This window comes from Pristiophorus japonicus, chromosome 12 (genome assembly GCF_044704955.1).
Source record: "Pristiophorus japonicus isolate sPriJap1 chromosome 12, sPriJap1.hap1, whole genome shotgun sequence".
NCBI lineage: Eukaryota > Metazoa > Chordata > Chondrichthyes > Pristiophoridae > Pristiophorus > Pristiophorus japonicus.
In genome coordinates, this window is record NC_091988.1 from 96,515,063 (window position 1) to 96,587,151 (window position 72,089).

General features: G+C 45.4%; 1 protein-coding gene across 5 annotated transcripts; it reads right to left on the bottom strand.

Annotated features, from left to right (window-relative positions):
* Nucleotides 1–19,561: 19,561 nt before the first annotated feature.
* Nucleotides 19,562–46,360, bottom strand: nicn1 (nicolin 1). Of its 5 annotated transcripts, XM_070895771.1 has the most exons (7): nucleotides 46,207–46,297; nucleotides 44,455–44,591; nucleotides 41,130–41,315; nucleotides 31,595–31,714; nucleotides 22,826–22,885; nucleotides 20,576–20,680; nucleotides 19,562–19,810 (listed from the first exon to the last, which is right to left on the bottom strand). In XM_070895771.1, the coding sequence occupies exons 2-7, from the start codon at nucleotides 44,584–44,586 to the stop codon at nucleotides 19,769–19,771; spliced, it is 645 nt and encodes a 214-aa protein (XP_070751872.1). In that variant the 5' UTR covers nucleotides 44,587–44,591; nucleotides 46,207–46,297; the 3' UTR covers nucleotides 19,562–19,768. The 5 variants fall into 5 exon arrangements, with proteins under 5 accessions (XP_070751872.1, XP_070751873.1, XP_070751875.1 ...); XM_070895772.1 differs by lacking the exon at nucleotides 44,455–44,591 and having other exon boundaries at nucleotides 46,207–46,360; XM_070895774.1 differs by lacking the exon at nucleotides 31,595–31,714.
* Between the last annotated feature and the right edge of the window lie 25,729 nt (nucleotides 46,361–72,089).

A 72,089-nucleotide genomic window follows, 5' to 3' on the forward strand; every position in this document is an offset into this window, starting at 1 on the left:
TATCAGATTTGTCATGGGCTCACGAAAAGAAAGTTTTAGGACCTTTCAGTTATACCATAATGCATCAACCAACAACTAAATAATGTGTGTGTGCCTTCTTAAGTTGAGAAATTGAACCAAGTTGCAGTCACACTGCGATAAAAATAGAAAATACTGGAAATGCACACACTAGAAATGCAAAGCTAGCCTTTCCACCATCTACAAGGCACAAGTCAGGATGGTAAAATCCACTTTCCTGGATGAGTGCAGCTCCAATAACACTCGAAGTGCAACATCATCCAGGACAAAGCAGCCTGCTTGATTGGCACCCTTGTAAGGGTTGGTTTGTAGGGGGTCAGCTTTCCCTTCTGACCTTATATGAGCGGTTCCGAATCGCTCCCACTCCCTTGGTTCTAGACACTGAAATTATGAAGGGACTGTGACAGACTTGGACGGACAATCGGTTTCAAGGTCGGAAGCAGGTATGGCTTTATTGTGTTTAAAAAGTAAAAGGCACACCTTTAATAACACACACAGACCAATACACACTGAGGGGTACAACACATTGAATAAAATGTCAAATTGCAGTCTGGGCGGAAAAGAATACAGCTTAAACTCTAACTGGGGTAAAGAGGAGAATGCAGATACATTTACACAAGTTATCCCAGCCTTCCCCCTCCCAATTCCCCTAACTAACTAAGTTATAGCTCTGAGGGTTCAGGGGCTATGTTCACCAATCCCTCTAGCCAGTTGCCGGTGAATCACGGCTTCGGGGTTCGCTGCACTTTGCCTTCTAGGCAAGCCGCACCCCGGACAGAGGAGAGGACTTCGGACTGCGTAGTCTTCGGTTGGGGTGCGTCCGTTGATGCGCTAAGTTACGTTTTGGATGTATGGGGTAAGTACCCACTTTCTTTGGTTAGGAATAGTTTTAGTTCGTCCCTTTTGGTAATTTCTCCCCCGTTGGGTCGTTCAGAAGTAGATTGTAGAGCGGTTGTCAATTTGGTTGCTGACAATCTTCCGTTTCGTGGGCCTCGTGCTCGGTCAGTTCCTGAATGAGTTCTGGTAGTTTCCTTCACTATTCCATTTCTTCACTGTAGAGGAAGCAGGCTGCTTGTGTCTGTGTCCTTGTTCGAGTCTGTGCGAGTTTCAGTCTGTGTTCTGTTCGAGTCTGTGCGAGTTCCAGTCTGTGTTCTGTTTTTTTTGATTTCAAAACATACTTTATTCATATAAAAATTTGTACAGTACATTCAAAAGCAGTTCAGTACGTTTAGCTGCGGTCAGCAATCCCATACACTACATTTGGGTGCTGGCGGCAGTTCCGTTCGATACATTTCCTTGCTTTTCAGTTCAAGTACAATTCGGTACAATACGGGATACATTGTAGTACATTCAACAAATTACATTACACGTGTCACGAGACAGTATACGGAATGGGTGAAGGTACATTTACATTTTTCTTTTCAACGTGCATTACGAAACAGACCTTGCATTGTGCATGGCAATACATAGGTGTTTACAGATCATGGTGCGCCATGTACACAAAAAAGTTACAAGTACAGCCCGAGGAGGTTTTTGTACTGATTCCTGCCCCCGGGTTTACCGTGGCAGAAGGGCTTTAAACTGTGGCCCTTCCCCACCGTGCCTTTGCGGCGAATGCACCAATTTTAAGTGCGTCCCTCAGCACGTAATCCTGGATCTTGGATTGCGCCAGTCTGCAACACGCAGACGTGGACATCTCCTTGCTCTGGAAGACCAGCAAGTTTCGGCAAGACCAAAGAGCGTCTTTGACCGAGTTGATGGCCCTCCAGCAGCAGGTGATGTCTGTCTTGGTGTGTGTCCCTGGGAACAGCCCGTAGAGCACAGAGTCCTGTGTTACGGAGCTGCTTGTTCTGTTCGAGTCTGTGCGAGTTCCAGTCTGTGTTCTGCTAATTTTTCCTTGTAAAACTGGGGGATAGATATATCCCCAAAAAAAGGCTCCGTTATCTCCCATCAAATCTCTTGGGCTGTGTTTAAACTGTTCTGTCCATTGATTTTCAAATGTCTCCTTTGTCAGCAGTAACTCGATTAGGGTGTGAGAATGTGCTATCACTGATTTTGCATTGTTTTAGGATTGTCCAGTTTCCTGACCATGATTTCCATTGTGCTTGATTGGGTAATTCGATTATCTCTTAGAGAGTGAATAGCCTGGGATCCTTAATACACAAATTTGCTTCAGAGGTTGGCCCCACCTCCTGTATTTGGTAACTCTTTTTCACGGCCAAAATGTTGTAGAATCTTAAAATTGATATTCTCCTTCCCACAGATGTTTAGGGGATCTCAGGCTTCTATAATTTAGGTCCATTCCCTTTCCTATGAGTCCAAACACTGGCCGGGGGGTGGGGGGGAGTCTCCTTGAATTCATCCCCTGTTATCCCCCGCAGGCTTTGTCTGCCCCTTTAAACTCATATTTTAAAAGCCCAGAAAGGGATTCTTCTCCTCTGCAGGGGAATGGTACCTGGAACCTTTGTGAGATATTGGTAAATTCTACACCCCATCCACTATCTTAAACATTCACTCCCTCCACCGGTGCACAGTGGCTGCAGTGTGTACCATCTACAAGATGCACTGCAGCAACTCGCAACGGGTTCTTCGACAGCACCTTCAAAACCCACGACCTCTGCCACCTTGAAGGACAAGGGCAGCAGGCGCATGGGACGCCACTACCTGCAAGTTCCCCTTCAAGTCACACACCATCCTGACTTGGAAATATATCTGCGTTCCTTCATCGTCGCTGGTCAAAATCCTGGAACTCCTTCTTTAACAGCACTGTGGGAGTACCTTCACCACAAGGACTGCAGTGGTTCAAGAAGGCAGCTCCCCACCACCGGGTCGAGGGGAAGCTTTTAGAAACAATAATCAGGGACAACATTAATAGTCACTAGGATAGGTGTTGATTAATTAAGGAAAGCCAGCATGTATTTGTTAAAGGTAAATCGTGTTTAACCAACTTGATCGAGTATTTTGATGAAGTAACAGAGAGGGTTAATGAGGGTAATGCGGTTGACATAGTGTACATGGATTTCCAAAAGGCGGTTGACAAAATGCCAGCAAAGTTGAAGCTCATGGGATAGAAGGACAGTGGCAGCATGGATACAAAATTGACTAGGCGACAAGAAACAGTAATGGTGAACGGTTGTTTTTCCAGACAGAATATATACAGTGATATTCCCCAGGGGTCGGTTGTCGGACCACTGCTTTTCTTGATATATATTAATGACTTGGACATGGGTGTACAGGGCACAATTTCACAATTTGCAGATGACACAAAACTTGGAAGTATAGTGAACAGCGAGGCGGAGAAGACATCGACATGCTGGCGAAATGGGCAGACACATGGCAGAGGAAATTTACATAAGAACATAAGAAGTAGGAGCAGGGGAAAGCCATATGGCCCCTCGAGCCTGCTCCACCATTAATACGATCATGGCTGATCCGATCATGGACTCAGGTCCACTTCCCTGTCTGCTCTCCATAACCCCTTATTCCCTTATTGTTTAAGAAACTGTCTATTTCTGTCTTAAATTTATTCAATGACCCGGCTTCCACAGCACTCTGAGGCAGTGAATTCCACAAATCCACAACCCTCAGAAGAAATTTCTCCTCGTCAGTTTTAAATGGGCGGCCCCTTATTTTAAGATTGTGCCCTCTAGTTTTAGTCACCCCATCACCTTACATCCACCTTACATCCAGCTTGTCAAGCCCCATCATAATTTTATACATTTCGATAAGATTACCTCTCATTCTTCTGAATTCCAATGAATAGAAGCCCAACCTACTCAACCTTTCCTCATAAGTCAACCCCCTCATTTCTGGAATCAACCTTGTGAACCTTCTCTGAACTGCCTCCAAAGCAAGTATATCCTTTCGTAAATATGGAAACCAAAACTGTATACAGTATTTCAGGTGTGGCCTCACCAATACCCTGTATAACTGTAGCAAGACTTCCCTGCTTTTATACACCATTCCCTTTGCAATAAAGACCAAGATTCCATTGGCCTTCCTGATCACTTGCTGTACCTGCATACTAACCTTTTGTGTTTCATGCACAAGTACCCCCAGGTCCTGCTGTACTGCAGCACTTTGCAATCTTTCTCCATTTAAATAATAACTTGCTCATTGATTTTTTTTCTGCCAAAGTGCATGACCTCACACTTTTCAACATTATACTCCATCTGCCAAATTTTTGCCCTCTTACTTAACCTGTCTATGTCCTCTTGCAGATTTTGTGTGCCCTCCTCACACATTGCTTTTCCTCCCATCTTTGTATCGTCGGCAAACTTGGCTACGTTACACTCAGTCCCTTCCTCCAAGTTGTTAATATAGATTGTAAATAGTTGGGGTCCCAGCACTGATCCCTGCGGCACCCCACTGGTTACTGATTGCCAACTCTGGAATGAACCATTTATCCCTATTTGTTTTCTGTTCATTAGACAATCCTTTAACCATGCTAATATAATACCCCCAACCCCATGAACTTTTATCTTGTGCAGTAACCTTTTATGTGGCACCTTGTCAAATGCCTTCTGGAAGTGCAAATACAGTACAACCACTGGTTCCCCTTCATCCACCCTGTTCGTTACATACTCAAAGAATTCTAGCAAATTTGTCAAACATGACTTCCCCTTCATAAATCCATGCTGACTCTGCCTGACCGAATTTTGTTTTTCCAAATGTCCTGCTACTGCTTCTTTAATAATGGACTCCAACATCTTCCCAACCACAGATGTTAGGCTAACTGGTCTATAGTTTCCTGCTTTTTGTCTGCCTCCTTTTTTAAATAGGAGCGTTACATTTGCAGTTTTCCAATCTGCTGGGACCTCCCCAGAATCCAGGGAATTTTGGTAAATTACAACCAATGCATCCACTATCCCTGCCGCTACTTCTCTTAAGACCCTAGGATGCAAGCCATCAGGTCCAAGGGATTTATCAATCTTTAGTCCCATTATCTTACTGAGTACCACCTCCTTAGTGATTGTGATTGTGTTAAGTTCCTCCCCCACTATAGCACCTTAACTATCCACTGTTGGAATATTATTACTGTCCTCTACCGTAAAGACTGATAGAAAATATTTGTTCGGAGGTTCTGCCATCTCCATGTTTCCCATTACTAATTCCCCGGTCTCGTCCTCCAAGGAACCAACATTTACTTTAGCCGCTCTTTTCCTTTTTATATACCTATAGAAACTCTTGCTATCTGTTTTTATGTTTCGTGCTAGTTTACTTTCATAGTCTATCTTCCCTTTCTTAATCATTGTTTTAGTCATTCTTTGTTGGCTTTTAAACGCTTCCCAATCTTCTGTCCTCCCATAGTTTTGGCCACATTGTATGCCCTTGTTTTTAATTGGATACCGTCCTTTATTTCTTTAGTTAGCCATGGATGGCTATCTTTTCTCTTGCGCCCTTTCCTCACTGGAATATATTTTTCTTGAGAATTGCGAAATACCGCCTGAAAAGTACACCACTGTTCATCAACCGTCCTACACTTTAATCTATTTTCTCAGTCCACTTTAGCCAACTCAGTCTTTATACCTTCATAGTCTCTTTTATTTAAGCTTAGTACGTTGATTAGAGATCCAACTTTCTCACCCCCCATTTAATTTCAAATTCAATCTTGCTATGATCACTCATTCCAAGGGGATCCTTTACTAGGAGATTGTTTATTAATCCTGTCTCATTACACAGGATCAAATCTGAGGTAGCCTGCCCCCTGGTGCTGCTCAAGGAACCGTCCCATATGCACTCTATGAACTCTTCCTCAAGGCTACCCTGACCAATTTGATGTGTCAATATGGAGATTAAAATCGCCTCTGATTATTGCTGTTCCCTTTTTACAAGCCCCCACTATTTCCTGGTTTATGATCCGACCAACAGAGTTGCTACTGTTAGGAGGTTTATAGACTACACCCACCAGTGACTTTTTCCCTTTATTATTCCTTATCTCCACCCAAACTGTTTCAACATCTTGATCATTTGAGCCAATATTGCTTCTCACTATTGCAGTGATTCCATCCTTTATCAATAAAGCTACCCCACCTCCTTTTCCTTTCTGTCTGTCCTTTCAGATTGTCAAATACCCTGAATATTTAATTCCCAGTCCTCGTCACCTTGCAACCACGTCTCTGTAATGGCTATCAGATCATACCCATTTGTCTCAATTTGTGCCGTCAACTCATCTATTTTGTTAAAAATGCTACGTGCATTTAGACACAGTGCCTTTAAATTTATTTTTTTATTCTTTTTTCCTGCTCGTTTCCTCTCTCCTTCAAACTCACTTTCTTTATTTTTGCTTTCTAGTTCCAGCTTTACTCCCCTTCCTACTGAATCTATTTTCAGGTTCCCATCCCTCTGCCAAGCTAGTTTAAACCCTCCTCAACAGCACTAGCAAAGCCCGCCGCCACCAGCGAGGATATTGGTCCCGGCTCTGAGATGCAACCCGTCCGGCTTGTACAGGTCCCACCTCCCCCAGAAGCGGTCCCAATGCCTCAGGAAACTAAAGCCCTCCTGCCTGTACCATCTCTCCAGCCACGTATTCATCTGCTCTATCCTCCTATTTCTGTACTCACTAGCTCGTGGCACTGGGAGTAATCCGTAGATTACTACCTTTGAGGTCCTGCTTATTAATCTCTTTCCTCGCTCCCGAAACTCTGCCTGCAGTATCTCATCCCTCTACCTATGTCATTGGTACCGATGTGGACCACGACCTCTTGCTCTCAGTCGCCCGGATGCACAGCGGTGACTCCAGCCACCGCTCAAGCTCCAAAACACGGAGCTCGAGTTGGTGCAGCTGGAGACACCTCCTGCACACATGGTCGTCCCGGCTGCGTGAAGCATCCAGGATTTTCCATATGCACAATTCACAGGGCTGAGCTGCCCTGCCATCACTCTAATTACACTCGGAACTATCAAGTAGATCCTCTTAAGTTCTAAACCTTAGCAAAACACGCCCAGCCGCTACTCAGCAAACAGCCAATTTAAGTAACAGGTCCTCCTTGGATGATATAATTAATTGCCGTACCTAACCTACAACAGTGCGAAAGGTTTCTTAAAGAAAAGAAACCAATCCATCAGCCAATCACTTACCCACTTGGCTGTGACGTCACACTTCGATTTCAATTTTTTTTTTAAACTTTGTGCCCGTGCTGCAGCTGTCCTCCTCCCGACTGCCACTGCTCCAAGCTACCACCGCCCTTTATACTCCCGCTCTGCTGTCCTCCTCCCGACTGTCACTGCTCCAAGCTACCACCGCCCTTTATACTCCCGCTCTGCTGTCCTCCTCCCGACTGTCACTGCTCCAAGCTACCACCGCCCTTTATACTCCCGCTCTGCTGGCCTCCCCCCGACTGCCACTGCTCCAAGCTACCACCGCTCTTTATACTCCCGCTCTGCTGTCCTCCCCCCGACTGTCACTGCTCCAAGCTACCACCGCCCTTTATACTCCCGCTCTGCTGTCCTCCTCCCGACTGCCACTGCTCCAAGCTACCACCGCCCTTTATACTCCCGCTCTGCTGTCCTCCTCCCGACTGTCACTGCTCCAAGCTACCACCGCCCTTTATACTCCCGCTCTGCTGTCCTCCTCCCGACTGTCACTGCTCCAAGCTACCACCGCCCTTTATACTCCCGCTCTGCTGGCCTCCCCCCGACTGTCACTGCTCCAAGCTACCACCGCCCTTTATACTCCCGCTCTGCTGTCCTCCCCCCGACTGTCACTGCTCCAAGCTACCACCGCCCTTTATACTCCCGCTCTGCTGTCCTCCTCCCGACTGCCACTGCTCCAAGCTACCACCGCCCTTTATACTCCCGCTCTGCTGTCGCGATGCTGGCCTACTCCCGCAGAAAAGCGTGAAGTGATACATTTTGATAGAATGAGGAGAGGACATATAAACTAAATGGTACAATCCTAAAGGGGGTGCACAAACAGAGAGACCTGGGGGGGTGTGTACACAAATCGTTGAAGGTGGCAGGGCAGGTTGAGAAAGCAGTTAAAAAGGCTTACGGGATCCTGGGCTTCATAAATAGAGATATAGTGTACAAAATTGTGGAAATTATGATGAACCTGTATAAAACACTGGTTTGGCCCAACTGGAGTAGTGTGTCCAATTCTGGGCACCACACTTTCGAAGGCTGTGAAGGCCTTAGAAAAGATTTACAAGAATGTTTCCAGGAATGAGGAACTTCACTTACGTTGATAGACTGGAAACACTGGGGTTGTTCTCCTTGGAGCAGAGGAGATTTGATAGAGGTGTTCAAATCATGAGCGGTCTGGACAGAGTAGATAGAGAGAAACTGTTCCCATTGGCAGAAGGGTCGAGAACCAGAGGACACAGATTTAAGGTGATTGGCAAAAGAACTAAAGGTGATGTAAGAAAAAACTTTTTTATGCAGCGAGTGGTTAGGATCTGGAATCCACTGACTGAAAGGGTAGTGGAGGCAGACTCAATCTTATCTTTCAAAAGGGAGTTGGATAAGTATCTGAAGGAAAACAATTTGCAGGGCTGTGGGGAAAGGAGTGGGGAAGTGGGACTTGCTGAGAATCACTACGGGCTCAACGGACCCAATGGCCTCCTTCCGTGCTTCTATGATTCTTGTGCTAGAAAGAATGTCCTTGAGGGGTCAAAAACACAATCTATTTGATTCGATGTAAGAAACAATAGAGGAGCTATAATGCTATTTGGTGTATTTTATAGGCTGCCAAATAGTGGGAAGGAGATAGAAATTAATGAGAGGTGAAAGAACTATAAAGTAGTGATAACGGGAGACTTCAACTACCCCAATATTGAATGGGGCAATGATTGTGTTATGGGCAGAGAAAGGGAGCAATTTCTGAAGTATGTTCAGGAGATTTTTCTTGATCACTATATTTCCTGCCCAACGAGGAAGGAGGCATTGCTGCATCTAGTCCTGGGGAATGAAGTAGGTCAAGTGGAGAATGTCAGTCGGGGAGCAGCTCCGGAATAGTGATCATAGTATCATAAGGTTTAGATTCATTATGGAGAAGGATAGGAAGCAATCTCGAATAAAAATAGTTAACTGGAGGAGGGTTAATTTCAGCGAATTGTTGAGGGATCTGGCCCGGGTAAATTGGAGTCAAAAACTGACAGGCAGAAATGCAATATAATAATGGGTGGTCTTTAAGGAGGAGTGATTGGGGTATCTGTACCCCCAGATCCTTCTGCTCTTCTACCTCATTTAGACACTTAGGGCGAGGAATTCAACTTATTTGCGCCTCCCGATAACACCCCGGGGGACGCTTACGGGATGCAAATGAGTTACCGACCGGGCGCTGTTAGCGATTCCCGCTTTGCTCCCCGATCTCCTGCGTCTGGAGATTGTGACATCACCGCCACGTGATTTGCTCCGGCCCCGAAATTTACCCCGAAAACACCGGCAGCTGCAGGAGGTGTGGCTCGGATGGGCGGTCGGCCGCTCCCAAGGCAAAAATTAAAGGTGAGGATGCCGAGTGAAAAATAAAAGAAAACTTACCGTTTTGTTGGCGTTGCTGATCTGGTTTCTTCTCGGGATCCTGGCATTCTGGGCTGATGGAGCTGGGGTGCCGCACAATGTTGGTCCAGGTAGGTCCCTCTTTACTTTGCAGAGTCAGCAGCATGGACCCTTCCCTTTAAGTGAGGGAAGGGCCCCTCGGATGCGGCAGCGCTCCATGGCCCAATGCACAGCGCTGCTGAGGTGTCCGACCCATTAGTGCCCCAGGAAGGAAAAGGATTTAATGCTCCACTTTCTTCTGGGGGCGGAAACCTGAAGTTTTGGAGAGGGGAGAAACTTCAGCGCCTGGCGCTAAGTCTCACGCCCCCACCCCCAACTGTTCCTTTGCCAATTCCGCATATTTATACAAGCCTTCCTCAATTTTGTTGCAGTTCTGTTGGGGAGGAGTTAAACTAATATGGCAGGGGGATGGGAACCAATGCAGGGAGACAGAGGGAAACAAAATGGAGACAGAAGCAAAAGACAGAAAGGAGATGAGTAAAAGGGGAGGGCAGAGAAACCCAAGGCAAAAAACAAAAAGGGCGACTTTACAGTAAAATTCTAAAGCGTCAAAGTGTATTAAAAAGGCAAGCCTGAAGGCTCTATGCCTCAATGCGAGGAGTATTCAGAATAAGGTGGACGAATTAACTGTGTGGATAGCAGTTAATGGATACGATATGGTTGGCATCACGGACACATGGCTCCAGGGTGACCAAGGCTGGGAACTCAACGTTCAAGAGTATTCAACATTTAGGAAAGATAGACAGAAAGGAAAAGGAGGCGGGGTGGCATTGCTGGTTAAAGAGGAAATTAATGCAATTGTAAGGATAGACATTAGCTTGGATGATGTGGAATTGGTATGGGTGGAGCTACTGATTTCCCTTTATAGCCACGGTTGAGCCACCTTCCCTTTATTTTTATGCCAGACAGGGATGTACAATTGTTGTCGTTCATCCATGCAGTCTCTAAATGTCTGCCATTGCCCATCCACTGTCAACCCCTTAAGTATAATTCGCCAATCTATTCTAGCCAATTCACACCTCATACCTTCAAAGTTACCCTTCTTTAAGTTCTGGACCATGGTCTCTGAATCAACTGGTTCTCTCTTGTCCACTCTACTGGAAACATCCTCAAAAAATTCCAGAAGATTTGTCAAACATGATTTCCCTTTCACAAATCCATGCTGACTTGGACCTATCATGTCACCTCTTTCCAAATGCGCTGCTATGACATCCTTAATAATTGATTCCATCATTTTACCCACTACCGATGTCAGGCTGACCGGTCTATAATTCCCTGTATTCTCTCCCTCCTTTTTTTTTTAAAGTGGGGTTACATTGGCTATCCTCCACTCCATAGGAACTGATCCAGAGTCTATGGAATGTTGGAAAATGACTGTCAATGCACCCGCTATTTCCAAGGCCACCTCCTTAAGTACTGTGGGATGCAGACCATCAGGCCCTGGGGATTTATCGGTCTTCCATCCCATCAATTTCCCCAACACAATTTCCCGACTAATAAGGACTTTCCTCAGTTCCTCCTTCTTACTAGACCCTCTGACCCCTTTTATATCTGGAAGGTTGTTTACCGAACCAAAGTATTTGTTCAATTGGTCTGCCATTGTAAAAGGCTAGTGGGAGTTGTGTACAGACCTTCAAACAGTAGTAGTGATGTTGGGGAGGGCATCAAACAGGAAATTAGGGGTGCATGCAATAAAGGTGCAGCAGTTATCATGGGTGACTTTAATATGCATATAGATTGGGCTAACCAAACTGGAAATATGATGTAGGAGGATTTCCTGGAGTGCATAAGGGATGGTTTTCCAGACCAATATGTCGAGGAACCAACTAGGGGGGGAGGCCATCTTAGACTGGGTGTTGTGTAATGAGAGAGGATTAATTAGCAATCTCGTTGTGCGAGGCCCCTTGGGGAAGAGTGACCATAATATGGTGGAATTCTACATTAGGACGGAGAAGGAAACAGTTAATTCAGAGACCATGGTCCAGCACTTAAAGGGTAACTTTGAAGGTATGAGATGTGAATTGGCTAGAATAGATTGGCGAATGATACTTAAGGGGTTGACAGTGGATGGGCAATGGCAAACATTTAGAGACTGCATGGATGAACTACAACAATTGTACATCCCTGTCTGGTGTAAAAATAAAGGTGGCTCAACCGTGGCTATCAAGGGAAATCAGGGATAGTATTAAAGCCAAGGAAGTGGCATACAAATTGGCCAGAAATAGCAGCGAACCCGGGGACTGGGAGAAATTGAGAACTCAGCAGAGGAGGACAAAGGGTTTGATTAGGGCAGGGAAAATAGAGTACGAGAGGACTCATTAAAATGAACTGCAAAATCTTCTATAGATATGTAAAGAGAAAAAGGTTAGCAAAGACAAAAGTAGGTCCCCTTCAGTCAGAATCAGGGGAAGTCATAACTGGGAACAAAGAAATGGCAGACCAATTGAACAAGTACTTTGGTTCGGTAAACAACTTTCCAGATATAAAAGGGGTCAGAGGGTCTAGTAAGAAGGAGGAACTGAGGGAAGTCCTTATTAGTCGGGAAATTGTGTTGGGGAAATTGATGGGATTGAAGGCTGATAAATCCCTAGGGCCTGATGGTCTGCATCCCAGATTACTTAAGGAAGTGGCCTTGGAAATAGCGGATGCATTGACAGTCATTTTCCAACATTCCTTAGACTCTGGATCAGTTCCTATGGAGTGGAGGTTAGCCAATGTAACCCCACTTTAAAAAAAAAGAGGGAGAGAGAAAACAGGGAATTATCGACCGGTCAGCCTGACATCGATAGTGGGTAAAATGATGGAATCAATTATTAAGGGTGCCATAGCAGCGCATTTGGAAAGAGGTGACATGATAGGTCCAAGTCAGCATGGATTTGTGAAAGGGAAATCATGTTTGACAAATCTTCTGGACTTTTTTGAGGATGTTTCCAGTAGAGTGGACAAGAGAGAACCAGTTGATGTGGTGTATTTGGACTTTCAGAAGGCTTTCGACAAGGTCCCACACAAGAGATTAATGTGCAAAGTTAAAGCACATGGGATTGGGGGTAGTGTGCTGATGTGGATTGAGAATTGGTTGGCAGACAGGAAGCAAAGAGTAGGAGTAAATGGGTAGTTTGCAGAATGGCAGGCGGTGACTAGTGGGGTACCGCAAGGTTCTGTGCTGGGGCCCCAGCTGTTTACATTGTGCATTAATGATTTAGACGAGGGGATTAAATGTAGTATCTCCAAATTTGCGGATGACACTAAGTTGGGTGGCAGTGTGAGCTGCGAGGAGAATGCTATGAGGCTGCAGGGTGACTTGGATAGGTTAGGTGAGTGAGCAAATGTGTGGCAGATGAAGTATAATTTGGATAAATGTGAGGTTATCCACTTTGGTTGTAAAAACAGAGAGACAGACTATTACCTGAATGGTGACAGATTAGGAAAAGGGGAGGTGCAACGAGACCGGGGTGTCATGGTACATCAGTCATTGAAGGGTGGCATGCAGGTACAGCAGGCGGTTAAGAAGGCAAATGGCATGTTGGCCTTCATAGCGAGGGAATTTGAGTACAGGGGCAGGGATGTGTTACTACAGTTGTACAAGGCCTTGGTGAGGCCACACCTGGAGTATTGCGTACAGTTTTGGTCTCCTAACTTGAGGAAGGACATTCTTGCTATTGAGGGAGTGCAGCGAAGGTTCACCAGACTGATTCCCGGGATGGTGGGACTGACATATCAAGAAAGACTGGATCAACTGGGCTTGTATTCACTGGAATTCAGAAGAATGAGAGGGGATCTCATAGAAACATTTAAAATTCTGACAGGTTTAGACAGGTTAGATGCAGGAAGAATGTTCCCAATGTTGGGCAAGTCCAGAACCAGGGGTCACAGTCTAAGGATAAGGGGTGAGCCATTTAGGACCGAGATGAGGAGAAACTTCTTCACCCAGATTGTGGTGAACCTGTGGAATGCTCTACCACAGAAAGTTGTTGAGGCCAATTCACTAAATATATTCAAAAAGGAGTTAGATGAAGTCCTTACTACTAGGGGGATCAAGGGGTGTGGCGAGAAAGCAGGAATGGGGTACTGAAGTTGCATGTTCAGCCATTAGCTCATTGAATGGCGATGCAGGCTTGAAGGGCCGAATGGCCGACTCCTGCACCTATTTTCTATGTTTCTCCTCTGTATTAACTACACCCCCCAATTTGAAATTGTACTTGTGATTCCAGAGTCCAAATCGTTTATGTAAATTGTGAACAACAGTGGTCCCAGCACCATTCCTTGTGGAACACCAATTCCCACCTTTTACCTGTCTGAATAACTACCTCTAACCCTGACTGGTTTGTAGCCAGCTTGCTATCCATTCTGCTACTTGTTCTCTGACTCCACATGTTCTGACCGTAGTCAGGAGTCCAGTAACTTATTGAAGGCCTTTTGAAAATCCAAATATATTACATCTACTGAATTACATTTGTCTCCCCTTTGTTGTTTCTTCAAAGAATTCCAGAACTTTGGTCAAGCCTGACCTTTACTTTTTGAATTTGTGCTGACTATTATACTTTGTGTCTATCTGTTTTTCTGTTACATCTTTGAGTAAGGATTCCATTATCTTTCCTCCCACTAATTGAGCTAATTGGTCTATAGTTCCCTGGACTTTTTCTATCTCCCTTTTGGAATCACATTAGCTATCCGCCAGCCCTCGAGCACTATTCTCTTGCCTAACTTTTCACTGTGCGTGGACACAATCCAACCAGACCAGAGGTTTTATCCCCTCTCAAGTTTGATTAGTTTATCAATTATCTTCCCCTTTTTCCATCCTAAATGTTTTTATATCATTTTTGACCTTTCGAATGCCATGCCCACCATGTTAGTCTCCCTCATAAATACTGAGGCAAAACAACTGCAAGTATTTAATACTTCTGCTATTTCGCTGTCATTACCTGTGAGTTTATCGTATGTATCCCTTAGTGCCCCTATCCCTGTCCTGAGGTTTCTTTTGTTATTATGTGTCTGTAGAATTCTTTATTATTTGTTTTTATATTCCTTGATAATTTAGTTTTTCTTTGCTTTCCTAATTTTTTCTTCTTTCCTAACCTTTTCTGATTATCTTTTGTCATCCTCTCCTTTGCTGTCTATATACTTCAATTTTGTCCTTATTCCTTTATTCATCCATGGTGTGTCGTTTCTGGCGAGTTTGTTCTTGGTCTTAAGTAATATATATTCTCCTGGACCTTACTGATCACTGTTATAAATGTTTCCCACTGCTGCTCTGTTTCTTTGTTTGCCAGTAATTGTTTTCAGTTTATTTTCTCTAGTTCCACTTTCATCCCTTAAAATCAATTTTTTTCCAAGTTATTAATTTAGTCTTTGTCTTACTTGTGTCCTTCTATAAACATAAGAAATAGGAGCAGGGGTTGCTCCACCATTTAATACGATCATGGCTGATCTGATCATGGACTCAGGTCCACTTCCCTGCCCACTCTCCATAACCCCTTATTACCGTTTTGTTCAAGAAACTGTCTATTTCTGACTTAAATTTATTCAATGTCCCAACTTCCACAGCTCTGAGGCAGTGAATTCCACAGATCCACAAAGCTCAGAGAAGAAATTTCTCCTCATCTCAGTTTTAAATGGGTGGCCCCTTATTCTAAGATTATGCCCTCTAGTTCTAGTCTCCCCTATCAGCGGAAACATCCACTCTGCATTCACCTTGTCAAGCCCCCTCATAATCTTATAAGTTTCGATAAGATCACCTTTCATTCTTCTGAATTTCAATGAGTGGAGGCCCAACCTACTCAATCTTTCCTCATCAGTCAATCCCCTCATCTTTGGAATCAACCTTGTGAACCTTCTCTGAACGGCTTCCGAAGCAAGTATATCCTTTCGTAACTAAAAGTGTACACAATATTCCAGGTGTGGCCTCACCAATACCCTGTACAACTGTAGCAAGACTTCCCTGCTTTTATACTCCATCCCCTTTGCAATAAAGGCCAAGATTCCATTGGCCTTCCTGATCACTTACTGTATCTGCATACAAACCTTTTGTGTTTCATGCACAAGTACCCCCAGGTCCCGTTATAGTGCAGCACTTTGCAATCTTTCTCCATTTAAATAATAACTTGCTCTTTGATTTTTTTCTGCCAAAGTGCATGACCTCACACTTTATAACATTATACACCATCTGCCAAATTTTTGCCCACTCACTTAGTCTGTCTATGTCCTTTTGCAGATTTTGTGTGCCCTCCTCACACATTGCTTTTCTTCCCATCTTTGTATCATCGGCCAACTTGGCTACGTTACACTCAGTCCCTTCCTCCAAGTCGTTAATATAGATTGTAAATATTTGGGGTCCCAGCACTGATCCCTGTGGCAGCCCACTGGTTACTGATTGCGAACCCGAGAATGGACCAGTTATCCCTACTCTCTGTTTTCTTTGCGTTAGCCAATCCTCTATCCATGTTAATATATTACCCCCAACCCCGTGATCTTTTATCTTGTGCAGTTACCTTTTATGTGGCAACTTGTCAAATGCCTTCTGGAAGTCCAAATATACTACATCTCAATCCTTCCTTCTCAATCTTCATCTTATTATGTTGTAGTTGCTATTGCCTAGATGTTTCCCTCTGCTTACTTCTCTTATCTGTTCTGGTTCATTTCCCATTACTCGATCCAGCAATGGCCCCTCTCGTGTTTGGCTTCTATACACAGTCCACAAATTAAAATTAAAGCTGGCCCACCTCCATCACAGTAAACACATGAAAAGAATCAGGGGAAATGTCCAAGGGAGAAGACTATCAGACGTTAGTGTTTTACATTCTAAACATGGAGCTAACGTTGCCTCTGTGAAACACAGAGAATGTAACTCTTTGAACAAAAAAATTATTTACATTTTGCATTAGAAACATAGAAAATAGGTGCAGGAGTAGGCCATTCGGCCCTTCTAGCCTGCACTGCCATTCAATGAGTTCATGGCTGAACATTCAACTTCAGTACCCCATTCCTGCTTTCTCGCCATACCCCTTGATCCCCCTAGTAGTAAGGACCTCATCTAACTCCTTTTTGAATATATTTAGTGAATTGGCCTCAACAACTTCCTGTGGTAGAGAATTCCACAGGTTCACCACTCTCTGGCTGAAGAAGTTCCTCCGCATCTCGGTCCTAAATGGCTTACCCCTTATCCTTAGACTGTGACCTCTGGTTCTGGACTTCCCCAACATTGGGAACATTCTTCCTGCATCTAACCTGTCTAACCCCGTCAGAATTTTAAATGTTTCTATGAGGTCCCCTCTCATTCTTCTGAACTCCAGTGAATACAAGCCCAGTTGATCCAGTCTTTCTTGATAGGTCAGTCCCGCCATCCCGGGAATCAGTCTGGTGAACCTTCGCTGCACTCCCTCAATAGCAAGAATGTCCTTCCTCAGGTTAGGAGACCAAAACTGTACACAATACTCCAGGTGTGGCCTCACCAATGCCCTGTACAACAGTAGCAACACCTCCCTGCCCCTGTACTCAAATCCCCTTGCTATGAAGGCCAACATGCCATTTGCTTTCTTAACCGCCTGCTGCACCTGCATGCCAACCTTCAATGACTGATGTACCATGACACCCAGGTCTCGTTGCACCTCCCCTTTACCTAATCTGTCACCATTCAGATAATAGTCTGTCTCTCTGTTTTTACCACCAAAGTGGATAACCTCACATTTATCCACATTATACTTCATCTGCCATGCATTTGCCCACTCACCTAACCTATCCAAGTCGCTCTGCAGCCTCACAGCATCCTCCTCGCAGCTCACACTGCCACCCAACTTAGTGTCATCCGCAAATTTGGAGATACGACATTTAATCCCCTCATCTAAATCATTAATGTACAGTGTAAACAGCTGGGGCCCCAGCACAGAACCTTGCGGTACCCCACTAGTCACTGCCTGCCATTCTGAAAAGTCCCCATTTACACCTACTCTTTGCTTCCTGTCTGACAACCAGTTCTCAATCCATGTCAGCACACTACCCCCAATCCCATGTGCTCTAACTTTGCACATCAATCTCTTGTGTGGGACCTTGTCGAACGCCTTCTGAAAGTCCAAATATACCACATCAACTGGTTCTCCCTTGTCCACTCTACTGGAAACATCCTCAAAAAATTCCAGAAGATTTGTCAAGCATGATTTCCCTTTCACAAATCCATGCTGACTTGGACCTATCATGTCACCTCTTTCCAAATGCACTGCTATGACATCCTTAATAATTGATTCCATCATTTTACCCACTACCGATGTCAGGCTGACCGGTCTATAATTCCCTGTTTTCTCTCTCCCTCCTTTTTTAAAAAGTGGGGTTACATTGGCTACCCTCCACTCTATAGGAACTGATCCAGAGTCAATGGAATGTTGGAAAATGACTGTCAATGCATCCACTATTTCCAAGGCCACCTCCTTAAGTTCTCTGGGATGCAGTCCATCAGGCCCTGGGGATTTATCGGCCTTCAATCCCATCAATTTCCCCAACACAATTTCCCAACTAATAAGGATTTCCCTCAGTTCCTCCTCCTTACTAGACCCCCCCGACCCCTTTTATAACCGGAAGGTTGTTTGTGTCCTCCTTCGTGAATACCGAACCAAAGTACTTGTTCAATTGGTCCGCCATTTCTTTGTTCCCCGTTATGACTTCCCCTGATTCTGACTGCAGGGGACCTACGTTTGTCTTTACTAACCTTTTTCTCTTTACATACCTATAGAAACTTTTGCAATCCATCTTAATGTCCCCTGCAAGCTTCTTCTCATACTCCATTTTCCCTGCCCTAATCAAACCCTTTGTCCTCCTCTGCTGAGTTTTAAATTTCTCCCAGTCCCCAGGTTCGCTGCTATTTCTGGCCAATTTGTATGCCACTTCCTTGGCTTTAATACTATCCCTGATTTCCCTTGATAGCCACGGTTGAGCCACCTTCCCTTTTTTATTTTTATGCCAGACAGGAATGTACAATTGTTGTAGTTCATCCATGCGGTCTCTAAATGTCTGCCATTGCCCATCCACAGTCAAGCCCTTAAGTATCATTCGCCAATCTATCCTAGCCAATTCACGCCTCATACCTTCAAAGTTAGCCTTCTTTAAGTTCTGGACCATTGTCTCTGAATTAACTGTTTCTTTCTCCATCCTAATGCAGAATTTCACCATATGGTCACTCTTCCCCAAGGGGCCTCGCACAACGAGATTGCTAATTAATCCTCTCTCATTACATAACACCCAGTCTAAGATGGCCTCCCCCCTAGTTGGTTCCTCGACATATTGGTCTAAAAAACCATCCCTTATGCACTCCAGGAAATCCTCCTCCACCGTATTGCTTCCAGTTTGGCTAGCCCAATCTATGTGCATATTAAAGTCACCCATTATAACTGCTGTACCTTTATTGCAAGCACCCCTAATTTCCTGTTGGATGCCCTCCCGAACATCACTACTACTGTTTGGAGGTCTGTACACAACTCCCACTAACGTTTTTTGCCCTTTGGTGTTCTGCAGCTCTACCCATATAGATTCCACATCATCCAAGCTAATGTCCTTCCTAACTATTGCCTTAATCTCCTCCTTAACCAGCAATGCTACCCCACCTCCTTTTCCTTTTATTCTATCCTTCCTGAATGTTGAATACCCTTGGATGTTGAGTTCCCAGCCCTGATCATCCTGGAGCCACTGAAGGCAAGAGTGGTGGTAGCGTTATGCCTCCCTCCAAAGTCACATATATTCGTTAGTTGGAGTGTAGGGTTACTCACGCATTCACTCCTTTGCTCATTCTTTGCAAGTTTTTCTGATCTATTGGTTACTTTTCCTTCTATTTTTTGAAGGTAGTTCAATGGCAACTAAAAAGTAATGTTTATTTTGCACACCACTATGCAGCTGCTAAGAGCCCCAGTCTCCCAGGACTGTACAGCACTATTAAAGAGGCACATGTTCACTTCATCATTACATTTGGTTTTTTACAGAAACAGGAAATCTGGCTCCAGATTTTGGGTCCAACTAATTTGAAAAACTTGCAAAGCTTAATAAGGGCTCTTTCTACTACAACACGTTTACAATAACAGTGCATTACGTTTATTAACTTTGTACATATAAAACGCAAGTGAAGTTAATACAGTAACAGTTTGAAATGAGCTCAAATAGCAGAAAACTAGTTTGGGGCATCAAGTACTTTTCATGTCGACCTGCACGCAGTCACAAACTAGGTGCTCTGAATCCTCCCATCTCCCAGCAGGAACAGTCCTACAAGATGGACCAATCAGGTGTAGGATAGCAGGTTGACATCGTAGGAACCATCCACCTGTGGGCAGGACATAAGCAATGCCTGGTGAGACTGACTCCTTCATGTTCTGAATGCATTTCAATTCATTGCCTTTTTTCTCTTTCAACAATCCTTCCTTCTTTCCTGAACTACAGTTCTACAGGTGTGAATCATCTTCCTGTACTTTGCCCGTGGCATTCTTCATGTACGAGTCTGGACAGTGAGCATGGCAAGCTGGTGGACTGTAGAGGCTATCATAGCATATTCTAATCCTGTCTTCCGCTGACATCCACACACAAGGTGTCCAAAATTGCCCTGCGCCCCGATTGGTCAGGGTAACCTGCTGGGGCTGGGACTTCCTGCGCCCGTTGCAGATGTCCCGCCCTTGCTGCTTACTTGAATTCAGTGCTCCTCAAAGTGGAGCGCAATCTCACATGCTCCAGTTCCTTTAGGGACGGGTCCCGAGCCGCTACTGGGCAGAGTACTGCAGCGCTACGCAGATGCTCCGTGTAGTGGGCACGCTTCAACGCCCCTCCCCTTCACAGTGAGCAGTCTGCAAGGCCTATGATGGCGCCCACTAGGGCCTCCAGCACGGCACCTAAAACCGGACCACGCAAAGTAATCGGTAATGCAGCCAACCAGAGAGGTGGCAAAACATCTAACATGGTGGCGTGGGCACTGGTGCCCTCCCCTTTAACTTCCGCCCCGTTTGACACCGTGGCCAGCCTCGCGGGGTAGAAAGGGGTCCCACTTTCCATTCTGCCCGTTTGTAAACTACACCAAGAGCCAGATACTGACACTTACATCAAACCGACCGACACGTGCAGTTGATGGATTGTTCCGGACCATTTCAGTTAACACCCACATCTGCTGAACACTGGAAGCCACAACCTCTGGATCCGGGAGTCCCTGTTAAAGGACATGGATAGTTGAAGAAAGTGAACAAAGTGCAGTGACTGCACCTTATCCTCCACAGTCCTGCTTGTACTCTCTCCAGTTTCATGGTGACACTATTATTTACCATGGCCCCTCAGTTCACAATAACATTCTTCTCACCCCCTCAGTGCTGCCACTAACTCCTCGTTTCCTTTCTTCCCCCTTCCTTCCCACCACTCTCGTTCCCATTGCATCAATGACTTCTTTCCTTTTGCATTCCTCCCACAACCCCTTTCCCTCTCTCCGCCGTCACCCTTTTAATTCCCCTCTTTTCTGCTCATCCCGCATTCAATTACACCAGATCAGCTATGATCCAATAGAATGGTGGAACAGGGTTGAGGGGTTGGATAGCCTTCTCCTGTTCCCATGTCTCCTATAATCTATAGCAATAAACGTTTTACAAATAAATTTGACTGTTCCCAGCTTAGTGCTGGGAAAGTGGTGCAGAACAAGAAGTGGAAACAGTGATGTGAGATGGCCTGAGGGCAGGTGGGTGATATGGGGCATGGAGAAGGGCGAATGAGGTCGGTGGGTTATATCATTTATTTCTTAAAAGATAAAGTTGCATTTTTTTTTTTTAATGTTACCTGATGTAGTTACATGGCCCTGGAAATAAAATTTTAAATCAACAGTGAAATAAACTTATCTACAGTACCACCTACAAAAACTGAGCTAGGAGACATGGCTGCAGGAGCTGACTGTTAGGAGCACTAAACAGAAGTATAAAGGACAGCATAAAATATCTAACTGTTAAAAACAATACCCAGGCATAAAGTCCTGACACAGGAAGCAAATGTGAGAAACTAGGCACAAGGCATTTAAGATCGTACTAGCTGATCTTCCTTGGCATTGCTCAAGCGTAGAGTGAGGTTTGGAGCACAATTCCTTCAGTGACGTTTAGCTGCTAACCTCATCCACTTAAGACCAGTGCTCAGAAAGTCACTCTGAGGTAGTTGTCTAAACAAGTCCAGAAGTCAATTAGAAGTTAATTATTGTTTGTTGTTGGAAGTTTCTCCAGATTAACAACTCTTGCTTTCTCCCTCTTGTCTCAAGGTTTTAAAAAAAGCACAAAATAACTGGCATTCCATTTTTTTTCTTACAATTGCTCACTTGTGACCTTGGGACTGTGGCCAATATGGTCAAACATTTTTATTTATAGATTTAGTCTATTCCTGTATATTCAAAGTCCAGTGACTTGAATTATGAAATTTAAATGAAACAGCACAAAAGCACGAGTTCAGTTCAAATGAACAGATAATTTGAATTAACCAACCAAATGAAGAGGAATATGCTGTACATGGACATCAAAGAGCAAGTCAAATAGAAAGCACTTCTCTTGACATTCTGCTTTATTGATAGGAATTCAGCATGTTGTTTGTTTCCCCCTCACCAACTCTTCTGAAGCTAATGCCCCTTTGCCGTGGTATGGCTCCACTGTCGGTCAGTTTCCAGAGTGGCCACGATTCACACACAAGTCTTTTGTCGTGAATGCTGGCGGGCTAATTGCAGCATCACAGCAGAGCTCGACTTCCACAGGACAATTTCCAATCAAAAGCCGAGAACATTGGCTCATTTTCCTCTCCTAGCCCAGGGTTGGTGAGACCAATTGTAATGACAATTGATGGCCCAGCTTGAAATCAATTAACTTGCCGCAGACCAGGAATCAAACCTGGGACCTTCTGGTCCATATGGGTAAGTTACATGCTGCCCTTCTAAACTGACTGAATGGGGGAACGTACCATGTGGCTGAGCATGGACTGGAACAGCAAGATAAATCTCTACTGGCTGCACTGAGCTTTGATAACTGTGTGTGGGAATGAAATGCAGCCTGAGTTCCAGCACAGTCTCAGCATTGATGGTACTACAAGGATTCACGACAAACGACGCCAGCCGCGGAAGTGAAGGAGAACAAGGTAACACGAGTAACTTCACCTTCAACTGGATGATAACCGACATTCATTTATAGGCAACAGTAAACGGATAAATACATTTGGGGATTCAGGAACATCTGAATAGAGGAGCAGCAGCTTAGCCTTTTGGGTGGAGACCCTTTTCTCTTTCCGAAGCTGAATGGACCCGTCGTAGTTGCAGCTGTAAAAAAATCTGCATCATACTCACGTCACTCAAGTTCAAAGGTCGCTCGGGAGTGAGCTGAGAAAGCCATGGTCCCTGCACCTTCTGTAAAATAGAAATAGTTACAACCGGTTATTAAAGAAATACTGACTGTATTTATTTGGGCTGCACACCTTTAACCCTTAACTTCTGACAGATCCAAGGAATTCCCCAGGTCCATTGCTGTTTTTGCTTTATGCATGTATCACTGAAATAAACAATGTTACAATCATAGTTACTGAAACTGGTTTTATAATTGGAATATTAACCCAATAGAATGAAAGTGCACATAAACCACAGGTAGAACACAAAATAATTTTTTTTTTTAAATTTCAATTCTGTGCGATCGTCATCTTCATTTTTCTTCCTTCCCATTGTTATCTGTCTTTCTCCCAATTTTATTCCCCTATCACAGAATTTCGCCAAGTTTGCGACTGTATTTTTTGCCGCGATTTGACCCTCCACGGCGAAAACCCGGTCTGCAGGATCTTCGGGCACTTTTTTGCGGCGTTGCTTCCACGTACGACCGGGGAGAGATGTAACGCCGCGGATTGCGTTACCGTCGGACTTTCGTCACTGTTCGCCATACCCAGAATACCGACAGGTCAAACCTATCGGTGCAGCCCAGCCAGCAGCGGTAAGTATGAAGACCTGAAAAAAAGGTAAGTTAAAGTTTTTATTTTTAAATTATTTTTCAGCGATTTAGTAGGCAAGGGTTTTGTGAATGTTTTTTTCTATTTTAGTTTTTATTGTTTCCCCCCCATCCCCCTCCCAAGGCCTCTCTTGCAGTGCCATCGGCCCTGGATTAAAGTTACCGAAACTCGTGGTTTGCGCCGCGAATCCTCGTGCAAAACCGACTTTACCGATGCACACCTGGACATAAAGGCCGAAATTTAGGCCTAAAAATGGTAGTGCAGTGAAAACGGTCATTTTGGCGTAAAACTACTGTTTGCTGACAACTGAAATTCTAGCCGATTGACTCTTATAAACAGAGTACAACTCCTTAGGGTACAGTTCCACAGGCTCAGATAGTCTTCACCCAGATGGCCATTCTTCATCTGTGAGCCTTGAAAATGACCAGTCAGCAGACCGTACGAGCGTGGCAGGCATCACAGCCGAGCCTAATCAGTTCCCATCCAACATGCAAACACACGTATTCCAGCAAGGGTCACGGAGAGTAATGAGCAGTAGCGATGCTTTTCTTCCTCCCCTTCACTGGCCCAAAAATACTAAGCCCAACTACAGCATCGACAATGAGTTCCAGAGTGTAACTTGTGGTCTGTATGGCCCAGCATGATACCGAGGCATTCGGCAAATTTCTGTTTTCTAACTATTATTTTATATTATTCTACCGTATCTATCCTATCTGATCAGACCTTTCAGGAGTGACATTAGGAAACACTTCTACACGCAAAGGATGATAGAAGTTTGGAACTCTTCTGCGAATGCTAGATCAACGTTAATTTTAAATCGGAGATTGATAGATTTCTGTTAACCAAAGATTTTTAAGGGATGTGGGGCAAAGGCGGATATATGGAGTTAGGTCACAGATCAGCCATGATCTCATTGAATGGCGGACCAGGCTCGAGGGCAAAATGCCCATCTCCTGTTCCTATCCTTCCCACCTGAATAATGTTTTAAACCCTTTACCTACTTTTTCCTGACTCTCGCTACTTAAGGGCTGTTTTTGAGCCAACCAACTGTCTAAATTATGATTGCTAGTCTAATTGCATCACAGATGAGACCAGATCTATCCCGGATTACGTAGAATATACAGCACATAAACAGGTTTTCAGCCCAACCGGTCCATCCTGGTGTTTATGATCCACTTGAGCCTCCTCCTATCCTTCCTCATCTAATTCTATCAGCATAACCCTCTCTTCCTTTCTCCCTCATATGTTTATCTATACTATTCGTCTCAAGCACGCCCTGTGGTAGCGAGTTCCACATTCTCACCACTCTCTGGGTAAAGAAGTTTCTTCTGAATTCCCTATTTGATTTATTGGTGACTATCTTATATTGATGGCCTCTAACTTTGCTCTTCCACAAGTGGAAAGACTCTCTGGGCTCAAGTTTTAGCTTGAGTTGCTCCTATTTTTTTTGAACAACTAGTTTAGAATCGAGTATCTTAGAAATTGCAATTCTCGACATTCAGTTTGCTCCAATTCTAGTCAGTTAGAATAGTTTCGTTTTAGAACAGTTTTTTTTTTCCAAAAGGAGGCATTACCAGCCACTTAAGCCTGTTTTGCAAGTTTAGGCAGCAAAAACTTACTCCAAACTAACTTAGAATGGAGTAAGTGTAGATTTTTATACACTGAGAAAAACCTTGCCTACACTTTATAAATTAAGCGCAGAGAACGAGAGATGAGGGGGGCGGAAGTTAGAGGATTTTACAAGCATTAAACACCTCATTTTTACAAATAAAGAGCCATCAATAATAAATGATAAATAAATCAATAAATCAAATCAAAAATTAATAAAAATAAATCAAAAAATCAATAAATAAAAAACTAAAAGTTTCTACTCACCTACTGCAGCACCGGGAGTCCTTCAACAACCTGCTCGACGGGCCCGTCCCCAGCGAGAGGCCGGGCGGGCGGGCCCCGCCACTGCCGAGCAGTTCTGGCGGGGCCCGCCCCCAGGAGATGTAGGGCGGGGCGCCGCGGAAGAGGTAAGGGCTGTCAGGCCACTCGGCCCGGAATAGGGGCGACGTCCATTCGGTCAGGGATAGGGTCGTCGCTCGGAGACAGGACGCGCTGGGAGGGCCAGGAGCTACTACACACGCGTGCAGCTGCCGGCACTGTTTTTGGCGCAGGGCTGTAGCTCCGCCCCCAGCAGCTCCTGCTGCACCGCGCCAAGCTGGAAACAGGTCTACAGATATCGGAGAATCGCGAGGTAAGTTTTCGGCGCAATTTCTGTTCCACAAATTAGGCCTTACTAACCCAACACATATCAATGTAATACACTTGTTGGCAGACCCGCAAAACCTATCTGCAGCAGGACGGGTAAACTCCTTACAGCCATGATCTGATTGAATGGTGGAACAGACTCAAAGGGTCAAATGGCCTACTCCTGCTCCTATTTATCTTCTAGTTGACAGCGGGGAGAAAAGATGGCAGCAGCCAGAATGCCTGGCATCTGCTTTTATCTCAGCTGTTACTTTCACAAGACCTGCTGAGGATTTGATTCCTTTTGATGTGATTGAAAAACACAGCGCAGTTTAAAAGAAAACTGTGCATGAATCAACATGCTACGATGACCGTATTTCTTTTTTAAACTACAGGTATTTTAATTGGAACCAGGACTAAAGTCACTAAGCTGACATTGACTACGTTAGCCCACTATGGTAAGTTCACTGTTGGAATCTGCTGGGAATGTACTATGGAGTCAATTTTGTGAAAATGCAAGGTATGTTTTATTTAATTTGTAATTATTAAATTTTTGACAGTCATAAAAATGGTGATGATTCAGCCATTTTCTTCTCTCGAAGTTCCTGTCTACCCCTATAAATGTGGTATTATTGGTGAGATTTTCCAAGAGCTTGCATTCAACCAGCACGGAACTGAATACTGTTGGCAGCTCAGCAGATTTACTGATCTGCACTGTGCATGCAAGGCTTCCCTGGGATTGTGGGGAAAAAAATTACATCTAGGTTTAACAAATTGCTGTGCAAAGTGTCATGAACTACACAGCTTGTGCTGCAAGTACTGCACAGAGTTTCTTAACCGATAAGGGAATAAGGCGTTATGGGGAGCGGGCAGGGAAGTGGACCCGAGTCCATGATTGGATCAGTCACGATTGTATTAAATGCGGAGCAGGCTTGAGGGGCCGTATGGCCTACTCCTGCTCCTATTTCTTATGTTCTTATGTAGTTACTGTATATTGGGAAGTCCAAAAGCATCTCCATTATGTCTGAAAGCCCCCTCTCCCATTTTCACTCCAACCTTGTTGGTCTGGCCTCTGACACTGCTCCAGCCAGCCTCAACCCAAGCTTCAGGAACAGTCGGCCAAGTTTTCCATTTGTAGTGCCGACCGTAACCCTGGCGGGGCTACAATCAGAAATTCTAGGCCAGGATCTCATCATTCCCCTTGGAAATTCACAATCCTCCAGTCTAAACTCCGCGCAGTCCTCCAGTCTAAACTCCGCGCAGTCCTCCAGTCTAAACTCCGCGCAGTCCTCCAGTCTAAACTCCGCGCAGTCCTCCAGTCTAAACTCCGCGCAGTCCTCCAGTCTAAACTCCGCGCAGTCCTCCAGTCTAAACTCCGCGCAGTCCTCCAGTCTAAACTCCGCGCAGTCCTCCAGTCTAAACTCCGCGCAGTCCTCCAGTCTAAACTCCGCGCAGTCCTCCAGTCTAAACTCCGCGCAGTCCTCCAGTCTAAACTCCGCGCAGTCCTCCAGTCTAAACTCCGCGCAGTCCTCCAGTCTAAACTCCGCGCTGTCCTCCAGTCTAAACTCCGCGCTGTCCTCCAGTCTAAACTTCGCGCAGTCCTCCAGTCTAAACTTCGCGCAGTCCTCCAGTCTAAACTTCAGCAACATCAGAATGTAGCTATTTGCCTATTCATAAATCACTAGAGGGCTGGCCATTCTAGACTGGGTGATGTGTAATGAGAAAGGACTAATTAACAATCTTGTGTGCGAGGCCCCTTGGGGAAGAGTGACCATAATATGGTAGAATTCTTTATTAAGATGGAGAGTGACACAGTTAATTCAGAGACTAGGGTCCTGAACTTAAGGAAAGGTAACTTCGATGGTATGAGACGTGAATTGGCGAAAATAGACTGGCGAGTGATACTTAAAGGGTTGATGGTGGATAGGCAATGGCAAACGTTTAAAGATCACATGGATGAACACAACAATTGTACATCCCTATCTGGAGTAAAAATAAAATGGGGAAGGTGGCTCAACCGTGCCTAAGAAGGGAAATTAAGGATAGTGTTAAATCCAAGGAAGAGGCATATAAATTGGCCAGAAAAAGCAGCAAACCTGAGGACTGGGAGAATTTTGTAACACAGCAGAGGAGGACAAAGGGTTTAATTAGGAGGGGGAAAATAGAGTATGAAAGGAAGCTTGCTGGCAACATAAAAACTGACTGCAAAAACTTCTATAGATATGTGAAGAGAAAAAGATTAGTGTAAACAAACATAGGTCCCTTGCAGTCAGACTCAGGTGAATTTATAATGGGGAACAAAGAAATGGCGGACCAGTTAAACAAATACTTTTGTTCTGTCTTCACGAAGGAAGACATAAATAATCTTCCGGAAATACGAGGGGACCGAGGGTCTAGTGAGAAGGAGGAACTGAAGGAAATCCTTATTAGGCAGGAAATTCTGTTCGGGAAATGGATGGGATTGAAGGCTGATAAAGCCCCGGGGCCTGATAGTCTACATCCCAGACTACTTAAGGAAGTAGCCCTAGAAATAGTGGGTGCATTGGTGATAATTTTCCAACAGTCTATCGACTCTGGATCGGTTCCTATGGACTGGAAGGAGCTAATGTAACACCACTTTTTAAGAAAGGAGGGAGTGAAAACAGGTAATTATTAGCCTGACATCAGTAGTGGGGAAAATGTTGGAATCAATTATTAAAGATGAAATAGCAGCACATTTGGAAAGCAGTGACGGGAATGGTCCAAGTCAGCATGGATTTATGAAAGGAAAATCCTGCTTGACAAATCTTCTAGAATTTTTTGAGGACGTAACTGGTAGAGTGGACAAGGGAGAACCAGTGGATGTGGTGTATTTGGACTTTCAAAAGGCTTTTAACAAGGTCCCACACAAGAGATTGGTTGCAAAATTAAAGCACATGGTATTGGGAGTAATGTACTGACGTGGATAGAGAACTTGTTGGCAGACAGGAAGCAGAGAGTCGGGATAAACGGGCCCTTTTCAGAATGGCAGGCAGTGACTAGTAGGGTGCCGCAGGGTTCAGTGCTGGGACCCCAGCTATTTACAATATACATGAATGATTTGGATGAGGGAATCTCCAAGTTTGCAGATGACACTAAGCTGGGAGACAATGTGATCTGTGAGGAGGATGCTAAAAGGCTGCAGGGTGACTTGGACAGGTTAGGTGAGTGGGCAAACGCATGACAGATGCAGTATAATGTGGATAAATGTGAGGTTATCCACTTTGGTGGCAAAAACACGAAGGCAGAATATTATCTGAATGGCGGCAGATTAGGAAAAGGAGAGGTGAAACGAGACCTGGGTGTCATGGTACATCAGTCATTGAAAGTTGGCATGCAGGTACAGCAGGCGGTGAAGGCGGCAAATGGTATGTTGGCTGGGGGTTTTGAGTATATGAACACGGAGGTCTTACTGCAGTTGTACAGGGCCTTGGTGAGGCCACACCTGGAATATTGTGTTCAGTTTTGGTCTCCTAATCTGAGGAAGAATGTTCTTGCTTTTGAGGGTGTGCAGCGAAGGTTCACCAGACTGATTCCTGGGATGGCAGGACTGACATATGAGGAGAGCCTGGATCGACTGGGCCTGTATTCAATGGAGTTTAGAAAGATGACAGGGAATCTCATAGAAACATATAAAATTCTGACGGGACTGGACAGGTTAGATGCAGGAAGAATGTTCCCGATATTGGGGAAGTCCAGAACCAGGGGACATAGTCTTAGGATAAGGGGTAAGCCATTTAGGACTGTGATGAGGAGAAACTTCTTCACTCAGAGTTGTTAACCTGTGGAATTCCCTACTGCAGAGAGTTGTTGATGCCAGTTCATTGGATATATTCAAGAGGGAGTTAGATATGGCCCTTACGGCTAAAGGGATCAAGGGGTATGGAGAGAAAGCAGGAAAGTGGTACTGAGGTGAATGATCAGCTATGATCTTATTGAATGGTGGTGCAGGCTCAAAGGGCCGAATGGCCTACTTGTGCACTTATTTTCTATGTTTATACTCTTCAATTTTGGAGCTGTTTATCTCATCTTTTACCTTTCTGTCGTTTCATAATTTGACTTTTGAATGTCACCTTTGCACTTCTTATCAGCTTTGTAAAATGACTAACGGCAGACTATTAAAATCACTATTTGTCTCTTTATAATAGTATCTATCTGACTCTCGACTTTTATTTTTTGTACTCCACTCTCCCTCAATGTTTCTCGGTGCAATGAAGGGGCACTCTTGAGTTACTTGTCTCCAGTTCTTTAAGGTTTGTATTTATTTTCAGATTTTTTTTTCATTCCCGGGCTGTGGGTGTCGTTGGCAGGATCAGCATTTATTGCCAATCCCCAATTGCCCTTGACCCGGTGGTGGTGAGCTGCCTTCTTGAACCACTGCAGTCTTTGTGGTGAAGGTACTCCCACAGTGCTGTTAAAGAGGGAGTTCCAGGATTTTGACCAGCGACGATGAAGGAACGCAGATATATTTCCAAATCAGGATGGTGTGTGACTTGAAGGGGAACTTGCAGGTAGTGGCGTCCCATGCGCCTGCTGCCCTTGTCCTTCAAGGTGGCAGAGGTCGTGGGTTTTGAAGGTGTTGTCGAAGAAACCGTTGCGAGTTGCTGCAGTGCATCTTGTAGATGGTACACACTGCAGCCACTGTGCACCGGTGGAGGGAGTGAATGTTTAAGATAGTGGATGGGGTGCCAATCAAGTAGCTGCTTTGTCCTGGATGATGTTACACTTCGAGTGTTATTGGAGCTGCACTCATCCAGGAAAGTGGAAAGTATACCATCCTGACTTGTGCCTTGTAGATGGTGGAAAGGCTAGCTTTGCATTTCTAGTGTGTGCATTTCCAGTATTTTCTGTTTTTATGGAAGTGTGACTGCAACTTGGTTCAATTTCTTAACCCAAGGCGGCACATACACATTATTTAGTTGTTGGTTGATGCATTATGATATAACGCAAAGGTCCTGAAACTTTTTCTTTTCGTGAGCCCATGATAGGAACTGATATGTGCTGGTTCTCGAGCTGAGGTGTGAGAATAGAATACAAGAATTGGAGAAGGGGATCATGGCTGATCTTCTACCTCAACTCCACCTTCCCGCATTCTCCCCGTATCCCTCGATTCCATTAGTATCTAAAAAAAACTATCACTCTCTGTCTTGAATATACTCAACAACTGAGCATCCCCAGCTCTCTGGGGTAGAGAATTCCGAAGATTCACAACCATTTGAGTGAAGAAATTTCTCCTCATCTCAGTCCGAAATGGCTGACCCCTTATTCTGAGACTGTGACATCTACTTCTAGACTTCCGAGCTAGGGGAAACATCCTCCTAGCATCTACCCTGTCAAGCCCTGTAAGAATTTTATGTTTCAGTGAGATCATCTCTCATTCTTCTAAACTCTGGAGAATACAGGCCTAGTCTCTCCTCATCGGATAACCCTCCCATCTGAGGAATCAAGTCTGGCGAACCTTTGTTACACTTCCTCTAAAGGCAAGGATATCCTTCCTCAGGTAAGGAGACCAAAATTGTACACATTATTCAGGTGTGGTCTCACCAAGGCCCTATATAATTGTAGTAAGACTTCTTTACTCCTGCACTCTAATCCCTTCGTAATAAAGGCTGACATACCATTTGTTTTCCTAATTGCTTGCTGTACCAGCATGTTAACTTTCAGTTAAATATTAGACAGTCACTATGTCAGGGTGTGAGAAAGCATTTCCTGGGATCAAATTACATAAATTGTATTTATCTTTTGTCACTTAAATTGTCATGAATCAACATATTATATGGGTTACAATTTTATGTTATGTTGTCTGAAAGACAGGTTTTAAATATTTCTCTTGTGGCTGTCTTAAGAGATACGCAGAACTGATACTTACATCCTTGTCGTGGTCACACTCATACACTTTGATGTCTTCCACTGTAAAGTTCAGCCAAACTGGAGACGGCTGCCGCAGGATCAGGCGCACTGTCATTACATCATCTGGTTCAAACAGCATCTACAGTTTAAGGCCAATTTATGTCGTCAGTCAATTTACAACTTGCACACAAACGCCCAACAAAATCCTATTATCTTACTGCAGCAGAGACATTCGAATGACATGCTGGCGCACACTAGCAATGCACTTACATTGCCCATTTGCTGTCAATAGCAGCTCCAAAGTTGGCAGCAAACTTCGAAAGTTGGAGCAAAATCCATCACCAAAGAGGTGTTTTCAGCCTCTGCCTCGGAGAACAACAAAAACACAAAGCAGCCCATCACTAGAGGAGCCAAACCTTTTGGCCATTAACAGGCTAGCGGAGCTGCTCACACCTTCTGAGGGACAGTATAAACCTTCATTTAGAAAGACACAGATTAATCAAGGTCAGTCAGCATGAATTTGTTAAGGGAAGGTCGTGTCTGACGAACTTGATTGAGTTCTTTGAAGAGGTAACAAGGAGCGACGATGAGGGCAGTGCATTTTCAAAGTTTACAAGGATTTTAGCAAGGATTTTGACAAGGCCCCACATAGTAGGCTAATCAAAAAAGTAAAAGCCCATGGGATCCAAGGGAGAGTGGCAAATTGGACCCAGAATTGTCTCAGTGGCAGGAAGCAAAGGGTAATGGTTGAGGGGAGCTTTTATGACTGGAAGGCTGTTTCCAGTGGGGATCCACAGGGCTCAGTACTCAGTCCCTTACTTTTTGTAGTATATATTAATGATTTGGACTTAAATGTAGGGGGCAAGTTAAAGAAATTTGCAGATGATACAAAAATTGGTCATGTGGTTGACAGTGAGGAGGAAGGCTGCAGACTGCAGGAAGGTATCGATAAACTGGTCAGTTAGGCAGAAACGTGGCAAATGGAATTCAATCTGGAATAGTGTGAGGTAATGCATTTAGGGAGGAGCAACAAGGCAAGGGAATACACAATAAATGGGAGGATACAGAGATGTGGAGGATCAGAGGGACCTTGGTGTATATATCCACAGATCCTTAAAGGTAGCAGCTCGATAAGGTAATTAAAAAGACATAGGGGATTCTTTCCTTTATTATCCGAGGCATATAATACAAGAGCAAGGAAGTTATGCTAGAACTGTACACAACATTAATTAGACCACAGCTTGCGTACTGCGTGCAGTTCTGGTCACCACATTACAGGAAGGATGTGTTTGCACTAGAATGGGTGCAGAGGAGATTTAAGAGGATGTTGCTGGAAAACTTTAGCTATGAGGAAAGATTGGACAGGCTGGGGTTGTTTTCCTTGCAACAGAGGAGGCTGAGGGGAGATTTAATTTAGGTGTATAAAATTATGAGAGGCCTAGAGTGGATTCTATGGGCCCAAGTTTCGAGCCGCGCCTAGAACAGCGCAGTCCCGACCTGGATATCTGTTTTTCGAGCCACAAAGTGCGCCTAAAAAAAACCTCCAGATTCTCCAGCTCCCTGCAGGTCCTCTGGCCCTCGGCGCAGCACAGCAGGAGCTGTAGGGGGCGGAGCCAGGTCCCTGCGCTGAAAAACAGTGCCGGGACCTCTGCACATGCGCGCTATAGTGGGCGCGCAAGTGCAGTAGCTCCAGGCGCCCAAAACTGGAGGGAGGGGCCGAAGCACGCAGCCCCTAGCCCTGGCCGAATGGCCTCACTGGGGCTGTGTGAATAAGGCTCCTCCCACGGCCAGCTCCTCCCGACCCAACTCGACTCGCGCTTCCCGCCTCCAGACCGGACCCGACACCGACCTGACTCCCGCTCCCCTCCCCGCCTCCGGACCCGACCCGACTCCCGCTCCCCCCGCCCCCGGACTGGATCCGACCTGACCTCCCTCCCCCCGACCTGACCGCCCTCTCCCTCCCTCCCCCCGACCCGAACCGAACCGACCTCCCTCCCTCCCTCCCACCACCCCCTCACCCACGTTCCCCCCGACCCGAACCAACGCCACCTACCTGTAAATCTGGTGCTGGGGACGGGCCCTGCCCGAAGTCTCGGGCCCGGCCCGTTCAGCCTCCCTCCCCCTTCTCATTTCCATCCCCCGCCCAATCTCCTTCCCCCCACCCTTCTCCTTCCCCCCCCCCCTCCCATCTTCTTCCCAATCTCCTTACCCCCCTATCCCTCCCTCTGCTCCCCCCCTCTCGCTGTCAGAAACACAGACACTGACAGACAGAGAATGAGAGACACACACAGACATACAGAGAGATAGAGACACTGACAGAGACACACTGGGGGGGGGGGGGGGGGGAGGGGCATCCCAGCACGCTGTTGGAGGGCTCCCGGTGCTGCAGTCGGTAAGTAGAAAATGTTTTATTTATTGATTTAAAAAATATATTATTTATTAATTTTTTTTGATTTATTGGTTGATTTATTTATGTATTTATCATTTATTATTGATGATGGCTCTTTATTTGTAAAACTGAAGTGTTTAATGTTTGTAAACTTCCCTTTAAACCCCCCCCCCCCGCCATTCCCTACGCCTGATTTGTAACCTACGCCTGATTTTCTAAAGTGTAGACAAGGTTTTTTTGAGCATACAAAAATCTTCACTTACTCCATTCTAAGTTAGTTTGGAGTAAGTTTTCACTGACGAAACTTTGAAAACAGGCGTAAGTGGCCAGACACGCCCCCTTTTGAAAAAAATTCTGTTCCAAAGTGAAACTGTTCTAACTGACTAGAACTGGAGCAAACTAAATGACGAGAATTCCGATTTCTAAGATACTCCGTTCTACACCAGTTGCTCCTAAAAATCAGGAGCAAATATGGTGGAAACTTGGGGCGTATGTTTCTATTCTCCCTTACAGATCAAGAAAGCGATTCTCGGGAAGGTGTTGGGGGCTGATGGCGTGTTTAAGTTACACCATGCTGGGATGGGACAGTCTCGATGGAGAAGTTTGTCTTTTCCTGTCCTTCTTTGTATGTGTGTATTTTGCTGTTGTTCGCTTGTACTGATTTTTTCAGTTGTTGGGGAAGTTATTAAACTCAGCAAAATAGTTGTTTTTCTGAAGTTGTAAGCAACAAGTGTGTATTAATTCACATGTGTACTGTTGTTTTAAAATGGATCCAGGCAGTATAGAAACCAATCCACAGGGAGCTTTCGTTTGCATTTGTCCCGTGCTATGACTGACCTCCAAGTGTTTAAAATAACACTGGGTGCCATGCTGCACCTTGATGGGTTTAAACATTCTCAAGTCATTTAAAAATAAACATAGAAACATAGAAAATAGGTGCAGGAGTAGGCCATTCGGCCCTTCGAGCCTGCATCGCCATTCAATAAGATCATGGCTGATCCTTCCCTCAGTACCCCTTTCCTGCTTTCTCTCCATACCTCTCGATCCCCTTAGTCATAAGGGCCATATCTAACTCCCTCTTGAATATATCCAATGAACTGGCATCAACAACTCTCTGCAGTAGGGAATTCCACAGGTTAACAACTCTGAGTGAAGAAGTTTCTCCTCATCTCAGTCCTAAATGGCTTACCCCTTATCCTAAGACTGTGTCCCCTGGTTCTGGACTTCTCCAACATCGGGAACATTCTTCCTGCATCTAACCTGTCCAGTCCCGTCAGAATTTTATGTTTCTATGAGATCCACTCTCATCCTTCTAAACTCCAGTGTATAAAGGCCCAGTTGATCCAGTCTCTCCTCATATGTCAGTCCAGCCATCCCTGGAATCAGTCTGGTGAACCTTCGCTGCACTCCCTCAAAATCAAGAACGTCCTTCCTCAGATTAGGAGACCAAAACTGAACACAATATTCCAGGTGAGGCCTCACCAAGGCCCTGTACAACTGCAGTAAGACTTCCCTGCTCCTATACTCCAATCACCTTGCTATGAAGGCTAACATATCATTTACCTTCTTCACCGCCTGCTGTACCTGCATGCCAACTTTCAATGACTGATGAACCATGAGACCCAGGTCTTGCTGCACCTCCCCTTTTCCCAATCTGCCGCCATTCAGATAATATTCTGCCTTCGTGTTTTTGCCCCCAAAGTGGATAATCTCACATTTATCCACATTATGGGCCCGAGTTTCGGGCCGCACCAGACATGGACGCCTGTTTCTCGCGCCACAAAAAAACTTACCTATTCTCCGGCTCCCTGCAAGTCCTCTGGAGCTGGGCGTGGCGCAGCACGAGCTGTGGGGGGGGCGAAGCCAGGTCCCTGCGCTGAAAACAGTGCCGGGACCTCTGCACATGCGCGCTACAGTGGACGCGCATGTGCAGTAGCTCCAGGCGCCCAAAACTGTGGGAGGGGCCCGAAGCACGCAGCTCCTAGCCCTGGCCGTATGGCCTCATGGAGGCTGCTTGGATAAGGCTCCTCCCACCCGACCCCCGCTCCTCACCCCCCGCCCCGGCGACTCGACCTCTGCTTCCCCCCGGCGACCCGACCTCCGTGTCCCCCCCCCCGCGACTCTCTCTCCACCCACCCCCCGTGACTCTCTCCTCCCCTCCCCCCAAGGCCTGACGCCACCTACCTGTAAATCCAGCCCGAAGTCTTGGGCCCGGCCGTTCAGCCTCCTTCTCTCCCTCCCTCCCTCCTCCCCTCCCTCCATCCTCTCTCTCTCTCTCCCTCCCTCCTCCTCCTCCTCCTCACCCCACCTCCCCCATCTCCACCCCACCCCCTCTCCTCCTCCCATCTCCACCCCACCCCCCCCATCTCCACCCTACCCCATCCCTCCTCCCCACCCCACCCCCTCTCCTCCCCACCCCACCCCCTCTCCTCCTCCCATCTCCACCCTACCCCCCCCCCCATCTCCACCCTACCCCACCCCTCCTCCCCACCCCACCCCCCTATCTCCCCCCAACCTCCCCATCCTCCTCCCCACCCCACCCCATCTCCTCCTCCCCACCCCTACTCCTCCCCTCCCCACCCCACCCACGCTCCTCCTCCTCATCCCCACCCCCACTCCTCCCCACCCCATCCTCCCCCTCCACCCCATCCTCCCCCTCCACCCCCCTCCTCCTCTCCTCCCCCCTCCACCTTCCCTCCCCTCCCCCCCTCCTCATCCTCCTCTCCTCCCCTCCCCTCCCACTTCTCCCCCTCCCCTCGCTGTCAGAAACAGACAGACAGAGAGTGAGGCACACACACAAACAGACAGAGAGATAGAGACACTGACAGAGACACACTGGGGGGGACGTCCCAGCATGCTGTTGGAGGACTCCCGGTGCTGCAGTCGGTAAGTAAAAATGTTTTATTTATGGATTTTAAAATTTTTTTTATTTTTTATTAATTTTTTTGATTGATTTATTGGTTGATTTATTGATGTATTTATCATTTATTATTGATGATGGCTCTTTATTTGTAAAACTGAAGTGTTTAATGTTTGTAAACTTCCCTTTAAACCCTAGCCCCCCCCCCACCTTTCCCTACGCCGAATTTGTAACCTACGCCTGATTTTCTAAAGTGTAGACAAGGTTTTTTCAAACGTACAAAAATCTTCACTTACTCCATTCTAAGTTAGTTTGGAGTAAGTTTTCACTGACGAAACTTTGAAAACAGGCGTAAGTGGCTGGGTACACGCCCACTTTTGAAAAAAAAATCTGTTCCAAAGTGAAACTGTTCTAACTGACTAGAACTGGAGCAAACTAAATGCTGAGAATTCAAATTTCTAAGATACTCCATTCTAAACCAGTTGCTCCAAAAAAACAGGAGGAACTCAGGCTGAAACTTGGCCCCAATGTTGCATCTGCCATGTATTTGCCTACTCGCCTAACCTGTCCAAGTCACCCTACAGCCTCTTAGCGTCCTCCTCACAGCTCACACCGCCACCCAGTTTAGTGTCATCTGCAAACTTGGAGATATTACACTCAATTCCATCATTTAAATCATTAATATGTATTGTAAAGAGCTGGGGTCCCAGCACTGAGCCCTGCAGCACTCCACTAGTCACTGCCTGCCATTCTGAAAAGGACCCGTTTATCCCGACTCTCTGCTTCCTGTCTGCCAACCAATTCTCTATGCACGTCAGTACATTGCCCCCAATAATAACCTTACCAAAAGCCTTTTGAAAGTCCAAATACACCACATCCACTGGTTCTCCCTTGTCCACTCTACTAGTTACATCCTCAAAAAATTCCAGAAGATTTGTCAAGCATGATTTCCCCTTCATAAATCCATGCTGACTTGGACCAATCCTGTCACTGCTTTCCAAATGCGCTGCTATTTCATCCTTAATGATTGATTCCAACATTTTCCCCACTACTGATGTCAGGCTATCCAGTCTATAATTACCCGTTTTCTCTCTCCCTCCTTTTTTAAAAAGTACTGTTACATTAGCAACCCTCCAGTCCATAGGAACTGATCCAGAGTCGATAGACTGTTGGAAAATGATCACCAATGCATCCACTATTTCTAGGGCCACTTCCTTAAGTACTCTGGGATGTAGACTATCAGGCCCTAGGGATTTATCGGCCTTCAATCCCATCAATTTCCCCAACACAATTTGCCGCCTAATAAGGATATCCTTCAGTTCCTCCTTCTCACGAGACCCTCGGTCCCCTAGTACATCCTAGTTACTTGTGTCTTCCTTTGTGAAGACAGAACCAAAGTATTTGTTCAATTGGTCTGCCATTTCTTTGTTCCCCATTATAAATTCACCCAAATCCGACTGCAAAGGACCTACGTTAGTCTTCACCAATCTTTTTCTCTTCACATATCTATAGAAGCTTTTGCAGTCAGTTTTTATGTTCCCGGCAAGCTTCCTCTCGTACTCTATTTTCCCCCTCTTAATTAAACTCTTTGTCCTCCTCTGCTGAATTCTACATTTCTCCCAGTCCTCAAGTTTGCTGCTTTTTATGGCTAATTTATATGCCTCTTCCTTGGATTTAATACGATCCTTAATTTCCCTTGTTAGCCACGGTTGAGCCACCTTCCCCGTTTTATTGTTACTCCAGACAGGGATGTACGATTGTTGAAGTTCATCCATGTGATCTTTAAATGTTTGCCATTGTCTATCCACCGTCAACCCTTTAAGCATTATTTGCCAGTCTAATCTAGTCAATTCGCGCCTCATACCGTCAAAGTTACCTTTCCTTAAGTTCAGGACCCTAGTTTCTGAATTAACTTTGTCACTCTCCATCTTAATAAGAGATTCAGATCTTTAATTCAAATGTAATATAGGGTTTCATATTTTTTCCAGATTGTCAAATTATCTCGAGAATCTTTATACTGATGAAAACAAATCAGACTCTGAGCTTCTGTTCTAATCTCTAGGATCTAATCCATGTCACACCATAGATGGTCTTTCAATTCACTTGTACCTTTTTGCAGGCAGTGACCAATACAAGTTAACATACTCCAAGTGTGATTAGTAACTCTCTATAGAAATGTTAACCCTCTGACGTTTTGTCACCAGCCATGATACCAAACATCTTTCTCGAGGATTGCTATTGGAAAGGGATTTGCAGTTGCAATTTCGTACGATGAGCTCTTGATTTCAGTAAGGTTGCTGTGGACACCAGCCAGCACAGACCAAACACCAACAATGGAAGTTCTGTTCAAACGATATCAGTTGTTTATTTTTAATCGAGTGCTTTTATTTGCTCAGTGGATGCAGACTGTCTCACTGCTTCTACATGAGCGCAGTGTGGGCAGGGGTCCAAAAAGTTGTCCAATCCAAACGCAGATGGTTGGTAAATGTGAATGTAATATATTTGTCTGAAAAATGCAACTTGAGAAGAATTAATAAGTTAAGAAATTAATTTGTTTCAGTTAAACAGTTGTTCCCTACTTGAGGGACAGGACATTGTATGACACATTGGTACAGAAAGTTTAACAAGACTGAACAGATTGAATTCACCGTGTCAGTAAGCGGGACTTCGTCTTTAGAAATGAGCAATCATATTTCTTTAATGGTTGTACTGGGAGTTCTTAGAAAGGGTAATTGACCTATTAGACTTTTTGCAATGTCAGCATATTTATCGATTGTATTTACAGTATTAATCAAATTGTATACTTTTGATCTCGAATTAACTGCAAATAAATCTATTAGATCTCGGCTGTAAAACCTGGTTTCAGTTTAATATCCACTATTCCAAAGTAGGTATCGTGTTGCAGTGGGAGATTGTGTCTAATCCAGCAACAGATTACTGTAAATAGGGTAATTGCCTGTCTGAGTCACAAGACCCTGCAAGGGAAGATTACAGAAAAGGTACAGCTTCTCGAACATAGGGGACAAGGTCTGATTAAGAGAACCACTGTTTAACAGTGGAGAGCGAAACTAGTTCCATAAAATACCCAGTAAAACTGTAACATGGTAAAGATCACCTGCCTTGTCGAATGTACCGTTGCCTTTTTTGTTCCATGGGACTTACCATTTGAGATATCCTTACACCTGGTTACCCAGTGGAGCTGCTTGGATTAGATTGGTTTTAAATATGTCCTGTAGTGACTCAACAGATTACAATGAAATATTTTGCTTTGCTTGCAAACCAACTCAAAGGCACTAAAAGCAGGGAAAGTTAGGATCGCTGGGTTAGGAATTTCTGGTTTATTCTGTGCACCTCCTCAGGGTCTGTCCCTAATCTACTTCATTGTCGAACTGTATGGGGAAAAATTTGAGGGGGTGACACTGACGGCCGATGTTTACCGCCTCCAACCGGGATATTCACTATTAGCGCCCCAAGATGGGAGTGCAACGTTAAGGGCCCCTCTTAGGACGCTAACCCTGATTTTTAGGGCGATATCACGGGATGCTGCTGAAATTCAGGCGCTAGCAAACTGGAATTCTAGCGCCTAAAGGAGAGGTTGGCCCACCTGAATAGTGAAAATAAATGCAAGGGAGGTCATTTCAACACTCGTAAACAGTAAACAAAGTAAAATAAATGCGAAATAACAATGTAAATTTCACAAACCTCACTTTATAACTATCCACCTGCTGAACCATTTCCTTATCGTCCCGGGAGGTTTAGGAACGCTATTCCTCTGTCGCGATTAACACAAGGCGCTAAGGCAGGTTTGCGGCCGTGGTACTAACGGGGCGTTGCACACGCATTGACCTCACCAAGTGGGTGGTGCTAGAGTGCGCAGCGCTGACTGCCAGCGCCGCCGGTAAACCTACACTGAAGTTACCGGGAGGCACTAACAGCGCGGTGCTCTGGCGGCAAGTGCTTCACGGCACCAGTGGCACTCAGCAACCGAATTTTTAGCTCCAAGAGTCTAAAGTCAAACGTGTTTAGGTAGCCTCAATCTAATGCCTAGTGGGTGTGGGGTCACTGCACAATACTGCCCATAATTTGGCACAAAATTGATAAAATCATTCAGTGATGCTACAAAGAAGGTTAGTTTGGGAAATTGAAAATATTGCTACAGTTGGAGATTAAGGTTGAAACATAGCACTGGCAACCAATTGTGGATTTATCCAACCTCTGATGTGCAGTAGCTCGAGTATTAAAGAGTTAAGATGAAACAATAACAGTCAGTCTGTTGAAACAAACTTAGTTCGAGTCAAACCTCACCTGATGTCTATAGATGGAAAAGTAGTCCTGTGCTCCGTTCTCAGTGTGGGGATTGGGCATCAGGCACATATTCCTCAGGCAGGTCTTCCACTTCAACAGCTTCCTGTCAGACTCCACGGTCACTCGGCGTTGAAGACGTACCGTTAAGAAAGCAGTGTAATAATTCTTAAATGTGATTTTCTGAAGCTGGTCAGTGAAGAGTAATACAACATAAGGTTAAGAGTCAGCTGAATGGGGGACATCACAAGTTCTTCAAACGAAGGAGGAAAAGTTCTAAAAAAGACAATTAAAACAAATGACAGGACATTTTGACAGAAGCTAAACATGATAAATTTGGAAGAGTTTAAAAATATTTGAGAGAAAAGGAGCATATCAAAGTGAATTGGTCAAACAATGTATTCACTCTGCCTGCAGCAACAGGTTAGATGTTACAAGTATATAACTAAAATATACAGCTTACAATTCAACCACATTACAAACAAATGTGACAGAATAGATCCGCTCCGCATTAAAAGATAGCGTTCTCCCAACAACAGAGTTGGACTGGGCGAGGATGTCACCCCTAATGGCAGAGACGTATGGGATAGAGGTCAGCCTTTTGTTTCAATGCACTCGTAGTTAAACGTTTGTCTTTTTAAAAAAAAAAAAATTTACTGTTCCTCGCCTTCAATTCCCAGCTGAGAAGATTGACCATTTAACAAGCTTCAAAAATTTTACCAATATGCTTTTTGAAACAGTTGGCATTTGTAAGATGAAACTTATCTGCATGTTCTGATAGTGTTTTAATAATGCTTTGGTTTAACTATTATATAACATTAACTAAATGCATGTAAGCTTATGTTAACCATTTTAAAGTAAAGCGTGATGGTAAATTGAGCCATTATTATGTTAACCATTTTTGAAACTGCTGATACAAGCTTCATGTCGAAGTAGAATGATCAAGGCCAGAATATTAAGATAAAGGTATGCAGCATTCACCATTTCTTATGCTAATTTTGCAAAGCCAAGCTTAATAATGAAGTGTGTGTAAAGTTGTCTGTATAATAGTTCTCGGAGAAGTGATTCATTCTACAGAAAGGGAGGGAGGATAGAGATAACAAAGAAGGTCAAAGGCAGAAGACTTAGAATGATGTATTGTAAGGCTTCAACAGTTGCAGACTTTTACAACATTTGAATGGGAGGAAAAAGGTATAAGAATAGCACTATTGAACTCTGGAAGCAGCGCAAACACAGAGGAAGACTGGAGGAGGACAACAGTCAACAGAACACAGCAAGAGACAGCACTGCAGTCACTCAGTGGGCTTCCGTTGAGGTGTCAACTAAGGCCTTGTTAAGTATTATTACTTTGTACTGGAAGTAAACCACTTAATAAAATCTGTTGTGCTTATTTACAATATACCTGTACCCAGCGTGTTTGTTGTGGTCACGGACAGGTCTCTTCTGTCAGATCTCACAGAGCTTACACATTAGTGTGCAACGGTAGTTTAGAGCAACAAAACGGTCCCAACCAAAGTCACGAATGACATTCTCTGAGACTGTGACTATGGTGTATTATTCCCCCGGTGTTCTACTCAACCACTCTGCAGTCTTTGGCTCAGTTGACCATACCATCTTCCTCCAACAACTCTCCTCCATTGTCCAGGTCGATGGGACTGCCCCCTCTTGATTCTACGTTTACCTATCCGACTGTAGTGTGAGCATCTCCAGAAATACCTTCCTGCTTGTTGATATCCAGTTCTGGATGAGCAGAAATTTTCTCCAATTAAATATTTGGAAGACCAAAGCCATTGTTTTTGATCCCCATCACAAACTCCATTCCCTAGCCACTGACTCCATCCCTCTCCCTAATATCTGTCTGAGGTTGAACCACATTGTTCGCAACCTTGGTGTCATACTTGACCCTGAAATGAGCTTCTGACCACATATCCATGGCATAACTAAGACCACCTATTTTCACCTCCGTAACGTTGCATGTCGCTGCCCTTGCCTCAGCTCATCCGCTGCTGAAACCCTCATCCATGCCTTTGTTAGACTTGACTATTCCAATTCCTGGATGGCCTCCCATGTTCTACCCTGCGTAAACTTGTCATCTAAAACTTGCTGCCCATGTCCTAACTCACACCAAGTCCCGTTCACCCAGTACCCCTGTGCTCGTTGACCTACATTGGTTCCTGGCTAAGTAATGCCTCGATTTCAAAATTCTCATCCTTGTTTTCAAATCTCTCCATGGCCTCGCTCCTCCCTATCTCTGTAATCTCTTCCAGCCCCACACCCACTCCAGAGATGTCTGCACTCTTGAGCATCCCTGATTATAATTACTCAATCATTGGTGGCTGTGCCTTCTGTTGCCTCGGCCCTAAGCTCTGGAATTCCCTGCCCAAACCTCTCCGCCCCTCCCTTTCCTCCTTTAAAACACTCCTTAAAACCTACCTCTTTGACCAAACTTTTGGCCATCTCCCTTAATTTCTCCTTAAGTGGCTTGGTGTTGTTTATTTTTTTGACTGATAAGACTCCTGTGCAGCACCTTGGGACATTTTACAACGTTAAACGCACTATATAAATACAAGTTATTGTTGATAAGAGATAGCTCCACCACCTCACTCGAAGTCTCCACCAGCTCTGTGTTATCAGAATGCTTGTCCAACATCCAGTCCGGGATGAGCACAATTTCCTTCAGCTAAACATTGAGAGGATTGAAGCCACTGTCTCCAGTCCCCGCCACGATCCCCGTTCCCTTGTCACTGACTCCATCCCCCTCCCTGGCCACTGTCTCAGCTTGAACTAGACTGTTTGCAACTTCGGTGTCCTATTTGACTCCAATCTGAGCTTCTGAACCCCATAGCTTCTCCATCACAAACTTCCATTGCCTGTCTCCACCTCGTCTTCGCTACATTGACTCACATTTAAAATTCTCATCATGTTTAAATCTCTTCCCATTTCTGTAACCTCATTCAGCCCTGCAAGCCCCTCTTTCCTGAACTCTCTGCTCCTCTGACTCTGGCCTTTGTATATCTCCCCCTACATTCGCCCCACCATTGACAGCTGTGACTTCAGCTGCCGAGTCCCCATGCTTTAAAATGTCCTCCTAAACCACTCAGCATCTCTCTCCTCAAGACTCTCATTAAAACCTACATCTTTCACCAAGCTTTTGTGCACATCTGTCATTTGGCCAGGTTTTCAGATAATCATTGAAACTACAACTTAAGATATTTGAATACAATATGCTGATTAAATACTTTAATATGATTTATAAAACCATGGATATTTCCATTTTCAGTTTTCCCTTTAATAATTAATACGATTGAGAGGCACAAGACTCACATACATTAATGATTCTCTCCCGTGGAAAAGTCACCTCGATTACAAACACTCCGGGTTTTGCTGAGTCTGTTTTCATATCCCCAGCCTGTAGCGCAATCGGACTTTTGATTATACATGCAATACTGTCGTCTGCCATTTTAGCTGTGTGTATAAAGGAGATTGGTGTTAGACATAACCATTTGCCAGTGGAATAATGGAAGATTGCCTAAATATTTCAAACCCCTCGAGTTGGTAGAACTTCATTATGGGAATTCTAAACCTCTCGCATTTTAGGAAACTCTATCGATTATTGTATCTACAAAGCATGCTAGAGATAGTGGAGCAGGAAAATAAATGCTACAAAAAAAGATTGCCTCAATTGTAACTTAATTTACAATTTTGGCAAGTTCAAATTTCTGTACTCAACGTAAATCTGTTAGGGTACTCTAATCATTCCCAGTATTAAATATCAAAATTTCCAGCATCACCTTCTACAAAAAATATGCCTACTGCAGTGATATTTCATTATACTGCCAATAAATTAGCCACGGTATTGGAATGATAGCATTGGGAAGCAATTCAGTTCTTTGTCTCTTGCTCACTTTTTAAAAGCTATTTTTCTCTTTTTAAAAAAAAGACTTGTATTTATATAGCCTTGAATGACCATTAGACATCCCAAAGCACTATATGGCCAATGGAGTACTTTTTGAAGTGTAGTTACTGTTGTAATGTAGGCAACACGGCAGCCAATTTGCACACAGCAAGGTCCCACAAACAGTAATGTCCATTTTAGGATAAATATTGGCTTGTAAACTGGGGATGACTCCCTGCTCTTTTTCAAAATAGGATCTTTTACATCCACAGGAGGGGACAGACAGGGCACCAGTTTAACATCTCACCTGAAAGATGGCACCATTGACAGTGTAGCACTCCCTCAGCACTGCACTGGAGTATTAGGCTAGATTTTTTTTGTGCACAAGTCTCTGGAGTCGGACTTGACCCATGCCCTTTTGACTCAGAGACGAGGGTGCTCCCAAAGGAGCCACGGCTGACACTTTCTCTTGAGGTCACTCCAGGTCTATTTTCAAATTGCCGGATGCTAACGAGCTTTAGGCAGGTCTCAGTTAGGGCAGCAGTGGGGCACAATGCCACTGGTCTCAGTGTGAGTAAACTAAGGGGGAACGGGGAAATCTGGGACCTTACTCTAATAACCATGCAGGGATCATCTTGTATACGGCATTGAATGCACAGAGCATCATGCTCAGATGTGATGCCTCACATTTGAAGTCCTGCTGCACTGCAATGTTAACCTGGATTATAGGCTTAATTCATAAAGTGGGTCTTGGACCCAAAACCTTCTATCAAATGAGGCAAACTGACCCCTACAATTATTACATCCAGAACAGCTTGTAAGATGCATTTGAAATTGAGTGTAGTTTCCCTCACTACACGGGATAGGGAACAATGAGAAAGGAAGGGGGGCTTTGTTTTTGCTGGGAAGTGGGATTGGATGTGGATATTGGGGCTTTAGTACCTCATGTAACCATAGCCCTTCATGCAATAACTGGGCAAGAATGTTCTAATGTTTCATATCTCAGATATTGATATACTGCAGCTCGAATGGTGAAACCTTCAACAAAATAATAATACACTTTATCTAAAATGAGACAAAATGCTGAAAATGATCATTTGAAGCTGCCCAGCCTGGGTTGAACACTCACACAATTCCACCAGTGTTTATAATATTTAACAAATCACAGGACATGGGAAAACATACCTCAGCGGCGGGCCCTAATTCCCGAACCAATGCTGACAATTGCTGTCCCGTTGTAAGTGAGGAAAAGGCAGGTTCCTCACCCACACATCCGGGGCCTGGAAAGCGCAGCGCCACCATGGCGACCGATGACGTGCCGGGAGGAGGCGGGGCCGGGGAGCGGGCACGTTACGTCTGCTGGCCGAAAGGCGGGGCCGTGGCTTGATCGGCGATTGCTCGAGCGGAGGGTGCGGGGCAACAGGTCACGTGTGGTGGGAACGCTGCTTGGAAAGGGCGGGGTGAAACGTGTGATGATGATCACGTGGCTGCCGACTATATATAGGACGTCACCGGCCGTTGGCGCCCAGAAGCGGGAGAGCGCTGCAGTATACCTGGTGGCCTGTTGGGTGGGGGCAGAAACGGCTCCTTCATCTGTAATCTGAAGCGATATTCGACGTGAATTGAAAACTTGCCTTTAATCCACGAGTTGTGCGTCGCATTCGAGTGAAAGCAGAGAATACCTGGGCTGAGTGAAGGGCGCGAGGTTACACGGAGGCTCCAAGGGTTTTTAAAATGCGCGCAGTCTGTAGTCACGGACAACCTGCAGAGCCTCCTCAATAATCAGGAAACAGCCCTGCAACACACCGTGCCACAAACTTTTACTGGGCTGCACTTCAATCGGCAATTGGTGCCCCAAGTTGGCTGGCCTCAATCTGTATCTAGAAAGTGGAAATGTTTGGGTGAAGGCAAAGATCAAACCTCAAAACCCCCAATGTCCACACATACACTTCCAGCTGGGGAAGTCAGTCTGTCAGGCAGAGGTTTCTGCTCCTGAGACTGACTGCCTTTCTCCTGTGTTCAGAACACTCTGTTCAACACAAGACCACAGGCAATCTTTTTTATAAACATGGCTGAAAAATATTGGGAATGGAGCGCAGATCTCCTTTTGGAGGGGGATGATGGAGAGGGTGTTAAGCCTGTCTCGTGTGAATTCAAACATTTAACAACCAAACTTCCTCCAGTCATAAAAATGGTGAATTATAAATGACCAATTATGATTTTAAGGATGTTGCATACTGCTCTTTAATCAAATGGCAGTGTAGCTAATTTCCTTAAAGGAAGAAAGTGAATGTTTATGTTTCTCCTGGTGCTGAGAATCACAGATATTAATGTTGATACTGAATTTAATTTCTCAGCTTGCAAGGTGTTTACCTAATTCTAGTGAGTTTTAAGAGACCAAAGCAGTTTCTAACGCCGCAGGAAACTATTGGGTATAGGTCCATCTGCCTGTGCTGGCTCTATACAAGAGTACTCTAAACCTGATTTCACTACCCCAATTGTTTCCTGTCTCATCTGCTTCAAATATTTATCTACTCTTAAGAAATGCAACATTTCATCTGAAATATTCAATGCTTTTAACAATTGTGAAGCAAAAATAAGCCTCCCCCAAATGACTAATTTACTGCCACAGACTGCCCATTAATTATTTTAATTTTGAAAACTTCCAGCATCTGAGCTGTCTCCTCTCCAGTATAAATACAAGTATTGTGTCTTAACTAGTTTCTAATCTCTGCAAAAGTCTCTGACTTGGCTCAAGTATTAGTAACTAATTACAAGTGAATAAGTTAGCATCTGAAATCACTTAGTGTTTAATTTACTAATTTCAGTGTCTGCTGTGGATCAGTGGGTAGCACTCTTGCCTCTAAGTCAGAAGGTTGTGGGTTCAAGTCCCACTGCAGGGACTTGAGCACAAAAAAAATCGACAGTGCAGTGCTGAGTGCTGCACTTTTGAAGGTGCCCTCTTTCGGACGAGACATTAAACAGAGGCCCCACCTGCTCTCTCAAGTGGACGTAAAAGATCGCATGGCACTATTTCAAAGAAGAGCAGGGAAGTTATCTGGTATCATTGCCAATATTTATCCATCAATCAACGTATCAAAAATTACATTATGGTTTGTGGGCGCTTGGTTGTGCGCACATTGGCTACTGTGTTTCCCACAATTCAACGTGCGCGCACCCCCCCCCCAACCGAGAAAAAACACAATCTGGACAAAGCAAGTAGCTTTATATTTAAAAAAAAAAGGGTGGTACCGATCCTCAGATAGCGGCAGTACAAATGACATAATTAGGGAAATTAGCGCTGCAGGGGAATTTTCTTAATGTTTTGGGCAGGAAACGTGGGCGGGCAATGTTTTTAATGGCTGCTTACTGCCCATTATCGCTCAGATAGAAAGTGCCTATTTTTTATGCACTTAGTTGACTTGGGCCCAGTGTTATGCCTCCCTCCATTTTGTTTTTTTGCATCTTTGAAGAATCCAAAGCTCCTGATCAGCAATCACTCTTTTTTAAAAAAAAATAATAATGACACGTTGCATTTTTATGACTGACGTGCATGCTTTTTATATATTTAAGCGGACTGTTATCCGCCTGTCTTTGGGGACAAGGTTCTGCAATCCTCGGCATTTAGTTTGCTCCAGTTCTAGTCAGAACATATTTTTGTTTTTAGGCCTGTTTTGCAAATTTAGGAGTAAGAACTTACTCCATAGTTTAGAGTGGATTCATTGTGCACCGTTTGGCAAATTGAGAGTAAAATCTGTAAGTGAACAGTTCCTCAGTTGCTTTTAATGCTCAATATAGTTTTCAGTCATTTCGATTGCAGATAGTAAAGGGAGAGCCACCTAATGGAAACCATTGATAATTTTCTGCGTAGAAAATTTTAATAACTACTCAAGACGACGTGTCAGAACTTGTGCCATGGGAGGGTGAAAGGTTTAACTGCATATTTGAAGAGTCCACAATCCTCTAGATTTGAAGATATGTGGAAGTTGAATTAAAATTGCAGATGCCATCTGGTACTTGCGGTATCTGCTAAGCACAGTACAGCTGGTACCTGTATGCAAGTCTTTTTTAAAAACTTCACTACACAGAGTTGCATTAGATCAGGTTGATTTGAGTATTACAAACTAAGAGAATTTCTCAAAGTAATACACTGCATTATTTAAGATTCTGAACTTGGCTAGTAGTGTAATTAACAACAAAAAAATGGCTATTAATACTGAATGTTGCCTGCAACTAAAATGGTATGGTGACTATGTATATTTTACTTTAGTCAATATAGACCAAGGTCAAACACTTCGAGCTGAGGTACTGCATTTTATTGATCTATTCCTCAGCATAATTCTGTTGGATAAACAACCCTTGTTAATGTTCCAAGATCTTACTCATGTTGAAAAACAAGCAATGCACTTTCACAGTGATGCACTAAACTCCTGCTGTAATGGTCTGATATATTCTATTGGGGGCTATCAATATTGGAATAAAAGGAAAGCCAGATTGGTGGCAAAACAGTGAAATGCTTCACCATGGGAGAGTTCCTAAAGCATTACAATAGCGGCAGTAAGCTCAATGATGTAAACAATGGAGCATCAATAAACATTTTTTTTAATTAAAATGGCAATACAGGCATTAATACATTTTAATAGGACAGCAGTTTAGTGAGATAGGAGTTAAGCTGTAAGATCACCTGTACTTCATAGATAATCAAGGTCTATGAAGAGTCTGATATTAAAAGGGAGACCTGGTCTCCATCAATAACATTACAGAACCTTTTTTATTCTAGCCCCTGTTGCTTTATAATATAAAATTTATTAGCCAACTCCATTTCCTTGTCAGCAATGTACTTGTCTAACTTTTCTCATTTTATTCTCCCATCTCTATTCTGCAGCATGTGATTTAGTGATTGCTATAAATGCCCTGAATTTGTCCTCAACAAATACAAAGTGATTAGATGATTGGCAAAAGTCAAAAAGGCCCTTACAATCACATTCAAAGTTAATAGCTTTTCTAAAGCATGTATTTGGGCCAGCGATCATTTGGGCGAAATGCCGAAAGTAATGCTCGGCGATAATCTGGGCCTTAATCGGGCGCAGGTTTCCTGTGTGTTCTGGAGAAGATGAAAGTGCTGAGGACCCATCTTCAAAGTCGGACCCGATGATCAGTTGCTGTCACCTTTGGTGGTATGGCACCTTCGGGTGCAGTACCTTATCCCACGACCATCGATTGCTGCTTGGCATTGGCGGTCTGGGTGTTCTCCCTCACCGTGGCAATTGAGAATGTGTAAAAGAGTTGCGAAAGTGGTAGATGACTAGAGAAGGTGGCAAAAGGATGGAGATAGGGAATCATGGGAAAATAGCTAAAGAAATGGTCAAGATACAGACAACTGCAGAATCAAGAGGAAAAAAAGGGGTTACCAAGAGTTGAAGTTGAGGTTAGACACAGGTCATGAAAGCCCAAGGCAGCACAAAGAAAGAAAGCAATTCTAGATAGGAAGGGAAAAGTAATAGCTTCTACTGATAGGGAGGAAGAGAAACTAATTGGGTTCTTTACTGATAAGGGAAGACAGTCTAGCAAAGCTATAACTAACCTACCTGACACCAGCCCTAATTGGGAGACTTTCATGCCTGCCATTGGACGTACTCCGGGGGGGGGGGGAAAGAGAGAGAGAGAGAGAGAGAGAGGCAGAAAGGGATTGGATAGACCAAGTGCTAATCAAATGTGTTTTGTTTTGAAAATGTATATCTACTGTGCTTTTCGCGCTGAAAAGGGGCTTGTCCAGGGGAAGGTACAGGCTCTGATTGAGAATGTTCCTTTGTCTTGACAAGTCCCGGCCGGAGAATCTTCAATAAGGGTCCTTTACAGAAAAGGCCAGGTGTTCGTGTGTCAGTGTATTCATTGAAACAGATTGAGGGAAAAAGATAGCTCCGCCATGTCCTCCGATTGACGGGATGTTTTGGGACAACCCAGCAAGAGCCTGGAGCTCAAATCAAGTCGATGCTCATCCTAGGTAGTCCTGCCATGTCCAGGCTCACATCTGCCTGTCGTGCAGCGTTCCCACTTTGGCGGATCAACCGCTGTGGATGCACTGCTGCATGCCGCTTGATCCCGTTTCCTCTGGCCGGAATCCAGGAAAGTTGGAAGCAGACGAGGAAACCGGTGGCCGCAGGTAGAAAGGACACCCATCCCTTCTGCTCCACTAACTTCCCCCCCCCCCCCCCCGGTCACTGTGACAAAGACCATCTTTCACCACCCTCTCTTTCCTCATTCCCTCCAATGACTCCTAAAGTATCAAAAAAAGTTAGAAAAAAACGTGAGGGGAAAACGCCGCGTGTGTCGTTTAAGGATCCGGTCACTTTTTTTCATGACCAGATTAAAGCTAGGAAATCGAAACTGGATAAGGTACTTGGTCCAGACAGAAATAGAGGATTCAATATCAGAATTGGAAAAACATTGAAGAATTGTAGAAAATAAATTGAGACAAAAGACGAGGCAGGAACTGCAATGCAAAAATCTAAACTAAGATCTAAGCAGCATCATCATAGGCCACTTCCACAGACCCTGTCACAGGTGGGACAAAGATTTGTTTGGGAGGGGGGGGGGGGTAGGGTGGCATTGATTTACCACACGCTCCTTCCGCTGCCTGTGCCTGACCTCTTCACGCTCGCAGTGTTGTGATTCGAAGCACTTTCTCCACCTAGGCTGGTCTTCGGCCAGGGTCTCCCAGGCGTCAGTGGTGGTGTCGCACTTCACCAGGGAGGCTTTGAGGGTTTCCTTGTAACATTTCTGCAAGAGCTCCGCAAAAAGAAGTTGCTCGTGTCTGGAATGCGAAAGAAGTGGTCTGCCCAGCAAAGCTGATCTAGTTTGGTTAGTGCTTCAGTGCTGGGGATGTTAGCCTGGGCAAGGACACTCCTCCCAGGGGATTTACAGGATCTTGCGGAGACATCGCCTTGATGTGTCGTCCATATCTCTGATCCATACAGGAGGGCGGGAATTAGGTTTGAGGGCTTGGTCTTCGAACACTCTTCCTCAGGCGGCCGAAGGCTGCACTGGAGGCGATGTTGAATCTCCGCATCAACGTCTGCCTTATCCACGTTGTCGACAGCCATGCCATGAATCTTGATACTGGAGGGCATTGCTGTGCGGCAAGGACAGGCTGGTGTAGGACCTTTGTCTTACGGGTGTTAAGTTTAAGGCCCATGCTTTCACAATCGACTGTGCAGACGCAGGCCACTTAAACGACAGGTTTGGGTGGTCTTGGACTTGGCTTCCTATTGGTTCCCACCAGTTTAGTTCCACTCCGGCAGGGCGCTTGTTGACAGTGAGGTAGAGCATGGCAGCGAGGAAGATGGAGAAGAGGGTTGGAGCGATGTCGCAGCCCTGTTTGACCCTGGTTCGGACGTGGAGTGGGTCTGTAACAGTGGAGCAGGCAAAGTATGTTGACAACCTTTTGGGGGCACCCAAAACTAATATTGAAAAAGGCCATGTATAAGGCAGTTGTCATGCTGCAAAGATCATGCTCATTGTTCCCCGGGGAGGTAGCTAAATGGACATGATTACTGCATCTCTGAGATCTCCCGGCATGCTCATCTCCCTCGAGATGAGAGAGATGAGGTCATGTATCTCTCACATTTTAGTGCCTCAGCAGGAATTCCATCCACACCTTGTTCTTGAGCTGTTTTATGGCTTTGCCTACCTCCTGCAGTGTTGGAGTTTAATTGAGGTGGTGACAGGTAGCATGCTGCGGGATACTCGAGCCAGTCTCGATTGAGGAGATCTTCAAAGTGCTCCCCCCCCCTGACAGCCTCGATGTCCTTGATGAGTGTTTCCCTGTTCTTTGCCAGGAGTGGGGTGGGCCTTGGGAGTTTGGACTGTAGGTGTCCTTGACTGCAGTCAAGAATCCTCGTATGTCATGGCTGTCAGCTCGTTGTTGTATCACCTGCGCTTTCTCCATCCACCACCAGTTCTTTTAGGACCCGGGTTTTTTTTTGTTGGACAACCGTGTTGCCTTGTCCCGAGTTTTGGTTGTTGCTGGTGGCTCAAAAATACTCTGCACTTAACGATCTATTAGTTCTTGCATCTCCCGATCGTTACCAAGTGTCTTTTCACAGGCACTGGTTCTGGAGCGTCGCGCTGGCTGTATAGGGTTTTCTTAGCTGAGTCTTTTAAGTGCCCGACATTAATTTTTTGCGGCACTGCTTCTGTTGTCCCCTCTGCTTTGGGGCTATGTTAATATTGATGATGGATCAGATTAGGACCAACTCCCGTCATCGCGTGGGTGTCCAGCAGGTGCCAGTGTTTGGAGCGAGGGTGTTGCCAGGCAGTGTTCTAGACATTTTGTTAGGAGTACGGTGCCATTAGATTTTCCTACTCCTAGGGCTGTGTCTTTGCCGCAGGACAGGGATGTCTCGCAGTTGGAATAAAAATCTTCTTTAGCCTGATCCGTTGCAATCAATTAGAGGACTCAGAAACTTTGCATCGACCCCTCCGACAGTTAGAAAACCAGTTGGGAATAAGAAATGCAATTGTAGCCGCAAGATACCTACTCAGACCTTAATGGGAATCTGTCCCCGCTCCCTTTATGCTAAATACCCCACCCTATGATAACAATGACACAACAATTCTGAGGCTTGAGAAAAGTACCAGCCGCGCGGCCTTTAAACTTCAGTGAGTTGCAACCACAATCCTGCCCATAGAAGTCGCGTTCCGTAATTATCATCCCACCTTTGAAGACAACGACATGAAGAATGTTAGTATGTCCACCATAACGGAGGAATTACCAAATATTCTTACTCCACTCAGTGATCTGATTACAGCTATCCAAGTGCTTTTACAAATAAACACACAAGGTCTGAATGAGAGTCCGCATGAATTTGCAGCTATCTGAGATGGTACAGGTGTTAAGTCCTAGTTCGGGTGGTCAGCTGCATTCGACAATAATCGAGTCAGACACCTTCAATCTTTACGTCTTTATTGGAGTGGCTTCGGACCTGTTGCCAAACCGCCAGCACGGAGTCTACTCCGGGGCAGGCAGACAAAAAGTCTGCCTATCCTCACACACGCATCCTTTTAGTCTTACATCAATCAGTGTGTTACTAGGGCTTCATGAATTGATAGCCTGTTTATCTTTAGAACATTTTATGCTTTTACAAGCGGAATTGCAACAAGCAGAATTGCTCAGGGACACCAAAGACCTCCTACGTGCTAGGATAGCTTAGCTTAATCACGCGAAGCAGATGTGCACCCGATCAAGTCATGGCCATTATGTAGGGGAGGACGAAAACCCCTCATTTTACCCAGATCAGTCTGTGCTGTGAATTGAAACCGATGGAAGGAAAACTTTGGGACACAAATGGAGACCCCCCCCCCCCCCCCGAGTGTTTGGACTCATAGGAAAGGGAATTTAATTTGGAACTATCTACCAGAAAGTTTGAAATCCTAAAGTGCACATGGAAGAAACTACGAACTTTAATCGAATTTGGGATTTTTTTAAAGGTCTGCAAGAAAAGGGCCAGTTTGGACATTGGAACTAATCAAATTGTCTGGGAACTGTATACCCTCGAAACTTGCCCCTTGAAAACATTAAGCATTTAAACAATGCCACATACATATTCCAACACCTTTTTCATCAGGCATAGAAATATCTGGCTCAGGCCAGACTAGCACAATGGCTACAGGAGGCCAATGCAATCAACAGCCACTCAAACCTTGAGTAGGTTAAGATCAGTGGGGAAAAAAACCTAAAAACCTCAAACTGTTGCATTTTTCAAAATCAAAAGTCCACCAATGAGAAGAATCGACTTCAGCAGGAGAGGCGGACTGGATAATCTGGCTATAAAAAAGGGGTTTCTGACGTAGTGAAGAAGAGAGGAGTGATGATTTTCCCTGCCCTGGTGATTCCACAACCACAGGCCTCTCGACACGGAAGGAAAACCAGTGTCCGAAGACACCGAAGATAGAAGAAACAAACCACCAGACTGCAGAAGGCACAGTAGTGAGTATAACCTCTGGTCCCCAGAACTCCCAACTCAGTTAGGCCAGGAAAGGTGGGAGGTTGGGCGTTGTACTGCTAAACTGGTGTAAAGATTTTCGTTGTGTCCGTTTAGTGGGATTTAGGGGGATTGTTTTGTTGGGGTATTGCTGTTTGTTGAGATACACCTTGTCAAATAAATTGGAAGCCTAAAGTTCCTCTTGGACTCACCTTGTCTCAGTTCTATTGTATTACATCTCCTGATCGTGAGTCTTATGTCAGAACAGTGTAAGGGAAGCTAGGAGCACCTCGAAAACGCTCAACTGTGTGTCACAGGCTAGGGAAGAAGGGGTTAGGAGTGTTTGACACTCACAGGTGCCTCACAGGCTAGGCATAAGCTGTGGGGACGCACGAGTCTCAAAACCCCCTTCATAAGCTGTGGACACAGTCTCTCCAGGGGTGCTCTTGCAGCACTCAGGGTACCTCACAGGCCAGGCATAAGCTGTGAGGGCAGAAGCCCAGAGAGAGACACCCAAGGCACAACAACCCTGTGAAAACTCCTTACAATAAACCCTTGTTTATCAGTGATGGTCACACAAGCTACTTTGCCCACTACTTTCTCACGGGAAACTAAGTCTGTCTTATTTTCTTGATTCCTAGAACCATTTTATTAACACTTTCACATACATTCACACGGAAACCTGGCAAACAATGCAAGGGCTAGACTTTCCGTCGGAAAGATTGCTGGGATAGAAACAAGCGCGACGTCCGCGCCCCCCACAGATCCCCATCACCGAGTAGAGTTGATGCAATAGAGATGAAATGAAAGTATTTGCCAATACAGTAACTAACGAAATGGATCACTGGGCTTCTACAGTACAGACTCTAGTGACGACCCACTGCCCTGCAGCACAAATCACGGTTTCCCTCCGGCTCTGGCCATCAACTCACGATGACCTGTTTGCTCTGAGGGACGGTCGCAGTCGACCTTCCCAAGGACCAATCCCAAATTCCATCATACTTTTCCAGGGAAAAACTTGTTTCACTAAGAAGTATGCCTAATGGAAAGGGGATATTGGGTAGTGATACACTTCGTTCACAATCCTTGCCTATGGGTCAGCTCTGGATCAAAAGATATTGCCCGTTTAGCTCCAGAAATGCACCAGAGATAATTGTACTAACTTTCCCCGATCTTTAAACTGCAATCCGGAGCCGCGCAGCTTGTCCAGTCGCCTCGCACGCAGAGGGACGCGCGTGGGCAGCACAGCTCGGAGTTTAGCTCAGCTTTCCCAGTCCCGATTTTATAAGTTTACTAATTCAGTGGAGATTGGGTCCGCTGCTTATTTACTGCTGCTCAATCGACTGTTTGTCTGCTGCTGCTTGTTGGACCCTGTCTATACGGCCGAAACCATTAACATTTTTATATGGCTCCACCGTGTTGTGGAAATCGGATCGGACTTAATACTTTTTATCGCCGGAGAATGTATATTTAATTGGACCGAAGCAGTTTAACTGTTACTTCTCCCTACTTAATTCCAAGCTTGCCAGTCAGTGCCCTCCCCCATCGACCCTGGCCCCGACTACCCTCTTGGTCAGCTCCCTGCCCCTAGCCCAGGCCAAATGGCCTCCGATTTACCTAACCTGCGACGGTTTTTTTTGGCTAGACTTTCCACTTCACCGCCCATCTACGGCCCATATATTGCCCACAACGGACCTCTATCGCCCTTCGGCTCACTTCGCCGAGCACTTCCAGCACATCGCCGGGCTGATAAGATCGGAGGAAGGGGGGAGACGGCCAAAAAGACATGTTAGATGGTTGTGAGTGATTTATGTGTTAGTATGTCATTTTTTATGGAATACATAGAGCAGTTTAATAGATTCACATTCTTAAGTTCATTTCTAACAAGTGAAAATAATGATTGATCGTGATGGGTCCTGTGCTTTCTGCGCCATTACTCGTAACTGCTCACAAAAAGAGGTGGCAGAGAAATGCAGAGACAGGAGGCGAGTGTACAAAGAAATGCAATCTTAACTTGACACAGAACACATGCCTAATAGGGAGATCATCGATGAGAGATCTCAGCTCATCAAGGGGGATCGTCGACCTTCCAGCAGCAAGGTTAAGGTTACTGCTGCCCTAGCCTTCTACGCTTCACGCCATGCACTGCTGCATTCAACAGGTGACTGATAAGCTTCCTTAAAGAACGCGACCATGATGCACACATCCTACGTGATTTTGTCAATCATATGGACTTGCCAGACATTAAGCAGACAAGCGTTACAATGAAAGCCACATAGCGAGATGCAACATCATCCTGACCAGGTCGCTGAGTTTATTCGGTTATGCATAACTAATTCCAGATGGGGCTGCAGGTCCACCTCCAGAACGAGGGAAGATGGAAGAGGCGGAAGAAGAGGCTGGGGAGGGCCATGGGGAGGGCAGTCAGCCTGGCGATCTTGAGTGCTGTAAGGTCCTCCCCAGAAAGTCTCTAAAGAAGCCAGTGTTTGGGTATTGATGAAGCTAAACAAATTGTCTGAACCCTTCTCCCCAGAAACAATCGACCTCTAAGCAGGAAACCCATCCAGCCCCAGCCCGCATGGAAAAACCAGATTTATATCAAACTAATTTTCCCAATCGAGAAACAAATTCGACACATCCACAACGACTTATCATTAATGAGCCCGCTCAAGCCCGCCAAAATTAACACACAGAATCGGGACTGATTTGGCGCGCACGATCGACAAATCCTAAGAACAAAATTCCTCGAAGAACCACCGCTAATTGGCAATCTGTTAGTCCTAGAGTTCAACCTAGTCAGAGTTAGGCATTGGGAGGTGTATTATTTTCTGTAACCCCTTTTGAACGTGTGATGAAGTGTTCTTTATTCCAGTGATTATAAGTTGTGACGTATTTTCTTTTACTTAATAAAATTGAAGTTCCCTGCACCAAAACCAGTTGTCACTTGCACTTTGTCACATCCCCAAATAAATCCAAAGTCTTGAGCCCTCACCCCCTACAGAATGACAACGCGGCAAGACTTTGGCACAAAGGATGTGATGCAGAGAGTACTGTTTTGGCAGAAAGAACTAAGATGGAAAAGACAATTTCCTTCTGGTTTGGTTGGCCTGCTTACAGCGACAGGCACAGCTCCTAGATAAGAACATCGAGTCACTGCAGGCAGAACTGTGGGAATGTGCAGAAACATCACATGATCTGGTTTGGTTGGCCTGCTTACAGCGACAGGCACAGCTCCTAGATAAGAACATCGAGTCACTGCAGGCAGAACTGGGAATGTGCAGAAACATCACATGAAAGGGCTGTGGCACGAGAAAGGTTATAGGGAGAACTCCGTGCGGGAAGAAAATACTCGCCTTACCCTTCAGAAGAAGTTAAGACACGTACACTAAAGGAGACCACAGTCCCTGCCAGCAACAAATCAAAAGTTTAACACTGGACCACCACCAAGGTGGGCAAGCCAGAGCTGGCTAGCTTAGGGCTGCAATAAGCACTCCCGAGAGTCCCTTCGTTCAGACACTCTGTGGTGGCGACCACGAGCAGAATCTCCTAACCCGGGACGAGCCTCGTGGCAGACAGTTCACAGCCATTGCACCAACAGGCAACTGACCCGAGCCTATGGCAGAGGGACGGAAGATCACGAGTCCACGAAATCAGAATTCTCCCAGAGGGACGGAAGATCACGAGTCCACGAAATCAGAATTCTCCAGCCCCTGCCCACCGACGTGCTAGATGGCCCTGGGATGTAACCCATCCAAAACAGTGACTAGGACAGACGCAGCCTGCGTGGGGGAGACCAACCGCAAGCACCCTCGTCTATGCAGGTAACCCGGGTCCCCGACAGCTTCGTGGGTTTCACAGGTACTGAGCAGGCTGGCTCTATATTCATTTGGGAGCACTCCACAGAAAGGGAGGGGGATCCTGGGGGCCTAGAAGGAACCACTGCCTTTGTGGGGCAGTATGTACGGGACAGGAGAGTGAGGTGGTGGTTATCCCAGAAAATTTGCAGCTTTTGCGGGAGGACTCCTTTTTGTGGCTGGTTAACAAACCGAACATCCCCGCCTGTGCACCCACGGTTGCTGCTATCGCCAACCTCATTGGAAGTATCCCAGCCTAAGCGATTTTCAACCTTTTTTTTTGTCCATCGCCTTCACCTTTAAAGCCCAGCAATACAAGAGCTTCAGCAGACCCCAGCAGTTGGTACAGTATGCGGACGACCTACTCCTATTCACCGATGAGGGGGAGGAGCATGGCCCACTGCTGGAGCTGCTGAAGGAGGAAGGGTTTAAAGTAACCCCTAAGAAGGCACAGATCGGCCAGAAGGAGGTAAGATTCCTGGGACTGACTGTGCACGCTGGGGAAAGAGGCAGTGCAACACTCCAGGGACAGCCCACCAACATACACTTCCGGGCTGGTTTACACCCCACGGACTGAGTGCCCAGCACACACCCCGAGGAATTCCCTACCCCGTACACGATTTGCTTGGACGGTGTGTTCACATGCAATTCGTGCACGGATTACTTATGTATGTGGTCTCATGACAGATACCCATCTGCAGATGGGAGACCCCTGGCGATTAAGCCTTCACTGGAAAAGATCATAGCCGCCGTTGGGGAGGAAGAAGGGAAGGTCTATATACATAAGGTGAAGGCACATTCAACCGTTGCTCGCCACGGGCAAGCTCTGGGATGCAGCGGTTAGAGGCAGGATTGGGACGACAGGGCCTGAAGACGGTCCAGAGGACCGTCAAGGTTGCCATTAAAAAAGGCATGCTGTTCAGGGGGGTGCAATGGGTAGTACCGCAACACTGCAGGCAGGGTGGTGGCTGGGACTCGAAGGTGTCCGCGAGTTCCCAACAACCCTAATCCCCAGAAAAGGAAGGTGTCTATGGGACATATCAGGAGGATAGAGGGACCCTGGCAGTCGATCCAGCCCCTACCCACTGCCCAGGTACTCGAACATCTACTACTTTGGGAACACTGTTTTCCCGATGGGGATTACCCCAGTACGTGGAGTCCGACCAAGGGAACTGACCCTGTGGAGCATTTAAACCACACTAGAGGTGCCAGCCACTGACCAACAGATTTGTCACGAACCGGCAGGTCGCTAACAACATGGGAAAACAGCATCTTGCTGCTAGAGGCCCGCAAATACCACGAATAGGAGATAGTGGACCAGGTTAGACATAGAAACAGGTGCGGGAGTAGACCATTCAGCCCTTCTAGCCTGCACCGCCATTCAATAAGTTCATGGCTGAACATGCAACTTCAGTACCCCCTTCCTGCTTGATCCCCCTAGTAGTAAGGACTTACATTTAGTGAATTGGCCTCGGGTGAAAAAGTTTCTCCTCATCTCGGTCCTAAATGGCTTCCCCCTTATCCTTAGACTGTGACCCCTGGTTCTGGACTTCCCCAACATTGGGAACATTCTTCCTGCATCTAACCTGTCTGAACCCATCAGAATTTTAAACGTTTGAGGTCCCCTAATCACAGCTACCCATCCTGCCCCACCACCCTCACTAGGTACTGAACCAATGCCATAAGACTGCTATTTGGACCTCCAATGCTGTTGGCAGTCGAGAGGCTGCATCGAGCTGCCATTGGGCGGCCTGCAAGCATTGGGTAATGACTTCGCTCATTGAAATGTTTTCTTCTGGCAGCGATCATTAAATTGTGGGCCACATTCTCTCCATCGTTCATCATCTATTCTCTCAACATACCTCCACTCCTTGGAAAAATGATGACATGCTCGCCCGTTTATATTGGCCTCACGGCTGGTGATATTTAGATAGAATATTAGACGCTCTATGTCACTAGATGAGAGAATCCCCAAAGTTCTAGCTAAAAATGGAATCCGATCAACAGCTATGGTAGCTTCCAATCGCAGGAAAACAGCACTATGGAACAAACGACTTGACCTCCTGACCCAACCCACGTGCTCCCAGCAGTCAGTGGTGACATCACGCGGCTGACAGGACCAATGAGCGAACAGGTGTTTTTCACTCACCAATCGCAGAGGGATGTCGCTTTTCCGAGGAGTCAATCAGTTTTATACATAGCTAGATGTTCACCAACTTTTGAATACCAGTTTTTTCCATAACTCCTCCTCCTCTGGATTTTGATCTTGCATCAACGTTAACTCTTACTCGAACTCTGAGTGCAGATCGAGCATTATGTTGGGCTATTCTAAAAGTCAAAACTGCGCTTTTCATCAACTGTCTTCCAAATTCAAATCTTGTTCATGGGTATTAACCCCCCATTTCCCAGTAACTTCCTGCGTAATGGGACCAAGACGACTTGTGTCAGGGCACTTCACGGCCGCTGCTGTTGGGGCTGGAGGAGAAAATGGAAACGTCTTCTGAGTCAGAAGGAAGTTCTTGCTCCTGTCTCGCATTTGTCGTGCTTGGTCAAGTGCCTCGAGGAGCTCTCGACCTATGTCGAGGCTCGCCCTTGTGCCTACCTCGCCGACTGACGTGGCCACAAGTACCACAGATGAGAACTGGTCATCTCCCTCCTCGGATTCCTCTTCATCACCCGTGGTGATGACCACCTGCATTGGTGAAGGGGTTGGTGCAGGGGCCTCCAAAACAAAATTAAGGTTAATATGAGAATGCTGGAGCAACACTACTGCCATAAATGTGAACAACGGGACTCCCTCATCCGGCACCATTCCCGGGCCCCCTCACCCCAGGTTTCCCATTCCCTTTTTAGGCACAAGGTTCTGAACGGAAAATCCACACACGTGTAATGGGAGGAGGCACCGTGTCCATGGGCTGTGCTCCGATGGCCGGAGCGCTCTCCCCCAGGCTGGCATTCTGGCTGCTCAGTCATGCCCTATCCACCAAGTAACCAAAAAGGAAACTCTGCACAGCGCACACATTCTCCTAATAAACTAACGTGGTACAAATGTCATTCTTTTAAATAATTTTGCCGAACAGGCTGTTCCACCTCTTACAGCACTGGTCTGCCTCAAGCCTATCGTGGGCCACTGAGGATACAATCGATTAGCTTCATCTGAAAACGCCTTAGCCCTCCTCCCTGACGGACTTGTATTGGACGAGCTCTCCAACTCTGATCATTTCTCTCCCTCTCCGGCTGACGTTGCACCCATTTCACATCAAACTAGCAGAGGAGCTCCTCGACCACAGGGAGAAGACGCTTGAGGAGGATTCACTGATAACGGAGATTCCTCTGTAGTTGTCGCACCCCTTTTATAAAGATGGTCACAGTTACTGCATCTCAGATCTCCCGGCGTGCTCTCCTCCTTCCAGATGAGAGGGATGCGGTCATGCATTCGTGTACTAATAGTGCCTCTCCACCATACTTCAGTGCCTCAGCGAGGATTCCATCCGCTCCTGTTGCCTTGTGGTTCTTGAGCTGACGGATGGCCTTTTCTACCGTGTGCAGCGCTGGGATTTTGCTGAGATGGTGGTGGGAAGCATGCTGCGGGAGTAGCAGCAGGTGGCCAGAAAGAAAGATTATTCTGGGAGAGCTCCCTAGGGAGCTGCTATCCCATCTGCCATCCTGCACTCTGGAGCAGGGACTGGGCATGGTTGAATGAGGTGGAGCATCAGTCCCTTCTGGCAATTCTTCCCTCCTGAGTGTGGGTGTCCTACAGGGGGGTCATTAGCCACGTGGCTCATGTCATATACAGCACTCGCAGGCAGGAGTGAAATCCTTTTCTGTTTCAAAACTTGTTCGCATGGCGATGTGAGTAGACTATTGCTCGCTGCACCTTGGGGAACTTAGCAATGCGGTAGAATGCTACAGCCCTGTCAGTCTGAGCCTTTGTGGTCATAGGAAGTCACGTACAGGGCCTCCGTCGGGCATATGTCGACCGTGGAGGCCTGAAAGGAACCGGATGCGTGCCGTGTGCAGAATCTGGCATATTTCCCTGATAACCACTTTGTGCTCCGAAGACCTTCTCCCTGTAAGTGCTCCTCAGTCTGGCACAGTGCCATTTACATTCTGCAGCATCTATATAACTTTCCACACCAAAAAAACCCAATCGTCCCGTGACAAGTGACCTGCGATTAGTGTTTTCGGTGGGCGAGATGTGTGCGAGGTGCTGAAAGTGACGCTGGGCAATATACTGAGCTCTAGTTTCAGCAAATGCGGTTACACACTTCCCATCCCAAGTTTCAGCATCAAACATGCACTTCGCTGATCGTTGCTTTTTCTGGGCCTAGAGAACATTTACTGATGAGGCTGATCAAACTGACTGTACTCTGCACTCTCGAAGCTGTATACCAGGGATTAGATATTTTTGAGAGATTATTGCTCTTTACGCATGAGCTTCACAATGACCAGGGAGACACAAACCCCTGAGTACTTTTAGATTTCCATAGAATAGCAGACATGAAGATTGCTAAATGTAGGAAAGGGGTACTGAGGGAATGATCAGCCATGATCTTATCGAGCTCGAAGGGCCAAATGGCCTTCTCCTGCACCTATTTTCTATGTGGACATTTCAGAAGTTGATTTACAGTTTTGCTTGATAATGGCCTATCAGAAGTGTATATAGTTCATAACTACACAATTTATTGAATTGAAGAAAATTAAACTATCCCTCCAACCCGCTGCACCAACAAATACACAAATTAACAATTTACAATTAACCTTTAACAACGAACAATTGGACAAGTGAACAAACTTTGTGAAAAAATGCCCTTGAGGTCCAGTCCCACCCCGTGTTAATACCCCACCCGCCCATTTTGGTCTACACAGAGCGACACGTACTCGCTTTCGCTTGCGTGCTCGGGTTCCAGCCAGCAACGCATGCTGTAGGGCATTCTCCCTTAGTCTGCCTGCTCGGAAGTTAGTGCAGAAACTGTCCAGTTTGCACCTGGACTGTCTGGCCCTCTTTGGTAGGCGATTGCTCGCCTCGCTGACCATACCTCTGTGGGGTCGGCGTTTGCAGAATGATGCGCCTTGGCATCGCCACCTGCACACCGTAGCAAAAGAAATCTCGTCCTCCGCCGTCTCAACCTCCTGCGAGCTGCTTGAGGGGTCTAGAGATGTTTCTGCTACCAAACACTGCTCAACAAACACTTGACCTAATTTCTAAACAACTCATAACAATACATATCAATATATTTCAATAACCCAAAACTTCTTGACTTATAATATTTTTGGTATGTATTTAGTAATGTTTGATACATTGCACATTTCACATTACTCACCAGATACGAGGGTGGGCTCGGGCACGCCATGAGTCGTGACCGAACGGCTTTCAGGCCCCACCAAGGCCACCGCAAACTCCTAGTACGGTCGTGGAGCCGCCACCCGGCATAAGCTTACTGTACTTGACAATAAACGTTGAGGACTGATTTTAAAAACATAGTATCTTTTAATGTAACTTATTCTGGTAGCTGCATATGAATAATTTTTAATACTGTAACATGTTTTAATTTAATGTAGTTTTTAAGGTACATTGAGGATTTTATAAACATAATTTATAAACATGAAGTAAAAATACATGTCTGGCATCTGCCAGCAGGCTGTGTTCCATGCCGTCCAGCCAGATCCATCTATAGGCGCGTGTCAAGTCCTCCTGCCCGTTGCCTCTCCATCTCCCTTGTTTTTGGTGTTTCTATTGTTGATAAAGCAAATCTCTCCCGCTTCTCCGACCCTCGTTGTCCTTCTGAGCATATGTGATGACCCATGAACTCTCCAATCGCGGCCAAAAAAAATCCCACACGCTTAAGGCATGCCGGCAATCAGCACGGGCAGTACATCACTCATCGCTAGAATAAGGTCCATTTTTTTTCTAGTGGAACTTTCCACTTCACATCGCCCATCTAAGGCCCATCTATCACCCAAAACGGACCTCTCTCATCCCTAAAACAGGTCCATCCCAAGTTTCAGCACCTAGCATGCACTTCGCTGGGCCTACTACAGATGCCATTTTGAAGATCGGAGGAAGGGTGGAGGCAACAGAAAATATGTTGTATAGGCTTTTTTTTAAAGAGTGCTTTTTTATTATTGATATTGGGGCTGTTAGACTGACTTGGTGACTAGAGAGTAGAGAGATCAGTTTAATTTAGTGAAAGTAATCATTGCTCACACGCTAGTTACTGAAAAGATCAATCGAAGAGGTGTCTAGAGTAAAAAGGCTGGTCTTCGCATCGATGAGATATGCCAACTTGTCAAGGGTACACATCAGGATCTTTCAGGCTTCTCTCAGCACGCCACACACTGCTGCAGTCGACAGGTGACTGAAGCCTTTATGCTCGCAGGATGGACTTCATAAGCTTCCCAATGACCAGAGAGGCACAGACCAGGATATCACACTTGCTCTTCCCCCAAGGTACACATTGCCCTGAAAGCCCCCTTAACGTGGAGGTGTTAGCAGCATCCAGACCAGAAGGTCAGGCATAAAGGATATGACCTTGCCAGTTGGCTCATCGTTGAAAGACCTTTTCCAGCCGGCATACAAGACAACGTAAACACAATCGCACCTCAAACAGATCGACACATCCTAAACAAGTAATAATCAGGTTTGATTTGGCACGCAGGTTAGAAAGGCTCTCAAAATATAGTTGAGGCCCCGTTTTACGGGTTAATCAGCCTTCTCCTGCACTATCGGACTCTTGAGCGACCACCGCTCCATCAGCGTCTTCAGCCTCGAAAACACTCCTGGGTTACACTGCAAAAGGCAGACATCTCCAACTCATCGCGGCAACAACTGACCACAGCCGACGTAACATTGAACCACCGTGATCACAACATCCGCTCTAAAATCTATTCCTGGCTTACAAGAGTCCAGTGAACCACGAACCACCGCTATCCCTGTTGCCCTAGAGGTTTAACCTGGTCAGATTTAGACATTGGGAGGTGGGAGGTGTATTATTTTCTGTAACCCCTTTTGTATGTATAATAAAGTGCTCCTTATGTTTTGACATTGTACTTTTCTTTCCTGAATAAAATCGAAGTTTCTTGCACCAAAACCAGTTGTCTGCTGCAATTAAAACAAGGAACAAATGACTCTTTTCCCCCCCAAACAACCATGAACAAAACACAATTTAACAATGAAAACACACCCCTCTCCCTATTTCCCAACCCGTGTTCTTACCCCACCCGCCCGTTTTTGTCTACGCAGACTGACACGAACGCTCATCTTTCGAGTCAGGTGTGCTTGGAGTCTCGCTGGGTTCTCCGTGCTGTACTGGCTTCAGACCGGCTCACCCCGTTGAGGTCGGCATGTGCAAAGTTTGGTGCCTTGGTGTCGCCACCTGCACACCGCTTGGTCCCAGCTCGGACGTGTTTATTTCCTCCTGCTCTTCCTCCACACTAACTCTTGCCAATGACATTTCTAAACCACTTGGACATTACCGGTGCTCAATAAGAGTAAACATACATATCAGTATTTTTCAATAACCCATAACAATACTTTTGGCTGCCATGCCATTCATATCAATATAATTGCAGGACATTACATGCAAGACACATTGCCCATTACTCAATAGACTCAAGGGTGAGTTCTGCCACACAAATGGCTGTCGGGTCCCGCATGGCATAAACTAATAAACTCAATGCCGGAGATGCAATGTTTGATTAGAAATTTGCATTACATTGCATATGAACAATATTTCATAATATAAAATTCAACTTACTGTTTGGAATCTTGAATGTCATATGCATCTGGTCAGGTGTCTGTATTTCATTTTGATTCCATTGGCGACCCTCCATTCAGTAATTTCAGTGCAATAAAACACTTAAATTTTTTAACTCCAAAGAACTATTTCAGAATCTCTACACTCCAACCAGCCCAACAGATCGCTCTGTCTGCTCTCTCTCCCCCTCTCTCTGATCCTCCCTGTGCCTTCTGAGCATATGTGATGACCCCTGACCTCTCAACGCATAGCAGCAGCACCAAAAATTAATCGGCTTTGTTTCCCTTTACGCGCTCTGCGCATGCGGACACAGGGCCCTAGCTCCGATCATGCACTCCGAGTGCATCCCCTGAAGTCCCAAGGGATGCCCCGAAGACCTGTTCCTCACTCTGGATTGTCTTAATAAAGACTTCTCCCTACATTTCAATAAGATCATGGCTGATCATGAACTGGCCTCACAGTAGAGAGTTGTACAGGTTAACAACTGAGTAAAGAACTTCTGTACTTCCCCAGTATCGGGAACATTCTTTCTGCCTCTAACCTGTACAGTCCCGTCAGAACTTTGTTTCTATGAGATCCCCTCTCATTGTTCTAAACTCCAGTGAATACAGTCCCAGTTGATCCAGTCTCTCCTCATATGTCAGTCCTGCTATCCCGGGAATCAGTCTGGTGAACCTTCGCTACACTCCCTCAACATTAAGAACACCCATCCCCACATGCCATTTGCTGCCTTCACTGCCTGCTGTACCTACATGCCAACTTTCAATAATATTCTGCCTTCCTATTTTTGCCACCAAAGTGGATAACCTACTGCATCTGGTATGCATTTGTCCACGTCCTCCTCGCAGCTCACACCGCTACCCAGCTCACTCAATTCTTTCATCTAATTGCAGATAGCTGGGGTCCCAACACTGCCTGCCATTCTGAAAAGCAGTTCTCTATCCACGTCAATACATTACCCCCAATACCATATGCTTAACGGGTGGTTTTCGGGGGGGGGGGGGTCAGCTTTCCCTTCTGACCTTATATGAGCGGTTTCGAATCGCTCCCACACCCTTGGTTCCAGTGACACACTTGGACAAGGAAGCAGGTATGGCTTTATTGTGTTGAAAAGGAAGTAAAAGGCACACCTTTAATAACACACACAGAATAGTTGAGGGGTACAACACATTAAATAAAATGTCAAAACTCTTTACCCAAGTTATCCCAGCCTCCCCCTCCCAATTCCCCTAACTAACTAAGTTATAGCTCTGGTAGTCAGGGGCTATGCTAACCAATCCCTTTAGACAGTTCGGGGTTCACTGCACTTGGCCTTCTAGGCGAGCTAGGACTGCATAGTCTTCAGTTAGCATGCGTCCGTTGATGTGGTAAGTTCCGTTTTGGATGTATGGGGTAAGTACCCACTTGGGTTATAATAGTGGAAATGAGAGTTGGTTTCGGTTGGTCGTTTCGCTGGTTGTGGTGGCCCGGGCCTCTTGCTTGGTCGGTCCTTCATGATTTCTAGTAGTTTCCTCTTCACTCCCCAGCTCTGGCTGCTTGTGTCTGCACCCTTTTTCCTTGTAAAACTGGGAATAGATATTTATCTCCCACCAAATCTGGCCCAGCTCTTTGTTTCAATTTTGCAGGCCAGCTAACGGAAACTTGATTAAGTGGTTTTAATCTGCCGTTGATAGGCTTTTAGCTCTCGTCCATTGTGCCTGTTGAAAAGGTGTTGGAATATATATGTGACATTTGGGTCCTCTGGGTGGGGTGGATAATGTTTCTAAATGTAAATGTCTTCTAGGGACAGGTTTCGACCCCACCCCTTTTTTTTGCAGATCCAACATTCATCTTTTTAAAAATCCCCCATGTGCACTTTAGGATTTCAAACTTTCTGGTAGATAGTTACAAATTAAATTCCCTTTCCTATGAGTCCAAACATGGGGGGGTGGGGGTCTCCATGAATGTATACCCTTTTATCCCCTGCAGGCCTCCTCGGCCCCTTTAAACTCATATTTGTGTCCCAAAGGTTTTCCTTCCATTTTCTCCTCTGCAGCGGAAAGGTACAAGGATAGGACAAGTCCAAATACACCACATCCACTGGTTCTCCCTTGTCCACTCTACTAGTTACAGCCTCAAAAAATTCCAGAAGATTTGTCTTTTTATAAATCCATGCTGACTTAGACCGATTCTGTCACTGCTTTCCAAATGTGCTGCTATTTCATCTTTAATAATTGATTCCAACATTTTCCCCACTAGCGATGTCAGGCTAACCGTTCTATAATTCCCTGTTTTCTCTCTCTTCATTTCCAGTCCATAGCAACTCATCCAGAGTCGATAGACTGTTGCAAAATTTTCTAGACCACGTCCTTAACTACTCTGGGATGCAGACCACCAGGCCCTCCCATCAATTTCCTCATAATTTTCTTTCAGTTTATCCTTCTCGCTAGATCCTTGGTCCCCTCTGGAAGGTTATGCGGAACCAAAGTTTTTGTTCAGTTGGTCTGCCATTTCTTTGTCTTCACTAATCTATACGCTTATTTCCCCCCTCCTAATTAAACCCTTTGTCGTCCTCTGCTGAATTCTAAATTACTCCCAGTCCTTGGGTTTGCTGCTTTTTCTGGCCAATTTATATGCCTCTTCCTTGGATTTAACACTATCCCTAATTTCCCTTGTTAGCCATGGTTGAGCCACCTTCCCCGTTTTATTTAATTCCAGACAGGGATGTACAATTGTTGAAGTTCATCCATGTGATCTTTAAATGTCTGCCTCTCCACCGTCAACCCTTCAAGTATCATTCGCCTGTCTATTCTAGACAATTCACGTTTCATACCATCAAAGTTATCTTTCCTTAAGTTCAAGACCCTAGTCTCTGAATTAACTGTGTCACTCCATTTATTATGGTCATTCTTCCCCAAGGGGCCTCGCACAACACGATTGCTGATTAGTCCTTTCTCATTACACATTTGGTTCCTTGATACAATTGGTCTAGAAAACCATTCCTAATACACTCCAGGAAATCCTCCTCCACTGTATTTCTACCAGTTTGGTTAGCATGACATGTACCTTTTCAACTGTTGTGTATGCATGCCTGTTTTATTGTATGATGTCTGTAACATAGAAACATAGAAAATAGGTGCAGGAGCAGGCCATTCAGCCCTTCTAGCCTGCACCGCCATTCAATGAGTTCATGGCTGAACATGAAACTTCAGTACCCCCTTCCTGCTTTCTCGCCATACCCCTTGATCCCCCGAGTAGTAAGGACTTCATCTAACTCCCTTTTGAATATATTTAGTGAATTGGCCTCAACTACTTTCTGTGGTAGAGAATTCCACAGGTTCACCACTCTCTGAGTGAAGAAGTTTCTCCTCATCTTGGTCCTAAATGGCTTACCCCTTATCCTCAGACTGTGACCCCTGGTTCTGGACTTCCCCAACATTGGGAACATTCTTCCTGTCAGAATTTTAAACGTTTCTATGAGGTCCCCTCTCATTCTTCTGAACTCCAGTGAATACAAGCCCAGTTGATCCAGTCTTTCTTGATAGGTCAGTCCCACCATCCTGGGAATCAGTCTGGTGAATCTTCGCTGCACTCCCTCAATAGCAAGAATGTCCTTCCTCAAGTTAGGAGACCAAAACTGTACACAATACTCCAGGTGTGGCCTCACCAAGGCCCTGTACAACTGTAGCAACACCTCCCTGCCCCTGTACTCAAATCCCCTCGCTATGAAGGCCAACATGCCATTTGCTTTCTTAACCGCCTGCTGTACCTGCATGCCAACCTTCAATGACTGATGTACCATGACACCCAGGTCTCGTTGCACCTTCCCTTTTCCTAATCTGTTACCATTCAGATAATAGTCTGTCTCTCTTTATCCACATTATACTTCATCTGCCATGCATTTGCCCACTCACCTAACCTATCCAAGTCACTCTGCAGCCTCATAGCATCCTCCTCGCTGCTCACACTGCCACCCAACTTAGTGTCATCCGCAAATTTGGAGATACTACATTTAATCCCCTCGTCTAAATCATTAATGTACAATGTAAACAGCTGGGGCCCCAGCACAGAACCTTGCGGTACCCCACTAGTCACTGCCTGCCATTCTGAAAAGTACCCATTTACTCCTACACTTTGCTTCCTGTCTGACAACCAGTTCTCAATCCACGTCAGCACACTACCCCCAATCCCATGTGCTTTAACTTTGCACATTAATCTCTTGTGTGGGACCTTGTCGAAAGCCTTCTGAAAGTCCAAATATACCACATCAACTGGTTCTCCTTTGTCCACTTTACTGGAAACATCCTCAAAAAATTCCAGAAGATTTGTCAAGCATGATTTCCCTTTCACAAATCCATGCTGACTTGGACCTATCATGTCACCATTTTCCAAATGCGCTGCTATGACATCCTTAATAATTGATTCCATCATTTTACCCACTACTGAGGTCAGGCTGACCGGTCTATAATTCCGTTTTCTCTCTTCCCTCCTTTTTTAAAAAGTGGGGTTACATTGGCTACCCTCCACTCGATAGGAACTGATCCAGAGTCAATGGAATGTTGGAAAATGACACTCAATGCATCCGCTATTTCCAAGGCCACCTCCTTAAGTACTCTGGGATGCAGTTATCGGCCTTCAATTCCATCAATTTCCCGACTAATAAGGATTTCCCTCAGTTCCTCCTCCTTACTAGACCCTCTGACCCCTTTTATATCCGGAAGGTTGTTTGTGTCCTCCTTCGTGAATACCGAACCAAAGTACTTGTTCAATTGGTCTGCCATTTCTTTGTTCCCCGTTATGACTTCCCCTGATTCTGACTGCAGGGGACCTACGTTTGTCTTTACTAACCTTTTTCTCTTTACATACCTATAGAAACTTTTGTAATCCGCCTTAATGTTCCCTGCAAGCTTCTTCTCGTACTCCATTTTCCCTGCCCTAATCAAACCCTTTGTCCTCCTCTGCTGAGTTCTAAATTTCTCCCAGTCCCCGGGTTCGCTGCTATTTCTGGCCAATTTGTATGCCACTTCCTTGGCTTTAATACTATCCCTGATTTCCCTAGATAGCCACGGTTGAGCCACCTTCCCTTTTTTATTTTTACGCCAGACAGGAATGTACAATTGTTGTAATTCATCCATGCGGTCTCTAAATGTCTGCCATTGCCCATCCACAGTCAACCCCTTAAGTATCACTCGCCAATCTATCCTAGCCAATTCACGCCTCATACCTTCAAAGTTAGCCTTCTTTAAGTTCTGGACCATGGTCTCTGAATTAACTGTTTCATTCTCCATCCTAATGCAGAATTCCACCATATTATGGTCACTCTTCCCCAAGGGGCCTCGCACAATGAGATTGCTAATTAATCCTCTCTCATTACACAACACCCAGTCTAAGATGGCCTCCCCCCTAGTTGGTTCCTCGACATATTTATGCACTCCAGGAAATCCTCCTCCACCATATTGCTTCCAGTTTGGCTAGCCCAATCTATGTGCATATTA

What these genes read in the sequence shown, in the direction of transcription:
- nicn1 (XM_070895771.1), bottom strand. Translation starts at nt 44,586, where the DNA reads ATGGCAGACGACAGTATTGCATGTATAATCAAAAGTCCGATTGCGCTA. An exon ending in CACGGGAGAGAATCATTAAT is followed by an intron (nt 41,316 to 44,454) that starts GTATGTGAGTCT and finishes TTCACTGACCAG; the next exon opens with CTTCAGAAAATCACATTTAA. An exon ending in CACGTGTCGGTCGGTTTGAT is followed by an intron (nt 19,811 to 20,575) that starts GTAAGTGTCAGT and finishes TCCTGCCCACAG; the next exon opens with GTGGATGGTTCCTACGATGT.